The following is a 72,089-nucleotide window of genomic DNA, read 5'->3' as shown; positions in this document are numbered from 1 at the left end:
CTTCTACCAGTGACAGCTTAAAAATATTTATGTTCAAGTGTGTGTGTGTTGTGTGTGCATACATGCACACATGTATACATGCACATTTGTGTGGTATGTATATGTATGCAAAGCTGTGTATGTTCATTATGTATATGTGTGTAGAGGACAGAGCTCAATGTTAAATGCATTTTTCAATCACTATCCATGTTCTTTTTTTAGACAGGGTTTCTCACTGAATATGGAGTTGCCAATTAGCCTAGATGAGCGAGAAAACAAGCCCCAGTGATCCTCCTGTCTCTGAAATCCCAGCCCTGGAATAACAGGCATACACTGCCATGCTGAGCCTTTATACAGAGTTGAGAGCTCAAACTCATTCCTCGGTCTTGTATAGCAAGCAGTTTGCAAACTGCACTGTCTCCTGAGCTCTAATTTGTTTTTGGGTGTCAAATTCCAAGAGTACTCTTGCATTCAACAGAGCATATGGATTACTCCATAATAACTTGAGCTTAACGACTAAATGAATAATAGCCTTAAAGATGTAAATTAGGAGCCCCATATTCTAGAACTGAATAGCAGAGCATATTTGTAGATGAAGGAGGGAATGGTTGCATCAACTGAATTACTTTTCTTGGGTTATACTTCTTACCATCATTCTATCTTGCCCTGTCTTTATTCTCTCTGCTGCTGCTTTGTTACAGTTCATATTGACCACAAGACTTTCCTAAACCCGATGAACCAAACAGTGTGTTGAAGTTCCTTAAAGTTCCAGCTTGTCCATTCCTCTTCCACCTCAGACAAGTCACTTAACTCCCCAAACATGTCTCTCATTTCAGTAACCTAGTACTAAAGGTACTTATATATATTAATACTATAGCTAATATTAAAGTAGTCAGTCTATTCTATATATGTCCTGCACACAGCAAAAGCTCCAACTAAATCTTATATACAGCCATTGTTGCCTTTGAAGCACCTCCTACTCCTCTCTTTCCTGCCATTTACACATGTGCATCAGATCTGTCTTTCCCTTTGGCACCCAACTTGTAACTTTGACCACATTCAGAATTGCCTTCAAATTTTTCCAGGACTTTATAAATTGAAGTCTAAACTCCTTAGTAAGTGATAAAAGAGTGCCTCATGGATCTTCCCTGATGATATCTGTACTCTATCCAATTGTAGAAATTCCACATACAAGCTTAGCTTCTATTCAAAGCTTCTGAATGTATTGAGATTTCCCAGAACTCTGTGCATCCTGCACCAGCTGTTCCCCTCACCTGAAATGTTCTCACAAGCTGTTATTGGAAGTTTCAAGGCAGAAATTGTAGTAGATTGAATATTATACAAGGCTGATTGACTGATTAAAATTTTAATTATAGAGAAATCAAAATGGGATAGGTCCAGAGCCAAATTATCTTGGATTTTGGCCCCCTAAATGGTCATTTAGCACTTATTTCTATATCCAACTAATGTATTTGTGACTACTGGGTAAATCCTTTTGAAATATGCAAACAAGATCCCTAGCTTCCATCAACCCAAGGGCTAAGCATGACATCGTAGAGCATCTGAGACCTATGATAGAGTTTCCTCACTTCACTATAACCTGCCTGCCCGATGTACTCACCAAGGTATTCTAAAAGTATCCTTAATATGGATTTCTTTGTTATGTTGCTAGGAAACCTTCATGAAACTCCTACCATTCTGATAGATAGTTTAAACTGAATCTGTGTTTGGTAGTTATGATTACCCATATTTGGCTCCAAAATAAATTATCTCTTAATCCTTTGGAGGTGAGAACTGTAAATTTTATGTTGACGCGGTCTTTCACCTCCAGCACTCTGTTCTTTCTATGTCTCTGTGACAGCATCCTCAGCACTTACTTGTGTTGATTTTTGTACCTATGGTTTTTCAGCCAGTCTACTGTAAGTTGATCATGAAAGGGACTGTGTCTTACCTCCACGTAGTCAGTGTCACAAACAATTTGTAAAAAGTTTTCAGAGCCCACAAAGTTCTTATAGAAATAGGATTAAATCACTCAAAATCCCAATATTAATTTCTTCCTTGATCTATTGGTTTCTTTGGTCAATGACAGTGGAGATCAAGAGATAGCACATGCTACCATCCAAGGCATCTCAGACACTCAGACACCACCACTTAGATCAAGCCAGGATTCTTCTTTACTTTACTTATATATGTGTATGATGGGTATATGTGCTCATGTATATGGAGGCCTACAGAGACTAAAGAATCTTTCAGAGCTTATGGAATTGGTTACAAGTTGTTGTGAGCTACCCTACATGGGTGCTTGGGAGCTAAATCCAGGACCTCTGGGAAAAAGGTGTTCTTAATTATTGAGCCATCTCTCCCTCAAAACAAGACTCTTGATTTTGCCATAAGCATCTTAATAATACCTATCTGTATTATTTGAGTGGTTTCAAGGGGGTTTTAAGGAATTTTTATTGACTTTTTTTTTCAGAAAATGAGATCACTGAACATAACAGATTGATACGATAAAACCATAGGTCATAAAGGTAAAATGAGTCCTTTCTATAGTGGGTTACAAGGGACTTAAACAAGTTTATAATCTTGTTTGTGAACTGGAAAAAAATTACACATCTACAGCTTTGGAAGAAGAGAGGCTAAGCTCATTGTTACTTTATACTTGAAATGTATCTTTGAAAAGCATATTATCCCTGAAGAATCAAAATTCCTCCATTTTGTCCTCTGCCTCCATCTTGTATCTTGTGTAAGTTATTTCCCATAAAACATTCCTGTCCTCAGAAATGGCTACAGGCAAAGGTAACAGGATAGCCATGTGGAAAGTACGATAACCGCAGAATGTCCCCACCAGAAGGTCAACTGATAAGAAAACTTGACAAGCATCAGGCGAGGTTCGAAAATACAACTTCTGAAAAGTCCCTAGACATTAATCAATCAGGATTGAACCAGTTACCCCACGCCCTGCTAATGTAACTTTTGTGGTTTTTTGCCTTTAAATAATGTCCTCTAGAAGGGCAAGATATCTCCTCTTGCCGCTGCTGTGTCCATTGCTTTGACTAGGTCCCTGCTGGCTTGTATTGTGCACACAATAAACCTTGCTTTTGCATTTTTGTGAGTCTGTCTCCCTGGTGGTCTTTTGGGGTCCCTATGGACTGGGTACAACAATCTCTACATTGTCTAAATGGTAAATTTTCATTTTTCTACCAAAATTCTCCTTTCTCAAATGGCAAGAGACTTCAATCAGGCTCCATAGTGGGTACCTCTTTCTCATTCTGTAACACCTGAATTTTCCTTTTATTTCTAGCATTGCTCACACTTGCAAATTTAACAAATACAATCTATATTTCCATATTTTCCAAGACTGAATCTATATTATAAAGAAGAGAGAATATGAAAGAACAAAGTTTGAGAGTCCCTGAATCAACATCTTTCATCACCATATACCTGTTGAGTACCTCCTTCCTCTCTTCTCCCTCTTCTAAAGTTCCCTCTCCTTTAACACTGCACTACACCCACTTCACTTCAGCACAGGAAACAGAACTTGCCAACATGTTTCTTGACTGATATTCGGGGACTAAAGGATTTTCTTTCTAAACCTGAAGCAACTGCTCTATAGTTTTAGCTCTTACATGATTAAACATACAACAGATGTCACAAGGGTACATGCTATATAAAGGGGATATAGTCCTTTTCATATTAATTTCACACTAACGAGTGTGACTTCTTGTCAAAGGTTAAGAAACCATCTCGCTGAAATAATTATTTTAGGGAAATATCTGTTTTGTTATTTAATAATGTACTTTATTCTCTAAATATATAGTATGGTTAGTGTTACCAGCTTGTCAGGTGTTGGGACATTCACAGATGCAAATCTGTTCCACCTTGTCTGAAGGTCAGAGAGTCTGAGCTTATGTTTGTTCTTTCAAAGTTGTGACAACAGGTGTAGCTATAAAACAAGATACCCTGACTTGGTGATTTGTACATTAAAGTGGCCCATGGAGGTAGATCTGTTCCACCCTAACCAAAGGTCAAAGAATTCAAGCATACTTCTCTTCCTTCTTTTGAAATAGAAGGTTTGGCTTAGGGAGTAGCTGCCTGCAGGTTACTTAGTCCTGGGTGTGTTCACAGCCCCAAACATCAAATGTTTTGCTTAGAAATTAATGGCTTGTTGTCTCAAGTATTGAAACAAATAACTGTTCTGATTGTGCTTTGTGTCATGTTAAAGGAGCCTTTTTCCTTCTTTCCCCCTTTTGTATTGGGGTATAGAAGTATATGAAAAGTTAATTTGGATGAAATTAGAACTCAAAACTTAGAATTCAGCATTCAGTATTCACTAAATTGCCCTCCCATTGCTATACTGTGTCTCAGTGTTTCTTTTTTATCTCTGTTCTTTCTACCTAACATTTCTAATCCTCATACCCCTATCCTGGAACATACAAACCCACCGTGACTGGACTGTGGCAGAAGTCACCTCAAAAAGGTGGCTCATGACAGTTGGGATCTATAATCATATGTGAATCAGGCATATGGCGATGCCTGCAAGGGACTTCTTTATTATTTTGATTGATGTGGGAAGACCCATCTTAACTGTGGACAGGACCATTCCCTGGGTAGGGATCCTGGATTGTATATAAAGGGTAAAGTGAACTGAGTGCAGGTATGCATGTGTTTATTGATTTTTACTTTTTGATGGTTGATTTGATATAAGCAGCTGCTTTACTTCCTCACCACAGTGTACTGTCCCTTTATCTGTAGTCACGTGAGCCTATTTCCCACAGAGCTGCCTTTTTCAGTGTTTTGTCATAGCAGAGGGAAAAACAATAAAGTACATAGTCATTGTCTTAAAATCACATAGTTGAATTATAATTTCAATAAAATTATAAATGATGAGAACTCAGGATTTCAGTTCTGGTTAGAACTAATAGAAAAGTCTGACTGAAGTTGTGGAATGCTTCACAAAAAGAACTAGAAACCAGGAAGTATTTAACTTGTTTGTGTTGCTGTTTGCTGTATTTTAATGCTGAACTACATTTCTAATAATTGGCGTTCAGTGGAATTATCTGTTCCCATTTCAGCATTGTTAGTATTTATGGTACGTGAGTCTGTAACTGATATTGTAGGTGCACAAATTCATGTTTTATATGCCTTTTAGTCTTTATAGATGTAGCATTGGCTAGAATATCATTCCAGTAAAATCCTTTACAACAAGTAATTTTGTATATAATCTCATTTAAATTGATTATCTGGGTGGGAACAAAGCTTGAGAGAAATGCCAAAACAAGGAACATGGAAGAGAGACCTCTTTGAATCAAGGCCGAGGTTAGCACCAGTCAGATATTCATGGCTAGTCAAGGCACTGAAAACAAGTGATTGTTGGGTGTTCAGCATTAAATGGAACACCTTTATGACCCTTCCAATGTTCAGGGATCATCCTGTAAAAGGCGGTGGTAAGAACATAAAACCTTGGTGATGGATATGAGGCTATGAAATTGTGTCATATACGCATGACATAGCCATGACATTCAGAAAATTTTAGCAGCTGTGATTGCCTCATAGATTCTGCACAAACTGAGCCCTTAAAAGTTTAGTCAGAGATGGAAGACAGTTTCATGGGGCTCAGCCAGGGAAGATAATGGCTGCTGGAAAAGAGGAGGTCTCTATCTTCTGTGTGGTAGCCTTTGGGAAGTTACTCAGACAGCTCCACAACCATGTCTGTCTTAGCAGCCCTGGTAAAACTTAATGGGTCACAAAGCAAGACAAAGTGTTATGAAAATGGATTAGAGCCTTGGTGGGAGGAAGAGGAAGTTTGATGGGTTATGAGAGGGATATGGATGGGGAAAAGGAAGAGTGTGACCAGAATACATAGAAGAAATTGTCCATAAGAAATCAATAAAAACAGATGTGCAATAGAAAAAGCCACAATACCAAATTTTCAAATAAGTAGGTTGATTCTTTGGACTTTTAGTCACATTTCCTTTGCTACTGAAAAAGTAATTCTGACTAGGTAACGGATAAGGTAAATTTGGTGGTGGTGGCGGTGGTTAACAATTTTGATGGTTGTGTTATGACTAAAAATAGTCACTTCCAACCTTTTGACATTGTGACAGGACATTGTCATTTATGAAGTTCATGCTAAAGAGTTTCACGATCAAATTTTTAAAATGCACAGAGAAAAGTCTCATAATTACAAATATTTTTATAAACTCTTTGAGAATGTCATACAATGTACTTTCACCATATATATCTCTAATTCTTCTCCTTAACTCCATAGATCCAGCCACACCTCCCTACCTCCCAATTTTGTTTCCTCTTTTATTATTATTTTTTATTATAATTATTTAATTAAGCATAAATTCCAATTTGTACTGTCTGTTTAATTCTGGATGTAAAACCATCTATTGGAGCATACTCTTTGAGATGAGTGATTCTTCCCCAGCTGTGAATCTGGTAAATGGCCAGCATGGCAATCTTCCCATGGGTGTGATAGTGGCACACATCTTGTGGGAGCAACCAATTGCTTTCTGATTGAATTTAAGATCTGCTCCACAGGAAGAAATACATGCCTGGTACTGTAAATCTGTCCAAGAAATGATGGTTGTGGAGTTCACAGTCGTAGGGGTGAGCCCACTACTATTATTTTACTGAATAGACATAATATCAAATGTTGGGCCAAAATTATCTCAGGGCCTGTACCTCGAGGCCTGTAGGACAGAGAAAGGCCTGACTTGAGTTTGAGGGAACTGAGTGAGGATGAGACAGCAAAATCCAGGTAGATGCCTCTCATTGTCTGAAAGTACCCCCATATCACATGATGTCACTTAACCTATATAAGTTGACACTCACAGTAATAAACTGAGTTCCTGCTTTGACTTAACTCCCTATTGCATCTGATGGTCCTGCGTATGGGGCTATGGAAAGGGCAGATAGCACACTCACCTTTCCCTGGGGAATAAGGCTAAGGAGGCCTGGCAATCAAGCTGCTTTCTAAATTACTATCTCTCTACTATAAATTATTGCAGCTCTCAGACATCATAAAATTTCAAAAAAGCTTAAGATTTCTGTTCTGGGCCACAATCACAGATATTCTTGGCTACATATAGTCCATGGACCTCTAATTTGACATCTTAGTAAAACAATTCTAACAAAAACTGATTAATAATGTTCTTTTGGGTTGCCAAATATTTACAGAAAAGAGACTTTTTACATACCCTTTGTCACTTGAATTAGCCCAACAGTCCAGGGAAGACTTTGACCTTAATTTGGGTCTCTCTGTACTGAGGCCATATACTTACTAGTTAGCTTCCCTTAAACACTATCTTAAAAAAAATCAAACTTGAGCCACATGGCAGATAAGAGATCTCTGGTTATAAGTGGCCTAGTGAACCAAAGATTTAAGATTCTATATGTCAAAATCTATTAACACATCCCTATTAAGATAGTGATTCCCTCAGCCTACTACACAATTAGGTCTCACAAACAGGAGAATATTCCACATCCAGCCTTTAGATAAGGAAACTGGAGCTGTCGTGACCAAAGGAAATGCAATAGCTGCAGAACTGCTAATGCTTCGTTGATAATTTTATAATTGGGCTGGGGAAATGGTACTGTTGGTAAAATGGTACTGCTTTATAACCATGATGGCCTGACTTTAGTCCCCAGGGATGGTAGATGGGGTGGTTTGAGTGAAAATGGCCCACATAGGTTTGTATATTTGAACTCTTGGTCCTCAGCTGGTGGAACTATTTGAGAAGGACTAGGAGGTGTGGTCATATTGGAGGAGGTAGGTCACCTAGGGTAGGCTTTGAAATTTTGAAAGTGTCTGTCTGTCTCTGTCTCTCTCTCTGTGTCACCCTGTCTCTGTCTTTCTCTTTCATATGTTTGTGGATCAGCTATAAGTTCTCAACTACTGCTCTAGTGCCATTCCTTACTGTCTGCTGCCATGCTCCCCACCATGATGGTCAAGGATTCATGCACCTGAACTGAAAGCAAGCCCCCAAATAAATTCTTTCTTCTACAACTTGATTAATTGTAATCCAAGCATTGGGGCCAACCAGGAATGAATACAGATGAATCATTTGGATTTACTAGGCAGCTACTCTCACCTACTTCTTCCTAAACACAAATTCCAGGACAATGAGAATCTCTGTCTTCAAAAAAATGTTAAAAGTGGACAACACCTAAATAAGAACACCACCAAATTGTTCCACAAAAATGCACACAAATGTGTGTGAACACTCTCACATTCCTGTGCACACTCACAGGAACATATATGCATACACACACACACACTCACTAAATATTTTATAAGTGGTATTGTTGCCACCAGATGTGACTTGTAATAACTCTGAAGGCTAATCCACAATCCCACAAGAACTACTTTCCCAGTCCTTCAGTTCTGTGTCTCTTCTGATTTCTTATCTTGACTATCTCCAAGATAAGAGGTGGTACCTGCAGCCCCACTAAAGTATGCTCAGCACTTAGGATGCACTGTGGATGGTGTCCACTGGAGTCATTAGCTAGTGGCCTTCCTCTAAACAGGATGACTCTTAGCTTTCCTCACTCAGCTGTGAGCGCTGCCTACTCTGTAATGTGATTCACAAACTAGCTGAGATTCCTCCTGCTTGATCTAGTGGTTCGGTTCTTTGTCCTTGGGGTATCTTAATTCAACCCAACACCTATGATCCACCCTGCCTTGGGACCCCAGGAAAGATGACCTCATTTCAGCAGAATAATATCTCAAACACTCAAATGATATGAAGACAAGGAACACCAATAGGGGACAAGGAATTCCCTTAATGCTGGAACTATAAGAAGCCCTTTGCATCTCAGCCTGAACCTAACCTAGACTTTCATAAGGGAAGTGACATTATCATAACAAAAGCTATTGCTCTAGTAGTGGAGCCTAGGACAGAAGACTACTGGAGAGGGACATACTTGATTCCTTCCCAGTCCAGCATGAGAATTAATAGCTCTTCCCAACCCCCTCTATCTTCTGACTTTCGAACGTATAGGAAAGAGACGCTGGCTAAGGTAACTTGAGGAAGCTCGTCTTCCGGTGCACAAAGTAGTAAATAGGAGGGCACACCCCCATGCACCAATTCTAGACATGGCCACTTTCAACCCAGATGTGTCCCCTTGAGAAGTTGCCTCCATGGAGTCTACGAATTGGGTTGATGACCACAGGCATGTATACATGCTGCTTGTAGCTCTTTACATTCTTTTTGGTAAAAATATCCTAAAATCCCTTTTGAGAGTTACTGTGCCACAATTCTAATTCTAAAGCATGAAAGACTGGTTTAAGCTCCCCTAGAAGCATATGTTGAATCCATTTTTAGGCAGGAAAATCACACACACACACAAAACAAATTATTTTAGTGGAGCCAAATCCATGATAGATAGCAGTTGTCTCAAGAATTCTGGCCAGTTTTGGACACCTCTCAAGAGTGATGTCAACTACTGTTTCTTGACTATAAGTCTAATATGATCATCCTTGTGTGTTACAGGATATTGCACATCCATTCTCCTAAAAGAGCTCTGAATATACTCTTTATATCCTAACACTTGGCAACACCCAGGCCCCAGCAGAAGGCTAGATAAAGATGTGAGAGGATAAACATCTACTTAAGGCTGTCTGCATCCAGAATGTGAGACAACATCATGAGAACATCCTACTACACCTCAGTCAGTCTGATGTTAACAATTAGAAAAATAGAAACGAAGACTGTCAGGGCTCAGATTTGGGGGTTCAAGAAGGACACTGAGAGTGTCCATTTTGGTAAGAGATTTATTTATAAGGGAATTACTAATGTCAGAGAAAGACAGTATGGTGGGGGAATTTGAAAGGAGTTCTGGTCACTGAGGTTAAACAGGGGGCTCGTCTTACAGATTTTAGAGACAGAGAGGAAGCTCTACATGGCATAGCTGAGCACCCTACTGCATGTGCTTACAATGAGGCTGCCTCTAATTCACAGGTGGCAAAGGTTCAGTCCCACAGGTGGGACTGGATATGTCACCTTCATAGCATAGGGCCTAGGAAAGTAAGCATTACGAAGTTAACAACAATCGTAACAGGATACCTTCCATTACTTCTATAGCAGCTAGGGAGAGGGGCTGTTGCAGGGGAGTATAGCCCTAATCTAACAGAATGATGAATAAAGGCAAAATGACTTAGGAAATGAGTTCATGGGTTCTTAAGTGACTAAAACACCGGACTTGCTGAACATAATGGACAATGAGGTCTACTGAGAACTCAAGAACAATGGCAATGGGTTTTTGATCCTACTGCACGTACTGGCTTTGTGGGAGCCTAGGCAGTTTGGATGCTCACCTTACTAGACCTGGATGGAGGTGGGTGGTCCTTGGACTTCCCACAGGGCAGAGAACCCGGATTACTCTTAGGGATGATGAGGGAGGAGGACTTGATGGGGGACGGGGAGGGAAATGGGAGGTGGAGAAGGCAGAAATCTTTAATAAATAAATAAATAAATAAATAAATAAATAAATAGGCTCTCACATTTTGATATTCAGAAACTAAAAATCTGATCAGGAGGTTTACAAAATTGAACAAGCAACAATAAGGACACCAATTAGGACAGATAGGATGTTATCATATATGTATATATATGTATGAGCACACATGTGTGTATGTGCACATGGGAGCCAAAGGTTAGCTTCAGGTAGCTTCTCCAGTTGCTATCCATCTCATTTTCTTGACACAGTGGGTTTCATTGTACTGGAGTTCATTGATTCAGCTAGGTTGGCTGGCCAGCAAACCCATGGGGTCTACTCGTCTCCATCTCCGAGGGCTCCACTGTGTATGGCTAGTTTACATAAATTCTGAGGGATCAAAGCCAGGTCCTCATAATTGTGCAGCAAGAATTTTACCAATGGAACTAACTCCCCAACCCTACAGACATATCCTAACAAAGGAATATGAGAGTCAGCACACCTAAGCTCTCTGTGATGTTTGCAGCACACTCCAACCCCAGCAACCCAGGCAGCTCCCATGTACTTTACTATGCTCTTTAAAGTGCTAAGTGCTTGTCCTGACCCTTGCTTGCTTTGCTTCTGTCAGGATCAAGTTCAGGTCGCACCCTCCTGAGGAACCTCCTCTAGTCTCCTCTGATCTCTGCATTTTGAGTTCAGCATAGGAAGAGAAAGAAGTGCAGCAACTGGAGGATTATCATGGTGAGTGAAGGAGGTAACAGCCCCAACCCAGCTGTGCTGTGCCGCACAGGTTCCTGTGGGCCATGTGCACTCCAACAAACATTCACTTGGGATTTTCTGCTTTCTTACGTTATTGATTTAACTGTTTCAGTTGCTTTCATTCTCAAAACTAGAAAGAGATTTGCTGTGTACTTTCAGAAAACAGCATGTGTATTCTGTCTTCCTCCACACTCAACATGAGACTAATGAACAAAAGCAAGGTAAGCATGGCAAACAGGTATGTGGTCATTTTCTTCAGCACCAAATCTACTAAGATAGCCAATATTTGAGACCCAGCAAAACCAGGAGTATTGGAAAGGCTTAAAGAAATTTGAAGAAATGACTTCAAACTAGGACGTCCGTCTCAGAAGACATCAGCGTATTTAAGCCCACTGTTGAGAAATATGTCCAAGATGTGTGCGTCCTGAAATCTTTTTAAAAATGATGGCTGAGGGATTTCATGTGGTTCATAGGGTAAAAGGAACTTGCTTTGAGACTGATGTTCTGAGTTCAATTCCCAGGATTCTCATAGTGGAAATAGAAAACTGCTTTCTCCAAGATATTCTCTGATCGCCACATAAACACCACCCCCCACACAGGCATGAACATCTGCACACACACACACACACACACACACACACAAGAAAAAAGCAGCTGAAAACTTTTACAAAAGATAAATGCCCCAGTATCTAGCAAGGCTGTTAGTGGAGTGGCCTTGGCTGGGTTTCCAGCAGCAGCATCCTGGGGACCGATGCTACCGAGCACACTAAAGTAGCTCTCCCATGTTGGTGTTCCATGGAGCTGCAGGGAACAACCATACCTTAGGGCTTGGGAATCTCATCTTATTAAGGCAGCATCTGTAACATGCAGTTTCTTTTACTCAACAGAGAAAAGGGAGGAATGGTGTGATAATAGTCTTAAACCATTACTTGCTGCAGCCTGGAATGTCGTGCGAGGAGAGGCCAGGGTGAGGAGCTGTTTGGATCAGTTTGGCTCTGTGGGAAGTTGTCTTGATTTATAGTTGATGGGGAAAAACCTAGTCCACATTCGGTGCACCACAGCCATAGACAGAGGGCTTGCACTAGGCAAGAGAAAGTCAAACAGGAGCAGGCAGCAAGGGCCCACACACCTGTTCTCATTTCTCCTAACTGTGGCCATGAAGCTTGAAGTGTCTGCTTTGATCATTCTGCAATGATTGGCTGCAACCTGGAGCAGTTACCCCAACAAGCCTGTCCTCCTCTCAGTTGCTTGTGTGTGGAATGTTACTCAGAGCAACAGATATGAAACAAGAAGAAACGGACGACTCCTCGATGAGCTTTCGGGTCTCAGCATGATGCGACTTCACTTTGAAAGGGGCATGGAGGATCCCCCACAAGCTTACCGCCTGTGTAGCCTTTCTCTATATGATAGATGGCTGGAATATAGGAGAGTAAGTGAACTAGTTAGTCACAACTGCCTCTACCACACACTATAAAAGTCCTCCCTAAGAATCTCCTAGAGGATTTCTATGGCTTGATCTCGGGGGCGTGGTAGACCATAATCAGTTAGAGATTTCTAAAATGAAGAAAACACTAACAGGAAAACACCCTGTGATTGTATAAGCATTATGTAAAGTATTCTTTCCTTTCGTATTGACTAAATTTAGGACATAGTTTGCTTTCTTCCCCTCTTTTAGTAAGCATATCTACTGTTTCTCAGAAATGAAACTTTCAGGGTTTTACATTTTCCTTCATTAGAGGAAATTATCAGTTCCAGCTGGAAACGGGGAATAAATCCCTGGATAGAGACTTCATGGTTCCAGTGGGTGTCTATGAACCAAATGCTCCAACCATTCTTCTAGATGAGCCCTCAGTCACTTGGTTACAGGGTTTGGGAAAATAAGATAGGTGAGAAAGTGCTTATTTTCTAGAAAGTAGAAGCAAGAGGACTTGAGTTTGATTCTCCCCAAAACCCACATAAAGAGCTGTGCACTTGTGATCCTGGTGCAGAAGAACTGGGGACTGGCAGCTCCCTAGGGGTCACTGGATAGCCAACTAGTCCAGCCTACTTGGTAGGTTCTAAACCTCTAAGAAACTCTGTCTCAAAAGAAATAGAGAGGGGGGGGGAGAGAGAGAGAGACACACACAAAGAGAGAGAGAGACAGAGACAGAGAGACAGAAAGAGAGAGAGACAGAGAGAAAAAGAGACAGAGACAGAAAGAACAAAGTGCCTGAGGAAGAACACCAGAGGTTGTTTCTCCACACATGTGTGTGAACACATGCATGTGCATACACACCCAAACACATAGAAAAAAAACTTTATAGAGTCTCTTTTGTTGAACAGCTCATGGGCAAGGAACTCCTATGTGGATTCACACATGGAACCTGATGATTGTCTAAGGTTGAGGGAGCTGGTAAAGGCAGATATGCAAGATATTATAGAATCTGCTAAAGAGTCAAGCAATGAAATGAAAGATCAGTTCACCAGCACAACATAAAAAGATGGATCCATAAGACGTTTTAATACAAGTGATATTGAACAGAAATATACAATGTCCACTTTAGGTCAAATTCTAAGCTCTTGATTTTGTCCCTCTTTTCACTCTTTCCTGAGCCCAGCTGGTTCTCATCTGAACTCATCTTCCTTCTTCCATGCTCCACAGAAAAGCCAGCACCCCACAGGGATGCCGTCTCTCCAGAATCAACTCGGTTCTGCCCTTTCCAGCTGTCGTGCTAAACATAAGTCTTCAAAATCAACGTGAAGGTGCAGGCGGCTGAGGCAGCCAAAGCTTGTTTGTCTGGCTGCTCCTTTTCTGCTTGATGAGTCAGCTTTTAAAATAATGCTCCCTTCATTTCTTATTCTCCATCCTTAGCCCCACTGCCAACTGGACTTTCCATGTCACATGCGTTTGGGTCTATTCCAATTTTCCACTTCTATAACTCTAATCCCATAGTTACAAATAGGATCCTAGCTGCACTAATATCTCTTACATGCTGGCAACAAAGAGATCGATATTTCAAAATGCCATATGCTTTATAGATCAGCAACTGCATGCATACCAGCACACTGATATTTGAACCATTGAAATACCTGTAAGTTACATAAACCAGAGGCCAAAAAGGAGAGCTCTTGCCCATGGCTACGTTTCTGAAATTGATATTTATTCTCAGTCACACAGCCAACTAGTGACATGTTGATTTCTTAGGGAGTATTATTGTTGTTTGTCATATCTGGGAGTCTGAAACATGAGGACTTGAATTTTGTTTTCAGAAACCACTTTTTGAAGTCTGTGTTGGTTGTGTAAGATTGTAATTCCAGAACTGAGGAGACAAAGATAAGAGGAACCTTGGGGCTTCCTAGCCAGCCAGCCCAGTCTAATGGGTGAGGTCCAAGCTAGTGAGAGACTCTGTGTCAAAAAAAATTCTCGTAAGTGCCTGAGAAATGACACTCAGGCTTGTCTGTTGTGAAGTATTTGTTTACACTGTAGAGATGTGTCTGCATATGGTGCCTTCTGATTGGTTTAATAAAGAGCTAAATAGCCAGTAGCTAGGTAGGAGAGAATAGGCAGGATTTCCGGAGAAAGAGAAGGAAAGGAGGAGGAATCTAGGCAGATAGATTTCACCAGCAGACTCAGAGAAAATCGAACTTGCCATACTGGGAGAAGTTAAAATGTCACAAGGCAGAGTATAGTTGCATATAAGCATGTTAACCTGAGCTAGAAGAGCGAGCTGGGGACAAGACTAAGCTAAAGCCCAAGCTTTTATAATTAATTAGCAGTCTCCTTGTCATTGCCTACAGGTTGACAACCCAAAGACAGTCCAAAAAGAAAGCTTGCCACAAATGGTACCCAATGTCTGGGCATGTAAATCCGCATAGGGCCTGAGAAAGCTGAAAAAAAATACAGTTCATAATGCAGAGTCAGACACGGCTTCCTGGCGACCGTGGTCTCCTGGCTGTGCCCAGTGCTTACAGCATAAAGAGGTGCAGCTCTTTTAAGAGGCCTGGCTGTACGGTTGAACAACTGAGCAACCAGCACCCTATTCACTCTCGGCGCTAGCTGCTGCAGCACGATCCACAGCTGGGATAAGATGCTGCTCTGACTGCTGCCTGAGGACCCAGAGTGAGTGGAGCCAGCCAGTAGTGCCATTCTGCAGTGAAAGCCTAGCCGTTCAAGATTTGTCTCCCTGGTCAGAGAACACTGCAAGCACAAGTCTACAGGCATGCAAAATATCAGGTCCAGACCAAAAAAAAAACCCTCTGCACAGGTACAATATATTTTAAAATGTGTTCAGGTACTAAAGAAAATAAAAGAAAATGGGTATGGACAATCATAGAAAAATAGTTTAAAACTAATAAGATAAATTCCTTAAAGAGAAAGTACAGTAATGTAAAAAAATCATGTAAAGATGGGAAATTGACAGAGTATATGGATCCTGTATGATGCTTGTTGACTTAAATTTTTTCAACGCTAATAAACAAAAATCAAAATCTGCTGAGAGACATTGGATTTTGGAAACTGCTTAATTAAACCAGCTTATATAGTTTAAGAATTTCTTAATGTCAGAATGGAAGTCAAATAATACATTGTATTGAGGGGAAGGTTTAGCTTCTCTTCCCACAGGAAACAAAAAACTATGGCTTGCCTCAAAATTAATAAAGACTAGATTTGGTCAGTGGAGACCTCCTGAAAATCTTAGTTATAGACATGAAGAAAAAAGAAAGAAAATTGCAAGACAGTTGATGTGTATACTGACCCCTCTACATGGGAACAGCTCTGAGACTGGATGAGACATAATAAATCTTGTTAGCTACAGACTTCCTATGACTGATTATTATATGCCCTTCTTTTATACATCATGGGTAGAGGTTTGGCTATGCAATCCAAACAGCCTTACAAAGTTAACAGATACCTTTCACCTGCTCAAGCATAGAACAAAAAGTCAGCTTTAGTTAATTTATGCACACCGCATGCTCCATACTTGTGTTAATGCAGTATATATATATATATATATATATATATATATATATATATATATATATATATAACCTTTAAAACGTTGTGTGTTTTCAGAGCAAAAGGACCAGATACCAATAAAGACAAATAGCTCAGGTGATCAAGTCTCTCAGAATACTTCGGTTGCAGCATTCACAAAATTCTGCCTCCAGATAAACTTCAAAGTGGTTAGTTAATATGACCCAGTCTCACAGAATACTCTAGCCGGGACTTCAGATAGGCCCAGCACTTTCCCATTGCTTAGAGACTGGACAACAAATGATGCAGTTAACTCTCCCAGGACTTGATAATTAGCAGAATTTTCTCCGGGTGTCCTAAAGATGCCATCAGGCCCAGACAAAAGAAAGCAGTCTAGAGAACACAATACCCGCATTCCAAGAAGTGGGATGGGTAGTTTTTTGGTCATTTGGAGAGATAAAAACATTTGTTTTCAAGAGAAATTAGAGATATATTTTTAGATAGATATATGGTCATCAAACACTTCAGAGATCTACAGAATATGTCATTTAGGGTGTTTCAATAATTCTTCATGACAATCAGATATATTTGCTCCTAATAGCACCAATTTACTTTAAAAAATAGGATGATGGACATCAAAGAACCGCCACATGGAGTTTGCATTTGCCCTTGCCTCAACTGCTGACAGTATGCTGTCCACATTGAACAAGCAGGACACAAAAGAAGGTAACTGCTGAACTTTTCCTAGACAATGTAGGACAGTCCTTCAAAATTCTTGTTTTGCATAAAAGTCTGTCAAATATTCTAGGCCTGTAGGCCAAAGACGAACACCCCAGTGTTACAGAGGAAACAGGTGACTGTCCAGGCAGCCAGATGTCTCTGTCATTTCTATAGTTTTGGAGGTTGCTTTCTCTGCACTTCCTGTTTACTCAGGTAATATTATATTCTTCTAGAGTCTCTGATGGTGTTGAAGAACAAGTAGTTATAGTTTTACACTTTTCCTTGTTACCAAATTCAGAAAAGTAGCTTGCATAAGAGATGTAAAGTGCATAAGTTTAACAAATATAAAAGCTTAAGTTGTTTAACTAATGTTTTAAGGTCTAAAAGGATATTTTTAGGATAGTAATACAAATTATGATAAAAAGTAAATTAGGTAAAATAAATGATAGATAACAAGGTGTTTTCTCTGAATTTGCCAAATACAAATGGACTGAACATTATGAATGTAATTCTTACCTGATAACTATTCTCATTATATATACTTTTACTGTGTTAGAGTTAAAATCTTTCCTTTTTACTTTAGACAAAAAGGGGGAAAAGCTGTGGGATAATCTCTTGCACACTGTCATGTGTCTTTGCCAAGGCACCTTCTGATTAGTTCAGTAAAGAGCTCAATGGTCTAGCTAGGTAGGAAAAGATAGGCTGGTTTTCCAGGGAAAGAGAAGAAGAGGAGGAGGAATCTAGATGGGCAGATTTCACCAGGATACTCAGAGCAAATCAGACATTCCATACTGAAGAATGGAAAAGAGCCATGTGGCAAAATATAGATTAATAAAAGCATATGAATTTGTTGTAAGAGTTAGTTGGAGACAAGCCTAAGATAAAGGCCAAGCTTTCATAATTAATAAAAAGACTCTGTTATTATCTTTGGCCTGGTAATCCAAAGATAATCAGAAAAGAAAACTTGCTACACTTGTACTCTGGACTCCACATGTATATGTAACACACAGCAGCATACACAAAAACACATATATGCATACATATGCATACACACATGCATAAAAATTAAGAAATAGCCTAAGCTTCCACAGTATTAGAGTTTGGGAACAGGAGCTAGGACATAACTAACACAAAATTACTGTTTACATCCATGCATTTGACATCTCAGAGGACATTCAAATAGCAAATTAAACTATCCTCTAGGTGCCTTTAATGACGTCCCTTCTCCTGTAAATGAGGAAGTCAGCACACAGGGAAATTAAATACTGTGACTTGAATGCTTACACAATAAATTATGTGCACAGTATAATCCCTGGCCTCCAAGATTCATAAACCTGTCCCAAATTTCACTTCAAATTTGGAGACCAAGAGGCACAGGTTGTGGCATGGAAGGACTTAAGAGAAGTGGGAAACAATATTCAAAAAAGAAAGATAGAAGGATCTTAAGCAAAGGGTAGAGATTCTCTGGTGTCAAGGAATAAGGGAGACATCTTTAATAGGAGCAATTAAATTGAAGCTTAGAATTTGAAGTCATTAGCTAATTACTTGAGCGAATTCCCATGGAGTGTCTTACCCTTGTCAAAGTCAGGTGGTTGAATAAGTATCTATCGAACATCTACAAGAGGTTAGACCACCATGCCTTGTACTTTACAAGCCTTCTTGCATTTAAATTCCATAAAAACCAATAAACTCCTCTATTTTTTTCATGCCTGAAGTAGGAATAAATTCAAATTGAAAAAATGAGATATGTCAGTTATATAAACCATCCAGTGCTGCACATTGAGATGGTCACCTCACAGGACCCTCAGTCTACAATGCTGAAGCTGAGCTGGGAGAGAAACTGAAAACCTTGCCTCTCGTCAGAAAGCCAGAGATGGAGAGACGATTTTCACCCAGATATGTCTGTTTCATTCTTCAAAATCTTCAGGTAAGCTTTACAGAATCCTTTGGCTATGGTACTTTAAAAAAAAAAAAAAACCTGGAGGCAAATAGCTTAACAGAAAGAAATATGCATGCAACAAGACTGAAGTGCTTTGTCCTAAAATTATAAGAATTGTTTAATCCTTATACCACACCACAATGTATCTTTATTTCAGAGACCTGTGACTTCCTGAAATTCTCACCAACAACAATTGTTTCAAAGATAGAGAGGTAGATGATAGATAGATGACAGATTGATATTGTTGATAATATAGTATTGATAATAGACAGATGATAGATACATACTAGATAGATAGATGATATTAATGATAGTAAATATAATAGACAAAAGGCCAAGTAATTGACACGACCATTTATACTTGGTATTCTTCCATTACTATGAAAGGCCCTTTCCATGTGCTTCTTATTTAAGCCCTCTCTCTAATTCCCGTAATTAGCAAGCAAGCAGGGTCAGGTACTGTCAGCACCCTCTGAACAGGTGAGATGTTAAAGCTCCTGCAGTCATCACATGCAGACCACACCGCCTGAGTTGGCAAAACCCAAAATGTATGCAAGTCTCAAAAAAACATAAAATCATTAGACTCCTCCGAGGCTCCAAATCATAAAATGAGCCAGCTTATAGTCAAGAAGGATGACCCCTATTAAAGGGGGATTATCCGACTCAGGCGTGATATGACTCCAGTCTGCAGAAACAGTATTGAATGAAAATGTATTTGAGGAGAAGCTATGGTCCCCGTGGAAAGTGCGTCCTGAGAGAGCCATCACTCTCTAGTAACTTAGCCATATTTCTGTGCTACATTATTGAAATGTATTTAATGAGCAGTCTCCCTCTGAGAAGATACCAGGGGCTCAGAAGCAATCGTCATGAAAGATGCTGCTTAAATCTTGTGGAATTATGTTTACTCCTTCACATTCCTTCCTTGAGCACTTGAAATAGTGGCACTTTCATTTTCCCTTTTGAAAACACTTTCTATTTATGAAAATAATGCATATATGAGGAAGAAAATTAGCAATTAAAAAGTATAAAGAATATAGAGATCAATCTGATCTGTCTGTCTAAGCCCACAGATAACTCTTGCTAGCCAGATATGCGAGTTCCTACATTTGGATACTCATATTATTTTCATAGAAGTAGATGAAATATATGCTTATTTATGGCATTTTTAGACTATTTCAATTTTTTATCTCAAATTGTTTTTCACTAGCCACTATTACTTTTACTTTTTAGGCAGGATCTTATGTAGCCTAAATTAGTCTTGAGCAGGCTATGTAGTCAACAGTGCTTTCGAGCTTCTGGTCCTCTTGCCTGCGTCTCCCAAGTGCTGTGATTACAAGTGAGTGTCACCACACTGGTTTCACGAGGTGCTGGAGAGTGAAACCAGAACTTCCAGCATGCTAAGTAGACACTACCAGCAGAGCTTCATTCTGAGCCTGCCCCTGTTAGTTGTAACTCCCCTTGTAACACATGCAGACTCTGCCTGATTATTCAAGCATCTTCCTGTTCAGAGGCGTTTTCTTTGTTATTAACATCTAATATCTGCCCCATGACTTCTGAGAAGCTACTCTATCCCCCCACTGACTCTGTTTTGCTCATGTTTTTCCCATCTTTCCTTCTTCAGCAGAGCCACACCATATTGCCTAGTGACCTTCAACGTCAGAGGCAGAATTTAGCTCACCCTTCCTGGTCTCACCAGTCATGTGATCAGGAGTTAGTTCCCTTTTGCACTTACCAAAGTATCCTTATTTCCTCATCCTTGGAACATGAATCGAGATTCTAAAATGAAATGCACAGCAAACACATAGCACAGAGTTAAGCACAGTGTAGACCATTGTTTTGTAGTGATGTCTAATGGTCAGACTTAGAGCTGGAGGGATGGCTAAGGTTAAGGCACATACTGCTCTTGCAGAGGACCCCAGTTATACTCCAAGCACCCACATAGGGCTCCTCACAACTGACTGTTGTGTTTCAGAGGAATAAGCGTCCTCTTCCAGACTCTGAAGACCCTTGCACAAACCCAAATGCAGCCACATGTATGTATCTTTTTAAAGGAAAGGAGACAGTAGTTGAAGTTAGAGAAAAGTGGTAGAAATAATACTGTGAGTTATTACACTTTTCCAACAGGACTCACACAAGATTCTTGAGCATAATAAACTTTATTATTACAGAGTCAAAGATGGATTTATAGCCCAAGTCAAGAAAAACATTCAATTTGATGATCAAACATCATTCTTCACAGAAAATTTTGGAAAATATTTCCCAGAGTAATTTCTTACTGCCATTCCAAACAACAACACAACTTCAGTAATTTCAGAAAGTTATTCAGAATCTCTCCTTCATAAATTGTCCCATTGCATTTGTGAGGACCATTTCGTGCTTGGTGGATTACTTTTTATGCTTCTTGATCCATTGGTTGATTGCAGGTTTAGTGTGTTCCTTATTGATTTGCAGATGCTATTTTATGAATTGTGTATTATTTATGGAACTATCATCAGTTCAACATTCCACAGCAATTCTTCTCCTTTGGTAATAGTCATGTTTCACTGTTTTTCAGTGGCTTTATCTGAAATGACAAAACATATTTTAACAGAAGACAGTCTACATGGGCTTGACATTCTATCACTTTATGCAAAACTTGTAGAAACCTTTTAATACTGTAATATTATTCTTTGTGTTTTAAATAATATATATCCCACACCCTGAAACCTTATAAGCCCCATGCTGTGGGGTTACAGTTTCTGGTGTTGTAATTAAAGCTGGTAAAGATCATATATGTTTGCTTTGCTTTTTTAAAACTTCGGTAAGCAAAATCTCCTAATCTTTTGCATTTGCTTAGGTACTCATTCTTCCAAGGATCTGGAGTATGGATGCACGTTACCGTAGGACACAAGGTCTCAACTCGAAGAGTTTTCTTTAACACTTCTTGTAGCACCACTACACGCAACACATTTCTTTAGCACACGTTTATCTAAGTCCTTACTTTTTTTTGACATATATATGTGGATGTCCTATGTGGAGGCCAAAGGATGATGTTGGGTGTCTTCCTTCTTCACCCCCCCTTCTTATAGACAGATGGTGTGAACAAGCGCCCTTCACCAACAGACAGAAGCAGGGTCTCCCATTGAACCCAAAGCTTCACTTTTCTGATTGTAGAGTTCTATGTGACAAAACCCATCCATTAGCATTCTGGGGATACACTCTTGTGCACTTTCTCCTTATGTTTCTAATGCAATATCAACTACCCCCTGTATCACTATTTCCTGATGTGGGATGTACTTCTGTATATGTGTTGCTATTACTGGATAATGAATAGAGTCACTTTGACTTATGGCAGGGTAGAATATAGCCAGGTAAGATATATATTTAGAGAGAGAGTAGGTGAAGTCAGAGAGACACCATGTAGCAGCCAAAGGAGAAAGGCACCCGAACAGAACCTTACCTGGTAAGTCACAGCATTGTGGCGATACACAGATTAATAGAAATTGATTAATTTAAGATGTAAGAGTTAGTTAATAAGAAACCTGAGCTAATAGGACAAACAGTGATGTAATTAATATAGATTATTTGGGTCTGGTCAGCCGGGAAAGGAAAGAGCAGTTTCCTCCTACACTTCCCCAAGTAACATGATAGTTTCCTCTGCCTGCTTTCACGGTGATCACTATGTTTACAGTTTAGTGGTCTGTGTATGAAGTTCCTAGTATTTTTGTTTGTATTCATCTTACAGGGCTCACTAAGAATGAGTTTCTATCCTCCACTAACTTTTAAATTTCCGAGCATCTTCTCTCTGTTCTCTTAGCCTTTCTTCCTGTAATTCAGCTGCACAAACTTACCCCGCCTGTCAGTTTCTTGGGTCTCTGGAGTTCAGTTCAATTTTTAAAAACCCCTTTTCTTTCCATATTTTACATTAGGTATTGTCTTTGGGTAGTTGTTTTTAGAGAATTGGATATTTCCTTCCAATTCGTTTTTAATTGTGTATATGTCTGTGTGAATATATGGCACTTGTGTGTGAGTACAAGTGTTGTTGTTCAGTCGTGAGGATTGGAATTCAGGTCACAGAACCCCTCAGGTGGTTCACGAGTGCCTGTAATTTCAGCTGCAAGTGATTCAAAGCCTCTCCTGTTTACCATGTGTGTGCACACATCCATACATACACATACAAATAGATTAATAAATAAAGTCTTTAAAACTACTTATTATCTGGCCAGTTAGAAGGCTCTGCAGGTAAAGGCATTTGCTGCCAACCCTGACAACCTGAGATCAGTCTCTGAGACCCACATGCTGGAAGGGAAAAACAGCTCCCACAACGTGTCTGATGACGTCCCCCACAACTGTGTTAGATGATTTTTCAAGGTTCTCTAGCAGAGCTAAACAAACACACACACACACACACACACACACACACACGTTTTATACCTACAATGTGGAAAGAGGGAACCAACTCCTGTAAATGTAGGGTAGCGATGCCTTTACCTGCCAAGCTCTCTCACTGACCCTCGTGAAACCATAGTTCCACTCTTCATCCCAGCCCTTCCCACACCACTGCCTCTGTGTCTGTGCCCCCACTCTCCCTCAAATGAGTTATTCACTGGACGGTATCAGTCTTTCTTCCCTGCTAAAGTCTCAAAAGATGGAGAAATGTGACTCCAGCAATAACAAAAGTTACAACTTGCCCATTTTATTCTTCTGAAATGGCATAAAATTCTTCTCTGGCAGCCAATGGAGGATGTAAAAACAATGAAAGAAGTTGGGAGTGTACTTTTGTTTGCATTTTGCTTTTCAATCAGGCTGTCCTCATGGTAGCCAAATGTTACATGTTTGTTTGAATCTTCTCTGCTACTTCCCCAAAGAGCATCTTCTTCCCCAACCAAGAAAACCTTATTGCCCAGGCGCAGAACTTTCTATCAAACTTGGTGAGTAGTTCTGGATATATGGACTTTCCATAGTCTTTATCAGCATTCATTCACCCTTTCCAATTTAAATTTTATATCACATTGTGTATTATGCAGCATAATTAATGCAAAAATATAACCATAAGCTTAGGAAATTGTTCCGTGGTTAAGAGCACTGGCTGCTCTTGCATATGATGAAGATGCTATTCCCAGCACTCACACCCATCAGGCATCTCACAACCACCTGTCAGTCCAGAATCAGGGATCCAGATGCCTTCTTCTGGCCTCTACAGGTATTTGCATACACACACACACACACAGACAGACACACACACACATACATACACACACAAAAAAATAAAATAAAAGGTAACAAATCTATAAACAGATATTTGGTTATATATTTGTTATAGAATATGTTATAGGAAAACGTATTTTGTTTCTGAATTGGAGAATCTTTTAGAGCATGAACTACTTATCAGCAAACCCTGTTCTAGCCATCAGTTTTGAAATCTAGCCAGGACTACTCAGTGTGAAGTTGAAGCTAATATTCTGAAGTTATCATTTTGGCAATGGCTAAAGAAAGCAGGCACTGGAAGCTAGCATTGGTGAGTGTGGGAATGTCAGAACACACATCCCTGTGATATGTAAATGGGAGTCTGTCACAGTTCTTTGAAGGAATGATTACTTATGTAACGTAGTAAATGAAAGAATGTCTTTGCTCAAGCTGCCTGCTGCATTTATTTTAGAGAATGTTTCATCTAACTTCTCTGGAGAGACTAAAGCTTTATACCATGACCTCTAAAACTGCCTCCAGCTTTGAGGGTGGGGGGAATGTGATTTGTGTCTCTTGATCAAAATGGGCTCAATTCCACCCCCTTCAGGCCCGGATTGGTAAGTCTTGCAATGCCCCTCTTCCAACAGTTTCTGCTATTCTCTAGCAAGTTAGGAGCTGCCACCAGAGTCAGCCTGTGCAGGAGACGGCTTCATTTAGAGAGACACCAGGGGTAATTACTGCCTGACACATAAGATACCAAATGACAAACAGATACCTTGGGCCTTTCTGCCTCTCCATGACAGGTGTGTTTCACATGTAAATTGTTACCGAGGCCTTGATGAGGTTGCTATTGAGAATACAGCTTCAACACTCGGATGTCTACTGTCTCGTACGGCGAGGCACTGAGAAGGGACAGAGGATGCAGAACTGCGAACTGTGTCCATATTCTAGGAGCATGGGCAGAGGAATGATGTCTTCCGTTACCTTTTGCATTTAAAGCCTTGGTCTTGAAACAAGGCCTCTCTAATGAGGATTCTAGTTACACAACTTTAAAAATCTATCATGATAGTCATAAAATATGATTTAAAGAAAGTATGATTTCTAGGTTAGAGAAATTGTTAAACAGGTAACAGCATCTATCAACCTCAGTTGAGTTCCTGGGCTCATTTGACGGAAGGAGAGAACTGAGCTACCCTCGGACTTCTACTCCTGTGTCTCGGCTCCCAGGATCAGCCATTCAGGGACGACTTTCAATATCTGCATCCATCCTGCCGTTCGAAAGCGTAGCAATAGTTGCTTTAGACCCCTCTACTTTATTCCATTTCCAAGATAAAAAATTATTTTTAAAAATTTGTTTTTGAATGTTTATTACTCTCTTTCTTTTTCTGTGTGTGCGCGCACGCTCTGTGATACATGGAAGACAACTTGCAGGAGTCAGATCTTTCACCATGTGTGTTCCTGGGATCCCCTCAGGTCATCAGACTTGGAGCAGTCACCTTTACCCTTTGAACCATTTTTTCACCCCTATTATTTTACTATTATTTTTTCTTTGAGATGGGATCTCATGCAGACTAGCTGGCCTCAAAATCATCACATAGCTGAAGATGACCTGGAATTTCTGATTCTCCTAAACTTCCACTTCCTGTGTGCTTCCACCCTGGTTTATGCAGTGCTGGGGATGGAATCCAGGATTTTATGCACGCTAGGCAAGCACTCTACCAACTCAGCTATATCCCCAGACACAAGATAAAAATTTTAACACCTCGGTTTTACCAGAAGTTGAACCAGATGAATTCGGACACGCAAGAAAAAGATATTTTCTAACTCTTCTCATTTCAATGGCTTGATAGAGTTTTACTTCTACACTTTAAATCCATTGCAGGAACACCGCATGCTTACATCAAAACACACACACACACAAACTCTCTTCACTATCAGTTCTGCCTAGGGATGCATAGTGTGTGAGAGCCTTCTTCTGGGAAGACGTACACACACACACAGAGAGAGAGAGAGAGAGAGAGCGAGAGAGCGGAGAGAGAGAGAGAGAGAGAGAGAGAGAGAGAGAGAGAGAGAGAGAGAGAGAGGAGAACCCATGACAGATCAAAGGAATGACTGCCTGACTCCACTATATCCAGCTTGGTGTAATGAGCGCTTACTGGGGTTACCAACAGGAGTATGGATGAGGGATTACTTCCCAGAGCAGAAACAACTCCAAGGCAGCTGCCTCCCCTAAGAGCTCACCCCAGCATTATGGCAGCTCATGAAAGCTGCATCTCTGGGACTGTCGGCACAACCCATGGGCAGCTACATGGACCTGAGAATCTCCTCTCTCTACTCAGTCCCAGTCCCCCACTGTCCCTCACTGTCCCCCACTGTCCCTCACGTCCCCCACTGTCCCTCACTGTCCCCCGCTGGTTTCTTGCCTCTCTAAAGCTGCTGAGGGGCCTTTGAGAATCTTACAAGTTTTAATTTTCCCAGACACGACATTTGTTTGCCTCCTGAGTCATGAGCTGCCTGCATCCCTCCTGGATGAGATGTTTCCATTAAGAAGAAATATTTCACACAGTAACTCCAGCGTAACCACTTCAGTAGGACATCCTCAGTCAATTTCTGATAGATGTTGTAGGTACCCAAATTGATGATGTTGCTTTCGCTTGCTTGCTTGCTTGGTAAAGTTACTCCAGTCATCTTCCTGGATATTTGAGCACTTGATTTGAGGATGTTTTGCTGACTATTGACTTTCTCTGTCTTCCTGCTACTTGGTATCTGTCCTTCCACTTGGCTTGCTATATACTCAATGAACTCACACATTTGAAACTGGATTCATGGATCATTCTGCACATGGAACAGGTGATGGGGACTGAGTTCATGTCCATGTGCTTACATGGCACTTTACTGGCTGTCTGGGCTAGCACTGAAGGCTGGAAAATATTTCATTTCCGTGCTGGGCCCTTTTGGGACCTTGAACTACACCCCAGTCCCCAGGATAAGCTGAAGGTTGACCCCCTTCCCAGGCCCTAGCTGAAGCTTAAGGCCACAGGACCCCTCACTAGAGAAGTATTAGCTAATGGAGAAACCTAAGTTACACAAAATTGCTGACTGTAACCTATTCCTCCAGCAGTAGTCATACAGAGAATGTTGAGCATCCAACTTCCCCTACCAGCTGGGTAATATTTCAGACAATCCCTGCGGTTAGCAAAGAGTCAGCAGATGTCTGAAGATGTGAAGCGGTGAGAAGGCGGGAAGTGCAATGTGGCAGAGAACCTGGGAATTGGCGGTGGCAAGCTCCCTGCATGCTGGACACACGTCACCTGCGCGGTCCTGGGGTCCCTCTGGAGATGGTGATTCGGACAGGGATCACGGGACTCCGAGGTCAGCAAGCAGCCACGCCTGGGATAGAGTGGGTGGCAAAGCTGGTGCACCAGGCTGAGGGTTGAGGGTGGAGACGCTCGGTTATGAACAGCCCCTGCCGGCAGAAAAAACGGAGGTGACAAGAGCCTGGCACAGTCTGTAGGCACATCTGGGCCTCACAGCCAGGGAGCCACCATGGACGTGAGCATTTTCCTCTATGCCCCCCTCTGCAGGCCCTGTCTCTGTATCTTAGGGGTCTCTGCGGGCACCTTTAGGCAGGAGAGAGGGACCCGCACACCTTTGCTTAGGGGATTGCCTGCTTGCAATAGAAACATTGCACAAATGTAAAACAGATAATCTGACATTATAGCCAGAGAAAGGTTAACAAAGAAATTTTTTTTAGGAATATTGATATCCAAGGACACACTCCGTGCCCACCAGTGCTGTGCCCCACCTTTCCTTCTTAAGCCAAGTTCTTCTTCACTGTAATAACATTCAAAGTCTCTTCTGCTGGCCAACAGTTTTCCATCTTAACCCTTTTCTGTCCTGATACTGTTTATAAGAAATGTTAAATTATACCAACCTGCGTACTTTAGAAAACATTAATTTTAAAGTAAAAGCCAGGCGCCCTACTTCCATTAGTCCCTGGCTCATTGGGGCATCCAGGAGTTCCTGTGTAGGTGCCAAGAAGTTTCATCGGGACGGGTGAGTGTGTGCTACCCTGGGGCGGACTGTCCAGGTAGAGAGCACAAACACCCCTCCCCCAGCTCCTGCTGCAGGGCTTGCTCTCCTACACACCCGCCCCCACCCCCACCCCCAAACCTGCCTTGTCTGCAAGGTCCTTAGCTGTGGAACAGTTTCCTGCCATTTCACTAAGGCTACCAACCCAGAGCAGTGAGTCCCTGACCAGAGGGCAGGCCTCAAGGTCCCCGCCAGGGAAAGCAGGCCCCTGCTGCTGGGGCTGCAGTCTCTGCTGTGATCTGCTGGACCTGCTCTGCCTGCGCCCTACTTCCCTTAGTCCCTGGCTCATTGGGGCATCCAGGAGTTCCTGTGTAGGTGCCGAGAAGTTTCATCGGGACGGGTGAGTGTGTGCTATCCTGGGGCGGACTGTCCAGGTAGAGAGCACAAACACCCCTCCCCCAGCTCCTGCTGCAGGGCTTGCTCTCCTACACACCCGCCCCCACCCCCACCCCCAAACCTGCCTTGTCTGCAAGGTCCTTAGCTGTGGAACAGTTTCCTGCCATTTCACTAAGGCTACCAACCCAGAGCAGTGAGTTCTTGACTAGAGGGCAGGCCTCAAGGTCCCCGCCAGGGAAAGCAGGCCCCTGCTGCTGGGGCTGCAGTCTCTGCTGTGATCTGCTGGACCTGCTCTGCCTGCGCCCTACTTCCATTAGTCCCTGGCTCATTGGGGCATCCAGGAGTTCCTGTGTAGGTGCCAAGAAGTTTCATTGGGACGGGTGAGTGTGTACTATCCTGGGGCGGACGGTCCCGGTAGAGAGCACAAACGCCCCTACACTAAGGCTACCCAACCAGAGCAGCGGGCAGGCCTCAGCAACCCCCGAAAGGGAGCGCAGGCACCTCCAGCTTGTACTGTAGTGTCACCTGTGTTCTACTGGACCCCGCCCGACCCCTTGCATTCGGCCTTCTTTACGCGGGTCATTGGAATACCACGCATCCATGTTTTGGTGTTGAGGAGTTCACCTGGAAGGGAACGGTTCCTGCCCCTACACTGACGAGATACACCTAGAGAGTTAGTCACAGCAAAGACTGGTCCAAGACATCAGGCCTCTCCTGGCTCCATTTGAAGGAAAAGATGGGCAGGCGCCAATGCAAGAATTCCCCCAACAACTTGAAAGGCAACGTGACATCACCAGGATCCAGGAATCCCGAAATGAGAAGTCTAAACCCTAATACAGAAGAATTAGAAGAATTCGACTCAAAAGTGAATTTTATGAAAATAATAGAGGACCTTAAACAGGAGGTGAAAAACTGCCACAACCAATTAGAGATTACAAACAAAAAGGTAGAGGAAATGAATAAATCTCTCAAAGATACCCAAGAAAACCAAGAGAAACAAGAAAAAGTAATCAAACAAGTAAGGGAAACGGTTCAAGACTTGAAGAACGAAGTGGAAGTAATAAAGAAAACACAAACCGAGGGAAGGATGGAGATGGAAAATTTGAATAAACGAACAGGAACTACAGAGACAAGTACCACCAACAGATTACAAGAGATAGAAGAAAGAATCTCAGACACTGAAGATACCATAGAGAAAATAAACACTCTCATCAAAGAAAACAGCATAACCAACAAATTCTCATCACAAAACATTCAGGAAATATGGGACACAATAAAAAGACCAAACCTAAGAATAATAGGGATAGAAGAAGGAGAAGAAGTACAGCTCAATGGTCCAGAAAATATATTTAATAAAATTATAGAAGAAAACTTTCCCAACCTTAAGAAAGATATTCCTTTGAAGGTCCAAGAAGCATACAGAACACCAAATCGACTGGATCAAAAGAAAACATCTCCTCGTCATATAATAATCAAAACACAAAACATACAGAATAAAGAAAGAATATTAAGAGCTGCAAAGGAAAAAGGTCAAGTTACCTATAAAGGTAAACCTATCAGACTTACACCTGATTTCTCTATGGAAACCATGAAAGCCAGAAGGTCCTGGATAGACATACTGCAGAAACTACGAGACCATGGATGCAAGCCCAGACTACTATACCCAGCCAAGCTTTCATTCACTATAAATGGAGAAAACAAAGTTTTCCAGGATAAAAACAAATTTAAACAATACGTAGCCACAAATCCAGCCCTTCAGAAAGTAATTGAAGGAAAATCACAAACCAAGGAGTCCAACAATGCCCACAATAACTCAGACATCTAAAGACCCTTCACCAGCACAACTTGAAGAAGGGAAACACACAAACTCTACTACCAAAGAAAAGAAAGAAAGAAAGGAAAAATGACCGGAGTTAACAACCACTGGTCATTAATATCACTTAATATCAATGGACTCAACTCACCTATAAAGAGGCACAGGCTAAGAGATTGGATACGAAAACAGGATCCAACATTCTGCTGCTTACAAGAAACACACCTCAACCACAAAGACAGACATCTACTCAGAGTAAAGGGCTGGGAAAAGGTTTATCAAGCAAACGGACCTAAGAAACAAGCAGGTGTGGCCATACTAATTTCTAAGAAAGTTGACTTCAAACTAAAATCAATCAAAAGAGATGGAGATGGACATTTTTTACTCATAACAGGAACAATTCACCAGGATGAAATCTCAATCCTGAATATATATGCCCCTAATATAAAAGCACCCACTTATGTAAAAGAAACGTTACTAAAACTCAAGGCAGTCATCAAACCACACACACTAATACTAGGAGATTTCAACACTCCTCTCTCACCAATGGACAGGTCAATCAAACAGAAACCTAACAGAGAAATAAGAGGATTAAGGGAGGTAATGAATCAAATGGACTTAACAGACATCTATAGAACATTCCACCCAAATAGGAAAGAATATACCTTCTTCTCTGCAGCTCATGGAACCTTCTCGAAAATAGACCACATACTCGGTAACAAAGCAAACTTACACAGTTACAAAAAAATATCGGTAACCACCTGTGTCTTATCAGATCACCATGGATTAAAGTTAGAATTCAACAACAATGCTATCCCCAGAAAGCCTATGAACTCATGGAAACTGGACAGTCAACTACTGAACCACACCTGGATCAAGGAAGAAATAAAGAAAGAAATTAAAGTCTTTCTTGAATTCAATGAAAACGAAGACTCAACATACTCAAACCTATGGGACACTATGAAAGCAGTGCTAAGAGGAAAATTCATAGCATTAAGTGCCCACTTAAAGAAAACGGAGAAAGCACACATTGGAGACTTAATAGCCCACCTGAAAGCTTTAGAAAAAAAAGAAGCAGACTCACCTAGGAGAAGTAGAAGACTGGAAATAATCAAATTGAGGGCTGAAATCAACAAAATAGAAACACAGAAAACAATCCAAAGAATCAATGAAACAAAAAGCTGGTTCATGGAGAAAATCAATAAGATTGATAAACCCCTATCCAAACTAATCAAACGGCGAAGAGAGAATACGCAAATTAACAAAATCAGAAACGAAAAGGGAGACATAACCACAGACTCACAGGAAATTCAGAGAATCATTAGATCTTACTACAAAAATCTGTATGCCACAAAATTGGAAAATGTTATAGAAATGGACACTTTTTTAGATAAGTACCATATACCAAAGTTAAACCAGGACCAGGTGAACAATCTAAATAGACCTGTTAGTCGCGAAGAATTAGAAGTTGTTATGAAAAACCTCCCCACCAAAAAAAGCCCAGGTCCAGATGGCTTTAATGCAGAATTCTACCAGAACTTTCAAGAAGACCTAATACCTATACTCCTTAATGTATTTCACAATATTGAAACAGAGAAGTCATTGCCAAATTCCTTTTATGAAGCTGAAGGTACTCTGATACCAAAACCACACAAAGACACAACCAAGAAAGAGAACTACAGGCCAATCTCACTCATGAACATCGACGCAAAAATACTCAATAAAATACTGGCAAACCGAATCCAAGAACACATCAGAAAAATTATCCATTATGATCAAGTCAGCTTCATCCCAGAGATGCAGGGCTGGTTCAACATACGAAAATCTATCAATGTAATCCATCATATAAATAACCTGAAAGAAAAAAACCATATGATCATTTCATTAGATGCTGAAAAAGCATTTGACAAAATTCAACATCCCTTTATGATAAAGGTCTTAGAGAGATTAGGAATACAAGGGTCGTTCCTAACTATAATAAAAGCTATTTATAGCAAGCCGTCAGCTAACATCAAATTAAATGGAGAGAAACTCAAAGCTATTCCACTAAAATCAGGAACACGACAAGATTGTCCACTCTCTCCATACCTCTTTAATATAGTGCTTGAAATTCTAGCAATAGCAATAAGACAACATAAGGGGATCAAAGGGATTCAAATCGGAAAGGAAGAAGTTAAACTTTCATTATTTGCAGACGATATGATAGTGTACATAAGCGACCCCAAAACTCCAGCAAAGAACTCCTTCAGCTGATAAACACCTTTAGTAGCGTTGCAGGATACAAGATCAATTCCAAAAAATCAGTTGCCCTCCTATACACAAAGGATAAGGAAGCAGAGATGGAAATCAGAGAAGCATCACCCTTCACGATAGCCACAAATAGCATAAAATATCTTGGGGTAACCCTAACCAAGGAAGTAAAGGATCTATTTGACAAGAACTTTAAGTCAATGAAGAAAGAAATTGAGGAGGATACCAGAAAATGGAAGGATCTCCCTTGCTCTTGGATAGGGAGGATCAACATAGTAAAAATGGCAATTCTACCAAGGGCAATTTATAGATTCAATGCAATCCCCATCAAAATCCCATCAAAATTCTTCACAGATCTTGAGAGGACAATAATCAACTTTCTATGGAGAAACAAAAAACCCAGGATAGCCAAAACAATCTTATATAATAAAGGATCGTCTGGAGGCATTACCATCCCTGACCTCAAACTCTATTACAGAGCCTCAGTATTGAAAACAGTTTGGTATTGGCATAAAAACAGAGAAGTCGACCAATGGAACCGAGTAGAAGACCCTGATTTTAACCCACAAACTTATGAACACCTAATTTTTGATAAAGGAGCTAAAAGTATTCAATGGAAAAAAGAGAGCATCTTCAACAAATGGTGCTGGCAGAACTGGTTGTCAACGTGTAGAAGAATGAAAATAGATCCATATCTATCACCATGCACAAAACTCAAGTCCAAATGGATTAAAGACCTCAATATTAGTCTGAACACACTGAACCTGATAGAAGAAAAAGTTGGAAGTACTCTACAACATATGGGTACAGGAGATCACTTCCTACGTTTATCCCCAGCAGCACAGACATTAAGGGCAACATTGAATAAATGGGACCTCCTGAAACTGAGTAGCTTCTGTAAAGCAAAGGACACTGTCACTAAGACAAAAAGGCAACCCACTGACTGGGAGAAGATCTTCACCAACCCTGCAACGGACAAAGGTCTGATCACCAAAATATATAAAGAACTCAAGAAACTAAACTTTAAAATGCTAATGAACCCAATAAAAAAATGGGGCACTGATCTGAACAGAGAATTCTCAACAGAAGAAATTCAAATGGCCAAAAGACACCTAAGGTCATGCTCAACCTCCTTAGCGATAAGGGAAATGCAAATTAAAACAACTTTGAGATACCATCTTACACCTGTCAGAATGGCTAAAATCAAGAACACCAATGATAGCCTTTGCTGGAGAGGTTGTGGAGAAAGAGGCACACTCATTCATTGCTGGTGGGAATGCAAACTTGTGCAACCACTTTGGAAATCAGTGTGGCGATTTCTCAGGAAATTTGGGATCAACCTACCCCAAGATCCAGTAATACCACTATTGGGAATATACCCAAGAGATGCCACATCAAATGACAAAAGTATCTGTTCAACTATGTTCATAGCAGCATTGTTTGTAATAGCCAAAACCTGGAAACAACCTAGATGCCCTTCAATGGAGGAATGGATGAAGAAAGTGTGGAATATATACATATTAGAGTACTACTCAGCAGTAAAAAACAATGACTTCTCGAATTTTGCGTGCAAATGGATAAAAATAGAAAACACTATCCTGAGTGAGGTATCCCAGACTCAAAAAGAGGAACATGGGATGTACTCACTCATAATCGGTTTCTAGCCATAAAATAAAAGACCTTAAGCATATAATGTGTGATCCTATAGAAGCTAAATAAGAAAGTGAACCCAAAGAAAATCATATAGTCATCCGCATGGAGAGGGGGAAGTAGACAAGATTCCAGGGCAAAAACTGGGAACTTGCGGGTGAGGTGGCATGGGGCAAAGGGGAAATGGGATGAGAAATATGAGAAGGGGAGGATGGGAGGAGCTCGGAGGATTGGGATGGTTGGGATATAGGAAGGATGGATACGGGAGCAGCGAAGTATATATCCTATCTAAGGGAGCCATCTTAGGGTTGGCAAGAGACTTGACTCTTGAGGGGTTCGCAGGTGTCCAGGAATATGTCCCCAGCTGGTACCTTGGGCAACTAAGGAGAGGGAACCTGAAATGACCCTATCCTATACTGATGAATATCTTGCATATCACCTTAGAACCTTCATCTGGCGATGGATCGAGGTAGAGACAGAGTCTCAATTTGGAGCAACGGTCTGAGCTCTTAAGGTCCAAATGAGGAGCAGAAGGAGGGAGAACATGAGCAAAAAATCAGGACCACGAGGGATGCACCCACCCACTGTGACAGTGGAACTGAGTTATTGGGAGCCTACCAAGGCCAGCTGGTCTGGGACTGAATAAGCATGGGTTGATTCCGGACTCTCTGAGCATGGCGGTCAATGAAGACTGATGAGAAGCCAAGGACAATGGCACTAGGTTTCGATCCTAATACATGAACTGGCTTTGTGGGAGCTTAGCCTGTTTGGACGCTCACCTTTCTGGACGTAGATAGAAGGACCTTGGTCTTCCCGCAGGGCAGGGAATTTGGACTGCTCTTCAGTATCGAGAGGGAGGGGGAATGGAGTGGGGGGAGGAGAAGAGGAGTGGGGATAGGGGGAGGGAAGTGGGGGGAGGGCAATATTTGGGAGGAGGGGAGGGAAATGGGAAATGGGGAGCAGGTGGAAATTTTAATTAAAAAAGAATAAAAATAAATAAATAAGTAAAAAAAAAAAAAAACCAAAAAAAAAAAATAAAGTAAAAGCCAAAGATGCATTGTGTTTGGAAAAAAATTATGCTTTTGTTTCCACAGGGGGAAAATATATGAGTGTTAGTTATTTAGAGTCAATGGGCTATAAATACTTAACACCTTTTTATGAAATTAGGTGCAAGTTATTATTGATTAGGACGTATATACCCTTCCTTTGTTTTAAACATCATTTTTATACTATGTTCTTGACTGTTGAAAAAATTACAGAAAAAGACTTTGATGGAAATTGCTTGTTGTCTGAAAAATGAGAGGAAAAACAAGAAAGTTTGTGATGGAAGTTTTTATGTTGTCTAAAAAAAAAACAAAAGAAGGCAGAAGATTGAAATAATAAAGAGAAGAAAAGGAAAAGATAAAAGTCATAAAAGGTTTGTAAAAAAGTCTCTGAAAGGCTAGAGGCTGTGTTTTCCTGTACCTGCAAATAAAAGAAATGAGTCACATTTTATATTAATACTAAAATGATTTTTAAGGCTAAAACCTGACAAACATGGAGTATAAAATCCTAGTCTTATGAAAGCTGTTAGCTTATTGTAGACTATTAGGAAAAGCAAGTGAATAGTCAGATATCCTCCAGGTATTGATATAATCAATTACAAGGATAAGCCTTACTTATATACTTTAGACACCCTCTAGAGGTTTTTATTATTTTTTTTTTCTTTTCTTTTTATTAATTAATTTATTTAATTATTAAAGATTTCTGCCTCTTCCCCGCCACCACCTCCCATTCCCTCCCCCTCCCCCAATCAAGTCTTCCTTCCTCCTCAGCCCAAAGAGCAAGCAGGTTTCTCTGCCCTGTGGGAGGTCCAAGGACCACCCACCTCCATCCAGGTCTATTAAGATGAGCATCCAAACTACCTGGGCTCCCACAAAGCCATTACGTGCAATAGGATCAAGAACCCATTGCCATTGTTCTTCAGTTCTCAGTAGTCCTCATTGTCCATTATGTTCAGCGAGACCGGTTTTGTCCCATGCTTTTTCAGTCCCCGGCCAGCTGGCCTTGGTGAGTTCCCGATAGAACATCCCCATTGCCTCAGTGTGTGGGTGCACCCCTCGCAGTCCTGAGTTCCTTGCTCGTGCTCACTCTCCTTCTGTTCCTCCTTTGGATCGTGAGACTTCAGTCCAGTGCTCCAATGTTGGTCTCTGTCTCTGTCTTCTTTCATCGCCTGATGAAGGTTAATATTCAGGGGGATGCTTATATGTTTTTCTTTGGGTTCACCTTCTTATTTAGCTTCTCTAGAATCACGAATTATAGTCTCAATGTCCTTTATTTATGGCTAGAAACCAAATATGAGTGAGTACATCCCATGTTCCTCTTTTTGGGTCTGGCTTACCTCACTCAGGATAGTGTTTTCAATTTCCGTCCATTTGTATGCAAAATTCAAGAAGTCATTGTTTTTTACTGCTGAGTAGTACTCTAATAAGTATATATTCCATACTTTCTTCATCCATTCTTCCATTGAAGGACATCTAGGTTGTTTCCAGGTTCTGGCTATTACAAACAATGCTGCTATGAACATAGTTGAGCATATACTTTTGTTGTATGTTTGGGCATCTCTTGGGTATATTCCCAATAGTGGTATTGCTGGGTCGAGAGGTAGGTTGAACCCGACTTTCCTGAGAAACCGCCACACTGCTTTCCAAAGTGGTTGCACAAGTTTGCATTCCCACCAGCAATGGATGAGAGTGCCCCTTTCTCCACAACCTCTCCAGCAGAGGCTATCATTGGTGTTTTTGATTTTAGCCATTCTGACCGGTGTAAGATGGTATCTTAATGTTGTCTTGATTTGCATTTCCCTGATTGCTAAGGAAGTTGAGCACGATCTTAAGTGTCTTTTGGCCATTTGAACTTCTTCTCTTGAAAAGTCTCTGTTCAGCTCAGTGCCCCATTTTATAATTGGATTGATTAACCTTTTACGGTCTAATTTCTTGAGTTCTTTGTATATTTTGGATATCAGACCTTTGTCAGTTGCAGGGTTGGTGAAGATCTTCTCCTCAATCTGTAGAAGAATGAAAATAGATCCATATCTATCACCATGCACAAAACTCAAGTCCAAATGGATTAAAGACCTCAATATCAGTCCAAACACACTGAACCTGATAGAAGAGAAAGTGGGAAGTACTCTACAACACATGGGCACAGGAGAACACTTCCTACGTATAACCCCAGCAGCATAAACACTAAGGACATCATTGAATAAATGGGACCTCCTGAGACTGAGAAGCTTCTGTAAAGCAAAGGACACTGTCACTAAGACAGAAAGGCAACCCTCTAGAGGTTTTTAAAGTCAAGCTTAAAACAAGTAATTAGTAACAAAGCCTGTCTAATCAAGTATACCTGGGCAGCCCTCATGCTTCAGAGATCTGCAGAATATGACAATTAAAAAGTTTATATCAGGCAGAGTCTCCAAGATCCTAGCAGTGACCCAAGGTCTCCAAAGAAGATTATGGAACACCACGATGTCTCCACCTGGATGATGACACTTACCACTGGGCCTACTACCTACTGCCAGGACCCAGCCCAGACTGTGGACACTGGAAGACCGATTGCACCACTTTTGCCTAGACAAAATAAGGCCAGTCTTTTCCATGTCCCTCTTCCAGAGGAATCTCTCACCTTACGGGTCTGGTAAAGCCTGCTGTTCTGATACTTCTGCCTCCAGTGCTATGATTGTCCATGGGCTGGTCCCTGTCATTTTTAATAGATTTGAAAGCTGTTTGGTCTGTACTTAAATATAATTTATGTATCCTTCTGTGATCTCTGACAGTATTGATGGCTAGGCTGACTGTAGCTTTGTGTATCCTTCTGAGATCTCTGAGAGTGTTGATAACTAGGCTGGCTGTAGCTTTGTTAGCTTGGTAGCATCAGAAAAATTTGAGATATAAATACAGGTTACAACAGTATAAATAAATAACTAAAATATAAAAGTGTTTCAGATTTCTTTTCCCTTCTATGTTACAGTTCTGATAAGCTGATAGAGCAATGACTATTTACTGTTTGGATTACAAGCTCAGGATTTTAAATTTCTTTTGGTTGTCTTCTAAATATGTTTACATACTTTTAACCCAAATCTATGTTTTTTGCTAGGAATCAAAGGTATGAGTCTTTTGTTGTTGTTGTTGTTTTGCAGATATCTATTATTTGCTTTTTTTACAATATGGATTTCAATATGGGCATAAAAGTTTCAAATGAATTATTGTTTTTCTTTAAGTATATAAGTTTTAATTTCTGTTCCTAGTTTGAACTTGTCCCAACAGATCTCCCCTTGGTTGGCAGACACAACCAAGCATCATTTGCTGACTACAATCTGCTCCAAATGACTGTGGACCCTGGACTTGCTGAAAACTGATGTGGACCCGTCTAGCCGATGTAAATGCTCCCTGGTCTTCAACAGAGTCCACGAACTGGATGCTCCTGATAAACACCCCATTGCCTGAATTCCCTCTTTGTTTTTAACTAGCATTTTACCTTTGTTAGCTCTTGACAGCGACACCACAAAGACAGCTGGAAACAATTATAAGAATACATCATCCTATAATCCCTGGTTGAGATGCTGAGTCAAAGAAAACTCCCTTACCTAGGAAGACTCTGGGCAGTTTTAGGGGAGGAATTCTGTTTTTACACTAACCACTCAGGACTTATAAGACATGATTTGACTGGAGTTAGGGAAGGGTTGGCCAGGCTGAAAAAAAGAATTGGACTTTTCATAGGGATAGTTCAAATACTGGTCTAATAGCTCTCCTTGGTTAACTACCCTTGTTTCTGCTGTTATAGGACCCCTATTGGTTTTGTTAGTAATTTTGACTGTTTTCCCATAAATAATCAACAGACTGGTACAGTTTGTAAGACAAAGGCTTGACACTATTCAACTTATGGCTCAGTGTACTAATGCTAATGTATATTGTTCTACCTATTATTTGATTCCCAATAAAGATGAAATAGAATTTGCATGTTATTCTCATCAGGTTGAGGAACCAAGAGTTCAGGATTGAACTCCATTTAGAACTTCTAGGGGGAGATGAAAGGCTGGAAAAGATTTTATTTCTGTGCTGGGCCCTTTTGGGACCTTGAACTACACCCCAGTCCCCAGGATAAGCTGAAGGCTGACCCCCCAGCCCCTAGCTGAAACTGAAGGCCACAGGATCCCTCTTTAGATGAAGTATTAGCTAATGGAGAAACCTAAGTTACACAAAGTTGCTGACTGCATCCTGTTCCTCCACCAGTAGTCACACAGAGAATGTTGACCACACAACTTCCCCTACCAGCTGGGTAATATTTCAGACAGCCCCTGCGGTTAGCAAAGGATCAGAAGATATGTGAAGATGTAACCAGGAGGCTGTTGCTATCCCCCTTAGATAATAGCCTGTCAGGAACTAACAGCTGAGCTTTACCTAATCTCTAGCCAATTATGATATAGGATATACATTCTTGTATTTTGAGACTGTAACCTTGTGATTGTCTTGTGGTTTTTATCTTTATAAACCCCTTACAATAGTAGACAGGGTCCTTCTCCCTCCATCTGCTGTATCAGACTGTGAGGTAGAGGACCCATGCTAGCCCGTACTTAATAAACAAAACCTTGATTTTGCATTTGGAAGTGTGGCTCCGTGGTGATCTTCTTGGGGGTCCTAGGACTCAGGCACAACAGCACTGCTGAACTATCTTCCAAGTCCTGTGAGATTACGTTAAAGATAGATGGGCATGTGATGTAGATAACATCCAGGCAGAAGGACAACTAATGAGATGGCACTGGAGCATTCAGAAAGGGGGAGAACCAGTGACCCTAGGCACCCCTCACTTCTAGCCTCTCTCTCCCCTTCCTGTGCCCCAGCTTCTCTCTGCATGGCGGTCTCTTATACTCTGTCTTTGTCCATATCACCACCTTTAGCACAGACCTTGTATCTACTCTTGCCTTGCATGCAGATTTTGCTGTGGAAATTCCGATAGTCTGCTTATGGGCACAGACTCTTGTCCATTCGCCCTGATGAAAACACTAGGAAATTCTGATGGGCTTGAGACTAAGGATTATAGCTCTTAGGTGCTGCTCCTGCTCACCTTTATTGTAAATACAACCAGGGGATGTGCTGTCCAGGGATGGATAATAAGTGGTAATTGTCCCCTCACACATGACAGTAAAGAGTCTATGAATGGAGTAAGAGGACACGTATTGTCCATAGCACACCCTCCCAAGGACAAACCACCACTAGAATGTATTACAGCATGGGGGTCAAGGAGGACCTGTGCACAGAAGAATTTTAAGAACTTTGCAAAACTCACTGTGAATTAGATCACTTCCAATTTTATCTATACATATGGTATATTCATTAGGGGAATTATTAAGATTACCCTATCCATTCTGATTTACTAATTCCTTGATAACATAAAATTAGCATGTATGTGTGTCTGCATGCTGTCTCTGTGTGGATGGACATATGCATGTGTGTGCATGTGAGCATGTGTAAGCCAGAGGTCAACCTCCAAAGTTGTTTCTTGTAACTGTCCACCTTGCTTTTCTTAACATATAGTCTCTCACTGAAACATGGGGCTCACTAGCTAGGCTAGGCTGGCTAGTCAATGATCCACAGAAACTCTCACTAAAACATGGGGCTCACTAGCTAGGTTAGGCTGGCTGTACAGTGAACCCCAGAGTCTTTCACTGAAACGTGGGGCTCATTAGTTGGCCAGGCTGGCTGGCCAGTGATCCCCAGAGTCTGTCTTGTCTCCATTTTTTTTACATAGGCTTTAGGTATTGAACTCGGGTCCTAAGGCTTGTATAGTGGCATCTTATGGTCTGAGTCATCTCCTAGTCCAACATAAAATTTCTTAATCTATTCTGTAATGTATTGAAACTATTGTTCTGATGGGAAAAAGTAGGACATATTTGAATAACTGTATCACTTTGTTAATACTATACACTTTCAATAATTATATATCATATCAGAAATATTTCATTAAAAGATCAGTTTTAATATGTGAATGTGTCTAAAGCTTCTAGCAGGAAAAGAAACCTGACCAAAGAATACGGTGCTTCAGTATTTCAGAACCATATTTCAATACAAAATGCTACTGGATGAGTGAATAAAATCTGAAAATTCAAAAATAAAATGAAGAAAAAACTAGAATCATCAGCTTGAGCTAAGCTACAGGTGGCTGCAAGGCCCATCTTCCTGGTTCAATATCCATTGGACTCTGGTTCTTTCCACACGTCCAACAACCATCTTCCACTGTGCTACACTAGGTTTATTACCCATTTCTCTCCAACAGAGACTTACTTTTCTATGATTTCAGATTAAAATATCTTGTCAATTATCTAAGTCTTGCTCAGGGATTACCAATCATATATAGAAATAGAAAGATATTGGTACATGGCTGTTTGTAGAGCTCTTGCTCAGTGTGCTTGAAGCTATCTCTAGCACCATAGAGTGGGGACTGCACTATGAGTGGGGAGTGCCTGTAAACCCAGTGCTGGTAGGAAGAAGCAGAAGAATCAGAAGTTCAAGGCCAGCCTCACCACAAAGGAAGTTTCGGGCCAGTCTGGGCTACATGAGAACCTGGTGCAGTAATGGAGGGGTACTTTGGTCACTACCCAACAAGAAACATTGGGTGAACTAAATGACCTTTTCAGAAAACTAACTTTATTCCAAGAGTCATTTTCATTCTGAGGTTGTTTATTGATTACTCATTTGTACTTAAATGCTTATTCTTTCATGAAATGATATGATAAGTTTGGGTGCCATTTTGGTTTGTTTATTTGTAGCTTTGTTCCTTTGAATTTTTAGTCTTCATGGGATCATCAGTGTTGATCCATTTTTGTCTCCTCCGTCCTCCTTTCATATTCTGAAAATCTATTATATGTGAAACTTAGTGTGGTTCAGAGCAGTTCACATCTGAAACAGTTTCTTGGGCTCTCATATCTTCTATCAAATCTTAGAGATTCAAGAACCCGATTCACCATTTCATCGAGCAGACAAAGTAGCCGTGATGCACCATCTATGTAATGTGTAACTGAAACAACAAAGCTGAATTTTTCTTGCTGTTTAACTCATTCCCTATCTGTCCCCACTATCAACCTAGCTACACACCTAACTAGAGATGAAACCGTTATTCACATTTAAGTCTATCCTTCTCTGAAATCTGTATTTTAACCACTATCTAACATCACCAGACTCTGTTGTTTTGAGGTTGGCATTTTTAGTGACTTGAGTGAGAAAAAAAAAATCATCCTCTGAAAAAGCCTTGGGCATCTGCTTTCCATAGTTCTATATAGAACAAATTTAAAGGATGTTTATACTATGAACTTCAGTGGGCATCCCATTGGGTATTTTGCATCTAGTGTTTGGATACTGTATATCCCAGAAGACCCAAATACTATGGATTCTTGAAGAACTCATATTTTATTCTGAGGCTAGCAGGAACAAAAGATCTAAGTAGGCAACAAAGACCTAAAATTTCTTCTGTACTACTGGGGTTCGCAGAGGAAGAGCTGGGATTCCTTGACTTGTCACTCATAGTAAACATTTGTCTGTTATTTGAATATCTCATATGTTTGTACAATGCGTTTTGATCATATACACTCACCACCACCACATTCATCCTCTTGATTTCATGTCATCCGTATTATTAATATAGTTATTAATCCCATGAGTCCAATTAGTGCGCATCACATGTGCACAGGTACAGAGTCATACTCTGGAGCATGGGTAACCCACCAGCAACCAAATCCTTAAAGAAAACTGTTTCCTCCCTTCCCCAGTGACTGATAATTGTTACAACTCTCATCCTGAGGATGATACCTCAGGAGAGACCCCATCCACGCTGGGATCACCTGGTGGTCACCGAGCTACTGTGAATTGATATTCAAAACAGCCATGTCCAGAAGAGAGCATTTCAAAGCTTTTCTCCCCTTCCAGCTCTTTCCTTCTTCCCTTCCTTGAGAGTCACCGATGTTTCCCTTCTTTATTCTGATGCATGAAGCAGCTTACTGTTTTGACCTAAGATCAACCTCACTTTTGGTGAGTTTCTCTATGCTGCTATACTTCACTAACAGGGCAAGGGGAGCCTGGGGACTCAATCATAGCACATCTCTCCCTAAGAATAAGAAGGAAAGATCAGTTGGTAAAGCATGCCTTATCTGTAACCAGGAGCAAGTTCCTTGTTCTCTCCAAACCCTAATCTATCTCTAAAATGGACAAAATGCTAACTGCTTCATAGCTGTATAGAAGGATGAAATGAGAGCATGTGAACACAGGTTACTGAAAGAGAAGCACACTTGATACTGGGATGGGGTTTGAGTAAAGAGCACTCTTCACCCCGCCTCCCTTTGCTGCTCTTACTGTTATCACTCACATGACCTTGTAATTCTGGAAAGAAAATCACTGTTGGCCTGTGCTCCTGTCCTGCTCCCTTCACTGTCTGCCCTGTGCCCATGGCCCCTCCCTTCACTGTCTGCTGTCTGCCCTGTGCCCATTGCCCCTCCCTTCACTGTCTGCTGTCTGCCCTGTGCCCATGGCCCCTCCCTTCACTGTCTGCTGTCTGCCCTGTGCCCATGTCCCCTCCCTTCACTGTCTGCTGTCTGTCCTGTGCCCATGGCCCCTCCCTTCACTGTCTGCCTTGTGCCCATGGTCCCTCCCTTCACTGTCTGCCCTGTGCCCATGGCCCCTCCCTTCACTCTCTGCCCTGTGCCCATGGCCCCTCCCTTCACTCTCTGCCCTGTGCCCATGGCCCCTTCCTTCCCTGTTTCTTCCTTCTGGGATACTGCTTCACTGTATACGCTACCCTTGCCTCCCGTACTGTCTTCTTCTGGCATGCCCGATTCACTGAGCCACCTTGCTGTTGGGAGTGCAGCACAAGGCTGCAGCTGAGGTGTTTGTCAACTGATTCCTGCCGGCAAAACGTGGGAAACTGAATCACCTCCTTTCATTGTATTCTTTCCCTTGTCCTTCTTTCTTTTTCCATTTGGCAGTGTTCCTGTTGCTAGAATATTCTGAAGAACCCTGTGAGTTTCCTGGATACAACTGGAGATTCAGTTCTTTAGCGCACAGCCTTCTTCATGATCTTCCTCGTCCCACCCCCTTCTCTCTCCTCCTTCTCTTCTTCCTTTTCTTCCTTCTTTCTTGACTAATCCCATCTCTATACCAGGTATCTATGTAAGTGCCTGAGTACCATACCATTGTCCTCAAAGTGCTGTCTTTGTAAATTTTGTGAGCTTCCACATGCTACCCAGGGGCTGCCTGGCTCTGGCACCTCTACCTGTACTTCCTCCTGGAGTCTCCTAACTGGGTTCCCATCCTGAGTCTTCTAACTGAGGTGTTTTCACAGCCTGCAGAGAGTGTCTCCCACATCATCCAGACTTAGGTTCCCGTTCTTCTAACTGAAGTGTTTTAACAGCCTGCAGAGACGAATCTCCCAGATCACGGAGACCTGGGTTTCTGTTGTTCTAACTGAAGTGTCTTCACAGCTTGCAGAGACAGGTCTCCCACATCACTGAGGCCTGGGTTCCTGTTCTTCTAACTTAAGTGTTTTTACAGCCTGCAGAGACGGAGTTGATTTTTTTTCTCAACACTTCTTCCTTCAGTCCAGTGTGTTCCTTTTGTTCTCACGTTTTGATACTGGTGTTGACCAAAAGCCATAGACTCAACATTTTTCTTGGAATTCTTCACAGTTAAATATAACATCACCTAAGCTTCACTTCTTATATAATAGTAAGATGTTCACAGAAACTCTTCTGACTTCTTTGTAACCTTGTAGCAAGGACTTCTTCCCTCTAGTCTCCAGCTGCATGGTTCATATTTCCGTCAAGACCTTCATCCACAACACTTTCAGCATTGATACTATGCGAAGACTCTGTCTCCGATGATTCAGGAATTCCCAGTGTAGATTTGTCTCTAACATGCTGCTCACCCTCTTCTAAACCACTTTGTGGAACCTTTATTATCTGTATTTCTCTCTGTGTGTGTACCTATGTGTGCATGTTGATGGGGTATAAGTGTCCATACTCATGTGTGTAGAGGCCATAGGTCAACCTTCAGGGGCTGTCCATCTTGATTTGTGAGAAAAGGTCACTCACTGGGACCTGGGGCTTGACAGTGCAGGTAGTCTGGTTGACTAGAAAGCTGGAGATTCTCCCACCTCCCCGTCTCACTAACGCATGCCCTAGCATACATCCACACGTTCTGAGGATGGAGCCTCGTATGGAGCACTTTACTAACTGAGCCAGACCTATCATCTGTATTTCTGATAGCAATATAGTCAATGAAATACAGACTTTTCCTACTGCAATCCTCAAATATTTTCAGCCTCTGCCCACTGAGCAGTTTCCAAAGCACTTCTGCAGTCTGAAACTCTGTTACAAAGTTCCCAATTCCCAGGAGCCAAAACAGACATTAGTTTCCTATCGTTTCTATGAAATGAAACCACGGAGACGTAAAGCAACACCAACTTATCATCTTACAGCCTGGGAAATCAGAAATCCAGCACAGGTCAACTGAGGAAACCACAGAGCATCCCTCTCCCACCATCTGGACATGTGGAGCTCTATCATCTCAAAGGAAGGACCAGCTCCTACTCACTTTATCTTGCCAATTTCCCACAATTCTGGTCTATGTCTCATGCACTCTCATCTCTGCTCCTTGGTCACATCTTCTCTTGCCCTGGAGCTCCTGCCTCCCATTGTAAAAATCTCAGTGGTGATATAATCCCATCTAGATATTTCAAAATCTCCTTATCTCACGGTCAATTTAGTGGTTTCATCAGGGATCATTTCCATCTGCTATAAAACAGTTACAGATTTTAGAGGTTGGGACAAGGAGGTGTGGTATTCAGATGAAAAACTGTCCCCTACAGGTTTATGTATTTGAACATTTGTTTCCTAGTTAGCAGTGGTTCTTGGAAAGGTTTTAAAAGCATTAGTCATAGATTTGAATGTTTGGTCACCAGAGAATGGCACTATTTGAAAGGATTAGGAAGTGTGGCCTTGCTGAAGGAAGTGTGTCACTGGCGGTGGGCTATGAGGATTCAGAGCCCAGTGGCTCTCTTCTTCCTGCTGCCTAAGGTTCCAGATACAGGACTCTCAGATCCTTCTCCAACACCATCTTTGCCTGTGTGCCACCCTGCTTTCCACCATGATGAAAATGGTATCTCTGAAACTGCAAGCAATCCCTAATTAAATGTTTTTCTTTCTAAGAAAAAAAAAAAGCATTAGTCTTGCTAAAGAAAATACACCCATGGAGGACAGAAGGAGCTTATACCCCTGCAAGACAGGAAGGAGTTTACACCCCTGCAGGACGGGAGGGAGCTTACACCCCTGCAGGACAGGAAGGAGCTTACACCCCTGCAGGACAGGAAGGAGCTTACACCCCTGCAGGACAGGAGGGAGCTTACACCCCTGCAGGACAGGAAGGAGCTTATACCCCTTCAGGACAGGAAGGAGCTTACACCCCTGCAGTCAGGAAGGAGCTTACACCCCTGCAGGACAGGAAGGAGCTTACACCCCTACAGGACAGGAAGGAACTTACACCCTTGCAGGACAGGAAGGAACTTACACCCTTGCAAGACAGGAAGAAACTTATATCCCTGCAGGACAGGAGGGAGCTTACACCCCTGCAGGACAGGAGGGAGCTTACACCCCTGCAGGACAGAAGGAGCTTACACCCCTGCAGGACAGAAGGAGCTTACACCCCTGCAGGACAGAAGGAGTTTACAACCATGCAGGACAGAAGGAGTTTACATTCCTGCAGGACAGGAGGGAGCTTACACCCCTGCAGGGCAGGAGGGAGCTTACACCCCTGCAGGACAGGAGGGAGCTTACACCCCTGCAGGACAGGAAGGAGCTTACACCCCTGCAGGACAGAAGGAGCTTACACCCCTGCAGTCAGGAAGGAGCTTACACCCCTGCAGGACAGAAGGAGTTTACACCCCTGCAGGACAGGAAGGAGCTTATACCCCTGCAGGACAGGAAGGAGCTTACACCCCTGCAGGACAGGAAGGAGCTTACACCCCTGCAGGACTGGAAAGAGCTTTGAGGTTTGAGAGCCTCATTTCTTTTTCTGTTCTTCCAGAACAGCCAGCCTCCTGCTCCTGCCAAAATGACTGTTCCCATGCCTTACTTGCCACAATGCACTCTGCTTTTCTGGAACTATAAGCGAAGATAACCCCTTATCTCCCTAAGTTGTTTATGTCCCAGTACTCTGTCATAGCAACAGAAAAGGAACTAGTAAGAGGCACTGCTCTTCTGTCTGTTGTGAGTTATGAAAGTTCTCGTGTATTTTGGATATTAGAATCTGACTTGACAAGTACTTTTTTTCTATCCTGTGAGCTGTCTTCTCACTTTTACAGTAGCTTTGATACAAAAAAATGTTTTAAATTTTGATGAAGCCCAATTCATATTTTTCTTTGAAGACCATGATATTAGTAATAGTTATTAGTAACATGATATTAGTAGCTGTAAGGATTTATAGGATTATCTTTACTTTGAATATACCTTGGGGTTATTTTTTTTTGTGTGTAGTATGAAGCAATAGCTTGATTTGAGTGTTTTGTCATCAGTTACTAAAAGGACTATTTAGTCCACTTATTGATTCAGTATTGTACAAAAAAAATGATTGTTTGAATAAAAGGATATGTAAGGGCTGGAGAGATGGTTCAGGAGTTGAGACTGTAAAGTGTTCTGGCAAAGGATCTAAATTTGGTTCCCATCACAAGTCAGCTCACAGCCATCTGTAACACCAGATCCAGGGGGATATGAAGCCCCATGGACACCTGTGCTCAAGTACATATACTCATGCAAAGACAAACATAGACATATAGTTCCAAATTAAAGCTAATCTTACAAAAGTGGGAAACTATATTTCTAGAAATTCCTGATATTCTGTTACTCCATATAGCTAAACATTTGCTAGTGTAAGGCAATTCAGATTGCTGTACTTCATAAAAAATTTTGAAAGCAGATATAGGATACCTTTGTTATCTTTTTAAAGTATATGTAAGTGTATCTCTCTGTAGGTATACACATGTGTGCTTGTATGCACATGGAGTCCAGAAAAGGGTGTCAGATGACCTGGTGCTGCAGTGACAGGCAGTCTTGAACTACCCAACATAGAACTTAAAACTAAACTCTGCAAGAGCAGAAGGTACTTTTAACTCCTGAACCATCTTGCCAGTCCATTTGTATGGTTTTAATAGAACTCCCCTTAATATTACATAATCTCTGCATTTACATAAGAGTTTTTGGATCAGCTTGAGAAAAAGTCAAAGAAATTTCACAGGACCTGAAGAACAGTGCATAGACTGTTCTGGCTTCACTACTTCGTTCGTGAATGTGGGCTGAATTGCACATCCTTCAGGCACTCGATTTCTCTGAACATAGTTTCTTTTAGCAGTGTTATGACAACTTTCTTCTCATAACTCTGTTCTATTTTGATGACACTTTTAGTGGAATTTGTTCATTGTTAGAATATAGAGATAGAAATGATTTTTGTGTATCGATCCTGCGATGTTTATTATTTGTAAGACAAAGATTCTATTGTAGATTTTCTTTCTTTTGGGTTTTCAAGGTACGAGGCCAAACTGGATTCCTGAAGAGACGGCTTTACTCTTCATTCCCAATCTAGAAAACTTGGGTTTTTTTATCCTCCCAGATCCCTGAACTAGAAGAATCACCAGACAGCTTTGTTGTTTCTTAGTAAAGCTCTTAATCTCTCAACAGTGAACACTGTGTTCGCTGTGGGTTTTTCATAGATGTCCTTGATCATGCTAAAAAAATTTTATTTTATTTCTACTCCATTACTATTTTTTTAAATCATAAATGATGTTAGTTTTTGTCAAAAGCTTTTTCCACATCAGCTGAGAGTATCGTTTGATTTATGTCCCTAAGCTGTATCAGGTTTGTCCTTTTGGGCCACCATCCAGCTCCCAAATCATGACATAAAGACTACCTATTAGTTATGAATAATCAGTCTAGCTTTGGCTCCTTTGTGACTAGTTCTTTTAACTGAAATTAACCTGTTTCTCTTTATCTACCCTTTGCCTCAGGGCTTTTTTTAACTTTCTCTCTGTATATCTTATTTCCACTGCTTCTAGTGTCTGCTGGCTGGCTGCTCCCTGGCTGGCCCAGGGCATCTCCCTCTGTTTCTACTCGTTCTTCTTTTCTCTTAAGCCTAGATTTCTCCTCCTATTTATTCTCTCTCCCTGCCAGCCTTCCCTCATCTTTATAGTTATTGGCTGTTCAGCTATTTATTACAACAATCGGGTGCCTTAGTCAGGCAAGGTGAAACAAATACAACACATCTTTACATAATTAAATAAGTACACCATAAACAAATATAACACACCCTTATACAGTTAAAGTGATATTCCACAACATAAACAAATGTAACACATCTTTGTCTGATTAAACTAATATTCTACAACATTAAACCTTTGGACATTGATTGATTTTGTATATCAAACCAAATTTGAACTCCTGGGGAAAATCCTCACTTGGCCATATTCTATGACTTGTTCTATATGCTGCTATAGAGGTATTATTTTGTTGAAGATTTGTGTGTCTGTTCAAAGGCATACTAATCTGCTGTTTTTGTTGTAAGGTGTTTTGTGTATCTTACTAGCAAGGTAGTGATGGCCTTATGGAATGAAGTTGGAACTGGACTTCCTGCTTTTATGATTTCAGCTAATTTATAATGGGTATATATTCATTGTTTCCTAAGTATTTTGTAGGATTCACCAGGGAACTGGTACTTCAGTGTTCTCGATTACTTTTTATTATTAACTTAATCACTTGACATGTTACATGTCAGTTTGTGTTTAATTTATATCAGTATCAGTTCTGATATTTTGCATCTATTTATTTCATTAAGTTTATTTATTTATTGACAGGCATTTTTAATATTATTCCCCTGTAATTTTTTTGTTCCTATAAATTCTATAATAACAGTCACATTCTTATTCTACTTTTAGTGGTTTGAGAGATTATATCACTACTTCTCAGATTTTTGGTTTTCTCAAAAGAAACAAACTTTTGTAGATTTAAATTATTTTTTATTTAGAACTGCATTATTTGTTTCCTAGATGTGTGTTACTGGATTCTAGGGTTATCATCTTGTGTTTGGATTACATGGTTTATAATCATCAGCCCCTATAAAGTCATATCAAACTTATTTTTGTGGTCTACCCTATCATCTACCCTGTAGGAAGTAACATGTCTGATCAGAATTTTTGTTTAACACAAGCTAGAGTTATTTGGGGAGAAGAACCTCAATTGAAAAAAATTCTGTCATTATTCAGCCTGTATGAAAGTCTTTGAGAGGGCCCAGATTGTTGTGTATGATGCCATCCCTGGCAGGTGGCTTGCTGAACAAATCATGGGGAGCAAGTCAGGAAGCAGCATTCCTCCATGGTCTCTGTCTCAGATCCCACCTCCAGGTTCCCTGAGGCTTTCCCTGACAGTAACTACAAACTAATTTAGTCATGGTGTTTTATTACAGCAAAAGTAATTGAAGTACACTTTTATGTACTTAAACATTTATTCTGCTATTATTAGATTGTATTATGCTTAATATGGATATACAATGTTTATATTTTGTGTATTTGGCATGTAATTATTTTTTTCAAAAGTAGAGTATTGAAACATTCAACTATTATCACAAATTATCTATTTCTTCTGTTAATTCTGTTAGATTTTGAAACATGCATTTTGAGATACTGCTATAATGCTATATGTTACTAGCTGTAGTATGCACTTCGAAGTTAATACTGGTTTCTCCACATCAACTCACTTTAAATGTGAAAGGGTCCCTGGGATCTCTCTTTATATGTTCTTTTTTATAGAAACACTGTCATTAGGAGAATATATCCAATTTGTGTCTTTAAATGCATTCCTATGCTCTTGTTTGTTTTCTGTTCCATGATCAAACACTTTGGTCAAAAGCAGCTTAGGTGAGGAGAGGATCTATGTGGTTCACACATCACAGGACACAGTCCATCACCAAAGGATGCAAAGCCAGGAACTTGAAAAAAACAAACGGTGGAAATATGCTGTTGCTGACTTGCTCATACGTTCAAGCTTAGCTAGATTTCTTTTAGAGAACAGGGTTGTCTGTATATGGATAATATGTCCCACAATAGTCTGAGCCCTCCTCCATTGTTTGGCAATTAAGGCAATCCCCCAAAATATATCCATTGGCCAAAATATCCTGAGCAACCCTCAACTGAGACTCTTGAGTGATTCTAGGCTGTGTCAAGTTGATAGTCAAACTGACTAGGATGACTAATGACTTCTAATTTTGTATCCCTGGTTCTGATATCTTCCCAGATTCTTATGGCTTCTCCTCAGACTTGTAGGTACCTTATCCAAAATGGTCTCAAAACACAACTTGTCATCTCCTCACCTCCTACTGTCTTTTTCATTTCGGAAAGTGACTCCCACGATGATATGATCAAGCTTCAACCCACTAGAACAATTCCTCTATAGTGATATTTTATTCATGTTTTATAAATAGAGCTTGTCTGAAAATCAGAAAGTAAAACTAAGACACTAGGGGTAGGGCAGTGGTGTCACATACCTTTAATCCAGGGTTTGGGAGACAGAGGCAGATGAATCTCTGTGAGTTCAAGGCTACCCTGGGCTACACAAGATCAATACAGAAACAGCTCACACCTTGAAATCCTAGTACTAGGGAGTTACATGCCTTTAATCCCAGCACTAGAAAGGAATATAAGGCAGGATGAGACAGGAACTCGCTGTCTTTCCACCTGAGAACTTCTTAGAGGTAAGACTTCTCTAGTAGCTTGGTTGCTTTGCTTTTCTGATCCTCAAGTTGAACCCCAATATCAGTCTCTGGGTTTTTATTATCCATGCTACACTTGGTGCCCAACATTTGGGATATGAATTCATGAAAGAGCCACAAACACAGGCTGGAGCTGCATGTGGTGCTTCTGCCAGAGCTACACATGGAACTCCAGTGACATGAGGCTTTCTTTTCTTTTGATCCTAGCCTCTGAGCGAGCTTGGGATTTTTCAGTTGTAACCATTAAGCAGTCCCACCACCACACATGCTTTTTCCAAACAATCCCTCAATTTCTGTCCATCTTTCAAACAGTCAGTTCTCCCCCCCTCCCTGGCCCCCCTTCACCATAGGTTGTGGGGTTTCCCTGCTCCCCATCTCAGGCTGTTGCCAAACTAGTTATCTGCCTTGAAATCCAGTCAGGCTTTCACTGTTCTACGCAGCAGCAATAACCCTCACATCTTCATCATCATCGTCAGCAGATTTGGTAAGACAATTGGGAATTCTTAAAGGGAGGAATTAGTTAAAAGAAAGAGTTTTCCCACAGGAAAACTATTATAATGGAGGGATTTGGTCTCTGTATGATAATATGCTAGACAGTTTGAAAACGGAGCATTTAAATGAGAGGATATCTAATTAAGATGGGTTTTATGTAATGTCAATTGTAAACATTAATAGCTTTATCATTCTTGTTTTATCACTAAAAAAATTGGTTAATCTGAGTGCTAAGATACAGACCTTAGAAAAACCTAATAAACCAATTGCAGAGATATTCAAATCTGGGCAAGAAATTTAATGAAGAGCCAATTTCAGCATTGCATAATAAGAAAGCCTAAGTTTTTCAGACAACCAATTTTAATATATCCAGTTACCATACAGGAATTTCCAAATGATTATGAAACAATAATTTCATCACAATCTTGGCTTCCAAATTGACCTCTTCAGGATGTAAATGTTTAGGTTTAGGGATTGGAACTTTAGCTCAGGTAAAGCAGAGCATGAGATGTGTCAAATGCATAGGGTCAGAAGGACAAAGAGGAATATTATAACCATATGTGGCTAACACAGCAATGAATTTGTGGATATGTGATTTGTTACAAAATGGAATGCTTAGATTAACATTCCTTCAATCTTAGAAACAAACCATAAATTAATGTATGTTTCTGGGGGAAAATATTACAAGCTACTATAAAGAAGAGTCACTGATCATTCAGGTTGTACAAGAACAGAGCACAACAGTTATTGATATCTCAAAGGCACCAATAACCCTACCTTTAAAATGACTGACAGACAAACCTGTATGGGGTAAATAACGGCCTTTAACAATAGAGAAATTATAGGCTTTAGAACAGTTGATAGAGGAGCAACTAGATGCTCAGCATATTGAATAATCAACCAACCCTTGGAATTCTCTTGCATTTGTTGTTAAAAAGAAATCTGGAAAATGGAAAAAGAACAGAGTTTAAGAGCTGTTAATAAGGTGATTCAGCCAATGGGCACTCTACAATCTGCTATTCCTTTGCCTTCTCTATTGCTTAAAGGGTGACCTCCAATAGTTATTGATTTAAAAGATGGTTTCTTTGCTAAGCCCTTACAAGAAAAGGGCAGAAAAATTTGCCTTCACAATGCCTACTTACAATAATTCTCAGCCTGCTAAAAGATATCAATAGAAGATTCTCCCACAGGGAATATAAAATAGCCTCCACCCTGGGCCTTCACAATGCCTACTTACAATAATTCTCAGCCTGCTAAAAGATATCAATAGAAGATTCTCCCACAGGGAATATAAAATAGCCTCCACCCTGGGCAATATTTTGTAAGTCATCCATTGGAAATGATACATAAGCAATTTCCTGAATCTATGCTTTACCATTATATAGACAACTTTTTGCTATCTGATTCAAATGTAGATAGAATGTTTGAAGAAGTGAGGAAAATATTGCCTTATTGGGGATTAAAAATTCCTTCTGAAAAGATACAAAGAGGAAATTCTATTAATTGCTTAGGCTATAAAGTAGGTTTACAAAAAAATAGACCCCAAAAGGTGCAAATTAGGAGGGATCAATTGCAGACTCTTAATGACTTTCAAAGATCAGTAGGAGACATTTTCCATCTACAGTTCATTATTGGGATAGGTCCTGATGACGTGATTAATTTAAATAAAACCTTAGATGGTAACAATGACTTGAATAGTCCCAGAAAATTGTCAGCTGAAGCTGAGAGAATTGACTTTGATTGAAGAGAAATTACAGAAGGCACATGTGGATCATGTGGATCCAAATCTTAACTGCACTCTGGACATAGTAACTTCCAAACATTCCCCTAAATTTAAAGGGAATTTTAATGCAGAGGAAAGGTATTATCTTAGAATGGATCTTTTAACCACATAAACTGAGAAAAAAACTAAAAACTTATGTGGAAAAGATCTCTGAGCTAATTCTCAAAGGAAAATTGAGATTTTGTCAATTAGCAGGAATAGATGCACCAGAAATTATAGTACCTTTTAGTAATGATGAAATTGACAGATTATGGGAAGAAAGTAAACCCTGGAAAGGAGCTTGTAGTAATTTTGGGGGAGAGATTAACAACAACTATTCCAAAAGCAAGACAATTAAACTTATAAAGAGAACTAATTGGATCCTTCCTCATATTGTATGAGACACACCAATAACAGAAGCCCCTATATTCTATAATGATGCAAATAAAAGGCAGGAAACATCAGAAAATTTAAGTAAAATAGAACAAAGCCTTTATGATTCTATGCAAAAATCAGAATTATGAAAATAACTTTTCATAGTACTAAGGGATTATAAAGAATTTCTGAAAATAGATACTGATTCATAATATGCAGAAAGAGTTGTTTTGCATATTGAAATGGCTGAATTTATAACAGATGATACAGAATTGACTTCATTGTTTATTCAGTTACAATATATAATCAGGAATAGGCATCATCCCATATATATAACACACATCTGATCCCATACATGTCTGCCAGGTCCTCTGGCACAACATAATGCACAAAATTGATCAATTATTTGATTGGAAATAAGCTAAAAGCCTCAGAAATTCACTTAAAAACCATCATGTCAATAATGAAGGCTTATAAAAAAAACTTTTCCATCTCGTGGCAAGAAGCCAAGGAAATTATAAGAAAATGTCCTACTTGTTCTTTATACAAGCAAATACCACTACCTGTGGGAAATAACCCAAAGGGTACTCAAAGAAATGAAATATGGCAGATGGATGTATTTTATTTTTTAGAATTGGGAAAACTAAAATATGTACTCCACACCACTGATACATATTCAGGTTTTCAATGGGCAACTGCTTTGAGTTTGGAAAAGGCTGATTTGGTAATCACACACTTGCTAGAAGTTATGGATATTGTGAGTATACCTGTACAAATAAATACAGACAATGTTCTATCATATGTCTCTAAGAAAATAAAACATGTTTCTGCCTATTATAATAGATAGCATATTACAGGTATAGTACACAATCCTACAGGCCATGCAGTTATAGAAAGATAAATCAAACTTTAAAGAATATGTTAAATAAACAGAAAGGGATAATAAATAACCTCAGGAATAGATTGCATAATGCTTTATTAACTTTCAATTTTCTAAATGTTAATGAGAAAGGAACAACAGTTGTTGAGAGATAATGAATAATAGAAAAAACTGCAGAATTAAACAGCCAGTATACATCACAGATATGCTGCTCACAAAATGTACCAGGACATGTGTAACATTGCAGAAGGGGTTTTGTGGTTTTGCTTTTGTTTCCACAGGAGTAGAAAAGCGATGGATAACATCAAAATTGATAAAGATTTGATTTGAATAAGAGGCTCCTCTTAATTAGAAGAGATGACAGTTCACTAGGCATCATGGCCGTTTAGCCTAAACTAACCTTTAAAACTAACTTTTTATTTGATCAGATATAACTTGCCAAAAGAGAATTTCACAAAAATTAGGGTTGGTGAAGGGTTTTATTTCTGTCTTTTCAGGAAAATAAAGTTATCCAGCTAAGGAATCTGAAAATCACTGGACAAATGAGACATCTGAAGAAAAATGATAACTCATCCAGGAAAAAGAAGTCTCAAGGGTAAATTGGCCTATTGGTATATTACATTTCCAACAAGAAAAATTTTCATAAATCTTCCCAAATATTTGTTTCTGATGTTCTCTATAGACATATAATGCAATTGTTCTTTTTGTAGTCCCAGTCTAATTAAAAATCAAAATTGATTTTGGAGTTGAAGTGTGGCTCTCTTCTTCTCTAAACCCAAGCATGCTTATTAATGTGGAATCTAAAATCTAATCTCTATCTCATATTGGAATGTCCACCTGATATGATACAGAAGAAAAGTAAAAATTTAATGACTATTTTATTGCTGCTAATTTTTTTTAATCCTTTGGTTTTATATTGATTCCTTAGCAGCTTTTCTTAAGGTATAAGATTTATGAGATATAGATATCACTTTCTATTATGATATTAATGGTCATATACAGTAATACTTCTAGAAAAAAAAGTTTCTTTTACCTTCCTGTACATGATTTCAGGTTTACATCTCTATCAGTTTTCTGCAGTGAACCATGAGCATGCCTAAGAGCCACCTTTGAAGTCTCCATAACGAGCATGGGGCTCCACAACAATGATTATTCCATACTATGATAATACCAGTTAGCTGAAAAATATAATCTAAAGATTGACTTTGAACTACAAACTGCACAGAACAATTATGACATGGCTAACTGAGATGATCCAGACTCACAGACTACACTAGCCAGGACTGAGAAAAGCCCTGCCCTTTCACATATGCAGTGACTAGACAACAAGTAATAAAGCTACTTCTCTCAGGACTTGACAACTAACGAAAAAATTTCCTTTAAGGATCCCCTATAGATGCCATTTCCCTCGCATAGCAAGAAGAAAATTTAAGAATACAATGCCCATAATCCCAAATGTGGTAGGTGGATTTTTTGGTCATTCAACAGGTTATGGGTATTTGTCATTGTTATGGGGGAGTTGATTACAAGTTGTTATTGGTAATGGTCAGAAAAAAAAACTAAACAAAGGAAATTAGATTCAAGGTTCTTGTTTTGAAAGAAAGGGATATAGGTATAATATGATAAAAGGGTGGATAATTTAAACTACTCTGAAAAAAAGGAGGATATAAATAAGATAAAAGGGTAGATTATTGAATCTACTTTTCAAAAGTAACTACTAGTTTTAAATGTTTTACATTGAATTAGACTTTTTGTACATTATATACAAATTGTATATATTAATATAAATTTAAGATTAATTTTGTTAAAACAGACTATACATACGATTCTACTCTTGTTTAATGTATTGTATCTATACATTTAAAATTAGTGTAAATTTCTAGAATGTGAAAGTTGTTATTACCAACTGTTTAAGATAATAAGGAAACACAGGTTAGTAATTAGTCACCTATTATAATCAAACTTGTAGTCACATTAGGTATGTTTTCAATGTCAAACAGAGATATATAGACAGACCATCTTCAAGCACTTCAGAGATCTACATAATATGGCATTTAAGGTGTTTTAATAACATAGATTCTTTCATTTTTATGACAATGAGACATGTTTGCTCCTGGCAGCAATAATCTACTTCAGAGAAGATGATGGGCATCGAAGAAACTACTCATGGAGTTTACTTTCTTGGGACAAAATTAAGCCACTGGGCAAGTACTTGCCCCAACTACTGACAGAATGCTGTCCTAATTGGAAAAGCAGAACACAAAGAGACTGACTGCTAAGCATTGTCAAGATAAGGATGGACAGCCCTTCAGAATATCCTGCTTCACAAAATAGTCTGTTGAATTTCTAGATCATTAGGCTGAAGATAGATGCCCAACATTGCAGAGGAACTTTGAGTGATTGTCCAGGCAGCCAGCTGTTTCTGTCATTTCTCACAATTTTCAGAAGTCACTTGCTCACATTTCCTGATTACTCAGTTAATATTATTTCCTTCTTGGGCCTCTGAGGAAGGTGAAGACTAAATAGTTATAGTTTTCCTTACTCACCAGATGGAGAAAATAAGTTATGATAGAAAATAAAGTAAAGACTTTAGACTCAACAAGATAGAAAAGATATGGAATATTTTCTCTGAATTGTCAAATTCAAATGGGTTAGACATTGTTAATATATTTATTGCCTTATATATTATATATAGTTATTGTACTTAATATATTTAGTTTTTCTAATATTAGCTATAGCCTTCTTTTTATTTTAGACAAAAATGGGAAATATAGTGACATTTTATTCATATTTTATACTTAGAGCTTGCCTGAAGATCAGAAAATAAAACTAAGCCACTAGAGACCAGGCAATGGTATCACACACCTTTAATCCCAGGATTTGGGAAACAGAGGCAGATGGACCTCTGTGAGTTCAAACCACCCTGAACTACACAAGAACAATACAGAAACAGATCCAAGTGGTGGTGGTTCACATTAAAGAATCCCATTACTAGGGAGTCACATGCCTTTAATCCCAACACTAGAGGGAATATAAGGTGGGATGAGACAAGAACTTACTATCTTTCAGTTTGAGGATTTCTTAGAGGTAAGAGCTCTCTAGTGGTTGGCTGCTTTGCTTTTCTGATCTTCAGGTTGAACCCCAATATCTGTGTCTAGGTTTTTATTATTTGTGTTACATTCCTCCACAAATGTAAATTGTAAAATCTATACTCCCCTTGCCTCCTGTCTTGTCACCATTGTCATCTACCACCCCCACTGCTACAGGCACTTCCTATTTGTTCTCAATCATCCACGTCTCATATTCTCAGTTCATTTTTCTTTTTTTTTAAAGATTTATTTATGTATTAAGCATACAATGTACTGCTGGCAAGGAGGCACCAGGTCTCATTACAGATGGTTGTGGTTACTGGGAATTGAACTCGGGACCTCTGGAAGAGTAGCGAGTGCTCTTACCCTCTGAGCCATCTCTCCAGCCCTCAGTCCATTTTTCATAGTAAAATCATTTTAGTCATAAGTCAGGTCATGTCCCTTCCTGTCGTGATTCCCCAAATGCCCCCTTATTGGTTTTCATTTGGAACAAAATCGAGCTTGTTTCCCAAAATTCAAGTCCCTCTGTGAGTTAAGATGGAGTTAGTTACCTACCATTTTCCAATTTTTCCTTTTCCCTAAATGTTCCCGTTTCCTTCTCATTTTAGGTACTTTGTACTTCTTCATTCTGTATATTAGTTACCTAGTGTAGTTAATATATCACTATGACAAAATGCCTGCCAAAAAAATCTCAATAGAGAAAGCATTGATCTGGGCTCACAGTTTGAGGGTACAGTTAAGTATTGTGGGTAGGTCATGGTATGTGTAAGGAAGTGTAAGGCTTCCATGGCACTCACAGTCAGGAATCAGAGGGGCTAAGCTCACTTTCTCCTTTATTTAGTTGAAGATCCAAGACTGTAAAATAGTGCTGGCCACAGGATGAGTCTTCTTGCCTCAACCCAATCTAAAAGCTCCCTCACAGATGTGCAGAGGTTTGTCTCCTAGCATATTCTAGTGCCCGTCAAATTGACAGCATTAACCACAACTTTCACATATTTTCTTAGCTGATACTTTGCATCTTTAAGCCTTAGCTTTAATGTGGTCCCTTAAATATTTTCCCAATGGTCTGAAATTCAACCTCTTCATCATACACCAGATACTACCACAGTTCCATATCCACTGCATCATAACACATCATGTTTTATCAACATTCATGGTGTTTAATCACCATTTGAAATATTCTGCTCACTTATTAGTCTAATTAGTTTTTTTCTCTCTCCTCTCCACATCCCAATTACTGTTGGTTTCATGAGAGCATAGATTTTCTGTTTTGCTCTACTCATTTCCTAAGCTGAAATTGGCACATAGCAGATGTTCAATAGATACTTGTTTTATAAATGTATGACTAAATCCAACTAGCAGGGAATGAATGAATTATTTATTTAAGAGTCAATATAAGAAAAGGTACATCCTAACCACACTCAATCTGTTTTTCTTCATCAAAATTATATTTGATGGCCTAAGTAAACAGCTTTATGAGTAAAGTACTTGCCTCGTAAGCAGAAAAATCTGAATTTAATCTCTAGAACCTACATTGAAAATCTTGGAATAGCAGCATGTGCCTGTAATCCCACCACTACAGAAGTAGAGACCAGTAGATCCCTGGGGTCTCTGCTCAACAATTTCCAGATCAGTGAGAGATCTCGTCTCAAATAAAAAAAAAGATGGACACATCTAGGAAAAATACTCAAAGTTGAGCTTTGTTCTTCACACACAAACATACACATATATATGCAAAATTTACATGGTACATGGTCACATCTATAGCTAGAGTTGAAGTCATTCCAATAGATTCACAAGGACTGAGCATAAAAGGAGAGCAGAATGACAAAAAATATTCAGGATGTTTTATTAGGGAATGGTCAACAGCAAAAGAAAGAGCAAGACACACCATGATCAAAGTTCATAAAGATTATATAAGGATATAAAGGAGCCAACCACAAATTATAAAAACAAAACTCTGATTTTGAAGCATAGTAAAATAGAAAACAATGAAAACCATTTCAAAATATTAAATACAACTTTAAGAATATTTTATTTAAAAATTTTTTCACAATGGAACATACATTGGTCATAGCCCCATTCACTTTTTACCCCCTTATTTGTTCCTTTTGTTACCTTAGCTAATTTAACATCTATCTTGATTATCTCTCTCTCTTTCTCTCTCTCTCTTCTCTTTCCTCTCTCTCTCCTCTCTCTTTCTCTCTCTCTTCTCTCTCCTCTCTCTTTCCTCTCTCTCTCCTCTCTCTTTCTCTCTCTCTTCTCTCTCCTCTCTCTTTCTCTCTTTCTCTCTCTCTTTCTCTCTCTCTCTCTCTCTCCTCTCTCTCTCTCTCTCTTTCTTATGTGTGTGGCTACATAGACTCTAGTAAATACTATAAATAAGATAAAAGGTGTGATCTTTGTTTTTCTGGGATGGCCTTTATTGGCTTAAGATGAATATTTCCAGATATATCCGTTCTCTTATGGATAACATAAATTTATTTTTCTTCATGGCTGAAGCACTGCCCTTGTGTGTATATACTGCCCTTTCACATCCATTCCTCTGCTGTTGGACACCACATTTGTCTCCATAGTGTAGCACTGTGTTTAGTCATGCAGTACCACTGATGAGCCAGTATTGTTGTGATGACTTGGAATCCTCCAGACAAGTACCCAGGAGGCATACAGATGAGCCAAATGAAATCAAAATGATAATTCTAGCATGACAGGATACAAACTGGGTTACTGGAAGAGTCTCTGGCATGTGTTGAGCTTCTCTGAAGCTGCAGAGGCTTTGAGAAACCCTAGGAGAAGAGTGTTACTACACTGAATTTATAATTCTTGTAAGGTAACAGACACTCAGAAGATAAAACAAGGCACTCAGGAAATCTAAGTAAGAGAATCAAGGTCCTTAACCTCAAACCTCAATTTACAAATATCATTCAAGAAGCAGAAACTTCTATGGCTTCAGGCATGCATGAAAGACAAAATCAAGAGGTTCACACCTAAACAAGCAATAGAAATAACACAAAGACTACACCTGCACTAGTTCAAAAACTACTACAAGTTGATAAAACATAGACCAAAAGTCCTTGCTTCTTAGATATTGATAAGCCTCAAAGAAGATTTGTCAAAAGAAGGCAAAGCCAGCATTAAATCCTGAAGGATGAACAGGACTGGAATAATGATGACCATGTGCAGGGAATTTAGGGAAACAGGAGGCAGTAGGTAGTAGATACAGATGGGTGACTGGGTGGGCAGGAGGCATATCTCACTTGGTGTCAGTTGTAACCCAAAGGGTGCCTCTCACCAGGGATGAGGCTCTAGGCAGAGATTCTCTTGGATCAGCTGCTAGAAGTTTACATTCATTCCAGATAATGCTTACTCCAAGCTTCATAAAAAAGGCCCAGAATATGGGCAGGATTTGGGGCAGTCCATTAGGATCTCTATGCAGCCAATGGTGATGCCCAAGAAATGGGACTTCTGGAAGCTGAATGACATTATTAATGGCCAATCAGATAGACAGCAACTTGAGTGTTAGAATGAGGTCCCATGTTTGTTATTGTGTATTTGGTAACCAATTAGTTCCCAAATCATGGGAGAACTTATTTTGGAGTCCAATGGAGGAACTGTATACAGTGGAAGTCTGAGAACAACCTTCAGGATTCAGTTCTCACCTTCCATCTTGCTGAAGATCAATCTTGGACCTGCCTCTGTGCATTGTTCTCTAGGCTAGTCGGCCCACCTTCGCCTGTGCATCATTCCTTAGGCTACATGGTCCATGGGCTTCCAGAGATTCTCTTGTCTCTACAGTAGGAGTACTGGGATTACAGATGCTCACCACTACATCTGGCATTTTATGTGGACCCTGGGGATTGAACTCAGCTCATAGGTTTATGTGGTAAGCACCTCTACCCACTGAGCCATCTCCTTGGCCCCAGAGATGTGATTCTACCTCTCAAAGAGCTAAAGGAAGAAAAGGTAGCCTATAATAATATTTTATTCTCACAAGAATGTGGATCATGAATAAATTTATGTCTCCACTCAAATATGTTCCAGAAATATCAATTAAACTTTCCAAGTAGATAATACTTTACTATGGGACAAGAGAAAAAAATAGTTCATGCCAAAATAATTGGCTTCCCCGGCTTAGTGACTCAATAAAATGCATACGAAGTGTTCCTTTAAACTTGAAAGAAAGTGGATTTCAGACAGATTTCCTCCTGAGCAGAAAATGAAACCCACCCTTTATCTCACCTGGAGACCCTTTGATTATTGTGCTGCATCACGTGTGAATGCATAGTGGGCCCCTGTTCAAAGGCAGACTGCTCGTCTCTGGGTCTCACCTGGCTTTTAGAAACATAACCAAGCAGGAATTTTTAGAATTTACTTTTTATATTCAAGTAATGTTAGAAAACCAGGAAAAAGGACTTGGAAGAAAGAATTTTGTGTTGCTCTTAAGCGTGGTTTGTATTCTCGGAAAATCACTCATCAAATAGAGGCCGCTCCTACAGAACTGATTTTTAATGCACCAGGAGAGTTCCTCATTGAATGAGAGGCAGTGTACAATTGTCGGGGAGCACATCCTCATCCTGTGGCTTGCGTTCTAGTCTCCTGGTGCTCTCCAAGCAGAGGTAGCTTTCCTTTATCTTTCCAGCCTCAGCAAGTGATGAACGACATGTGCCAGGGAGCGAAGCCTTGAACTCACTGCTGACTGATCACTGGCAAGTCTCAGCTGGAAGAAAGCCACATTTAGAAAGGCTTTTCTAGCATGTGGGCATTTGTTCTCCCTTCTTGCTCTTTCTTAAATATTGGTAAGATTTTTTTGATTGACAGGCCATAGTTGTATGTATCTGTGGAGTGTAATGTGATGTTCTATTACGTGCACACTTGGTGATATGATTAAGTGATATGATATGGGTAATTAACATCTATCCATTCATTTACCAGTTTCTCCTGAGGAGTCACTTGAAAGTCACCTTCCTAGTTCTTTGTAGCATATGTCTGGTGCATCACTGGGGCTCAGACACACAGTCTTCACGGCAAGTCTTTGTACCCTTTAACCAACAACTCCCTGTCCTTCCTTCTCTTTCCTGTTCAGCCTGTGGTAACTGCAAGTTAGTCAGAAAGGAAAAACAGATAAGGGGGCAAGCGACTGGGTGGCAGGCTTGAGAAAAGCCTATGGAGGGAACGTCTTATTTATCGTTTTCTCATGATCTTCAATTCCTTTTCCAAAGTCCCAGTCCCAGTCTATCTTTACACCAGTGATGACTAAGTGCTTCCTTTTCTCTGTATCCACAACTCTGAGTACCTTTCATCTCCCTGATAACTGCCATGACAGTTGGTTTGAGGTTCACTATTAAATTCTCTTTTAAAGAATTTATTTTTATTTATTTGTATGTGAACATGCCTGTGTCTGTGTGAGTGTATGTCATATGTACATGGGTGTGAGTAAACATAGAATCTAGAAGAAGGCATTGTATCCCTGGACCTGGAGATACAGGCAGTTGCAAGCCACCGAGTTCGTGTGTTGGGAAGTCAGCTCTAGTCTGGAAGAGCAGCAAATGCTCTTCACTTCTGAGCCATCTTTCTAGCCCCTCGTTATGAATGTTCTTTGTATTTCTCCAAGAATTAAAGATAATGAGCATATTTTTATTTATCTTTTTCACATCATTTGGCAACTTTTCAGTTGATGCATTATCTCCTTGGCATTGAACTTAATTTCCCACATGTCTTGGCTGTTAAAGCCTTATCAGATTCATGACTTGAGAATCTTCTCGCATTTCAAAAGCTACCTCGACTGTGCAGAAAACTTCTTAGCATGATCATTTTGCTGCTTTGATTGTAGTTATATAAAAAACATCAGTCAGAACAATCTTGCAAATTTTTTCACCATTCCTTCTTAATGGTTTCACAGTCAGTTTTCACCAATTTTAACCCGATACTTAAGAGATATAAAAGAAAGATCAAATTTCCCTCCTCTTCTGTTGACAGGCGGTTCTCTCAACACCACTTTGAGCCTACACCACCCCTTCATGTGTTCTTAGCATCTTTATCAAAAGTCAGCCGAATAAAAATGGGTTATTCTTCATTCTCCAACCTATTCCATTAATCAACAGGATTGCTATTATTATTAATTTTTTTATAATTTCATACAAGAATACAGTGTGTTTTGATTGTATTAAGCCCATAATTTTTCCCATTTCTGTGAAAAATCACTGTATACAAATGATCGTGTAAATTTTTGCTGTATTCTTTACTTGGGAAGACACAGAATATGCGCAGAAGTGAAAAGACAGCAAGGTTTCTAAGACAACGGGCACACGCAGCAATGATCATACTCTTGGAAGCCTCTTATTCCTGTACATACGGTAGAATATTATGTTCACTTCTTCTGACCAACTTTATTTTTAAAGTAGTTTTGGGATCACAGCAAAACTAAGCAGGTAGTGGGGCCCCTACACACACACACACACACACACCGTCTGGACCACCATCACCTGTATCACCAAGCATCTAGGCCAGTGCGTAAGACAACTCACAAAGGCCACATCCCTGGAGCTGTATGCACAGCTTGCAGGCAGTTCCACTGAAGAGCCTCCTCTCTCAGTAATTGTTTGCTATTTGTAAAACTTCAGGGAAGGGCCCAGTGGGTCTGGGAAATTTCAGAGCTTCTGAGTATTTCCCAAGTCTTCAGAACCTCCCTCTTACCTCCAGGGAAAAACATGTCTTTTCAGAGGAAAATAGTTGCACAAGAACAGAACTATGAACTGTTATTTTTAGATATATTTTATATTTGGGAGGTTATATATAAACGTTTAATTTTGATTTTTTTCACCTCTAGCAGTGACCACATGCCCTGATACACATGGCTGCATTAGTCATATTACCATTTTCTTAGCTAATCATCAGCTTGTATGTTAAATAAAAGAATTGGATGGAACTCAAGCATAAGTTAATTGTACCTGGAGGAATTTTAATACCCATATCTCCTTAGTCTGAAATGCTCCACAAGGTCACCCATCTCAGAAAGCAATATTCACAAAATTAAACATAAACAGCTCATCAGAATTAGATAATTAGTTAGAATATGCTTTGAGTATAATTACTCTTTGAGCCAAGCCTGCAGGCGTGACACTTGGTGCTATCAGAAGCACAGTGGTAGCAGGAGGCAGAACTGGGTCCTGCTGGCTCCCCAGCAGAAGGCCTGAGCTCATTAGCTTGTTGTTTTAATCAGTCTCAGGTGAGCTCTGCCTGTAGGCTGCTCATCCACAAGTCCACAATTAGAAATGAGGTTGAAACTGAACATTCAAACTTTTTCTCCGATTAAAATACAGGAGCACTTGGATGAGCGGGATTTATGGAACATTATCTGTCATCAGAATTGGGTGTACTTCTGTTTATATATAGCATCTCATTTGGAATATGAGCGGAGGGCCTGGGACGATAGTTAAGTGGGAAAGGAATTTGCCACACAAGTGTGAAGATCTAAATTTGAATTCCAGGGATCACAGATAAAACCAGATGCATAGCTCCCACGGTGAGATGGAAGCTCAGGCAGGAGAAAGCCTGGAATCTTGTGGGCTGGGCATACACAGTGGCAACAGGAAGATACTGAGTCTCAAACATGATGGAAGGTAAGGACCAACACCATAGATTCCCTTGTGCCCTCCTCTTGTATGCCATGGTAAATGCACACACCTGCACATGCGTGTGAGTGCGCGCGCACACACACACACACACAAATGCAAGGATAGAAATGGGGAGGGCAGAATTGGATAGTTTGAAAAACAAAGGAAATGTAGAAGGAGACAGAAAACTTCTGAAAGAGGGGATTCCTAAGAGAATCTCTTTAGCTTTGTGATTTTGCTTTCAGAATGAAGACAAGAATGGTAGGGTCATCTAAACACTTGTCTTCATCCCCAAAGTAGAATTTAGGGTGATGTGACTGATTCACTTTGCTTATGCTTTGGGGTGAAACCATCAGGGCCACATATTTGCAACATTTGGAGGGACTTTATATTTTTAGAAGTCAAAAAAAATGCTTCTGATTAAAGTGATTCACTCTCTGCTAAATCTTAACTCAATACCCTCTAGAATAACATGAAGGTCAAATAAAAGCTATTTTTAATTAAAGTGAATGACTTGATTTCATAAAATTATAATGTTGTTTAATGACTGTGGGAGATTGTGTTCAAGGCAGAAACCTGACATTTTGCCTTAATCAATGCACATTTTATTAAAATCAATGTGGTCTATTATGTAAGGCCTATTGAAAAAATGTTAATAAAATCTGTTCTGTAAAAAGTAAGCAACTCTAATTTAATTGAGATTTAGCCTGATGATTATAGTGTTCATACACTTACTGAACACTCACAATGTCCTAGGCACTGGGCAGAAAGCAATGGAAATTCCCCTTTCTTCCCTGAAGCTGTTTGGTGTGGAATAACTAGCTTAGTGCTGTACCCTGGACTCGGGTACCCGTGACTGTACGGTATTTCACCAGCTTCTTAAAGAATCATTTCTACTACATTATAAATAGAATTCAGCCTGAGGAAACACTGAAGGCTGATAGCCCTCCCAAATGGTATAATGGAGTACTTAGTAGAAAGCAGACCAACTTCAACTTCATGGTCACAGGTTTTGGGAGAGAGAGAGAGAGAGAGAGAGAGAGAGAGAGAGAGAGAGAGAGAGAGAGAGAGAGAAGCTGTTTATATGAATGTGAGTGTGTGGGTACACATGCCTTCATGTAGAGGCCAGAAGACATTGGGGGTCTCTATCATTCACTGAATGAAAAACTTGCCCTTTAGGCTGACTGGGTTGAATATTACTGATATCTGCCTGTCTCTGTTCCCCATAGCTTCAGTATAGACATGCAAAGCCACTCCCAGTTCACAGGGTGGGGGTGACAGAGGCAGGGGCAATCCAAGTGCTTCTCCTTGTGCTTACACAGCAAGTGTTCTCAGCCAGTGAGCCATGTCCCCCGGCCCTGATTACATGTATTTATATTTTACAAAGTGGATAGCTTTGATTCTTCTAGTGTTTGTTCTCTTATTTCCAGACAATCTTTGCACATTGGCTTGTAAGAAGGCTAGGGTGTTTAACTCGTGGAACCAGATGAGATTTCACAACTAAGGTCAGCACTTCGTTTTCTTCTTATTCAACCTTCTACTAAATTAAATGCTCTGTTTCTCAGATCCTGAATCTGCATTCTTGTTAATATTGAATTTTATTCCACTACAGTTGTTTTTAATGGATGACAATTCAAACCTAGTGCCTAGTATTTTAAGGAATAAAGCAAATGAGTAAGTTAAAAGTGTGTCATAAAAGAAAGAGATAAAAAATAAATAAAAAAGAAAGAGATATTTGGCCTAGGGAGAGGCTTGCTTGGTAAAATGTTTGCGTTGTAAGCACTTGACCTGATTTCAATCCCCAAAATTTATGTAAATGAACAACTTGAAAAAAGAATGAAAGGAAAGAAGGAAGCAAGGAAGAAAGAAAGAAAAAGAAAGAGAGAGGAAGGAAAGGAAAGGAAAGGAAAGGAAAGGAAAGGAAAGGAAAGGAAAGGAAAGGAAAGGAAAGGAAAGAAGGAAGAAAGGAAGGAAGACCAAAGACCAGCCATGATGGCAAACACCTTTAATCCCAGCACTTAGGAGGCAGAGGTAGATGGAGCTCTGTGAGTTTGTAGTGAGCCTGGTCTGCTGAGCTAGTTCTAGGACAGCCAGGGCTACACAAAGATACCCTGTCTCAAACAAAACAACAACAACAAAGAAAACAAACCCTGAATATAAAGACACATACTTGTAACAGCAGAGCTAGAGGGGAAGAAACAGGGATGCTGGAGTGGAGGGCTTAGAGTCCAACTAGTTTAAAACACTTGGTGAGTTCCAGGACAGTGAAGACCCTGTCTCAAATACTAAGACAATACCTGAGGAACAACACTGAGATTGTCAACTGGCCTACATGTGCATGCAGGTGCACACACACACACACACACACACGAATTCAAGTATGCACACACAGAGAAGGGAATAAGCAAATTAAATTTAAAAAAAATAAATACATTGTACATTGTAGTACTACAAAGTACTCATGATGGCAAGTTGGTGAAGAGCTATATTTGAAAGTCTTAAAACTTTTATAGACTTGAGACTCTTAAAAGTTGGACTGTATTTTGTATTTTAGTATTATCATGAGTTCATGGAGACAAGGAAAGGCTGAGGCTTAACAGTGATGTGTTTGTCAAGTTGGCAAGTGGGAGACATGCGATGGCTAACTTCATTGTCAACTTAACATCCTGCGGAAGAGGGACCTTCAGTGAAGAAATTGCCTCCATCAGTGCAACTGTGAGAATGTCTGTGGGATTGTCTTTGATTTTTAACTGATGTAGAAGGGCCCAGATTGCTGTAGGTGATGCCATCACCACTCAGGTAGTACTGGGCTCTTTAAAAGGGCAGCTAAATATGAGCCTAGGAACAAGCCACTCAGCAACATTCCCCCATGTTTTCTGCTTCTGTTCCTGCTTGAACTCCTGCCCAAATTTTCCTAAATGATGAACTGCAACCTCCAAGTTTAAGGGGAAATAAACCCTTTCCTCCACAAATTGTTTCTCTCTTGGTGTTTATCTCCACAACAAAGAGTGAACTAGAACAGTACCTAAATAAAAGCTGCAAGTGTGGTAGTTTACAAATCTTGCCTTCACTATGTTTGGTTGCCTAGTTTTATATTTCCTTAAGGGTGAAAATACTCTTCTTATAAATGTAGACCATCTTCAACTCAGTCTGCATGTTCATTACTTACCACAAAGGAGACATGAGGTTTTCCATTATAGCTTTTTTTCAGGATGCTCCTTCAGAGGAAGTCAAGGCAAAACTCAATATTAAGCATTGGAGGAAAAAGAAAGCCAACAAGAATTCAGATTTGGAACTACAGCTCCCTAGAGGTCTAGTCTGGGATATGTTGTTAGTCTTATGAAGATTCGTTTGTGTGTGTATCTGTGTATATCTTTGTGCGTGTGTGATAGTTGTGTGCATTTGTATGTGATATGTACATATGTGAGTGCTTGTGTATATGATGCGTGCATATGTTGATGTGTGTTTGTGGATGCTCTCCTTCCACATGTGACCTGGTCTTTCAATTACTTAAATATGGTTTCCTCCCCAAGCCACTTCATCATAAATATGATGGGCTGCTTTCTATCAAAGGAATTTTGGAAAGGGATTAATGTGTTATTTATATGTGAGGCAAAGCAAACCGCTCATCGTTTATTTTCATATCATTTTAGAATTGAGAGTATCTCAAGCTCACATGGTTTCCTCACCTGTCCCAGCAAGCGAACAGCATTAGGAGTCTCTTGAACTAGAAGGTAGCTGATTCACAAACTCTTTGCCATGCAGGTATGAAGACCTGAGTTCAGTCTCCAGAAAACATATTAAAAAGTTGGTTCCTTCCTGTAAACCCAACAATGGAGATGCAGTGACAGAGGGTTCCTGGTGCTTGCCAGCCTTCTGATTTAGTACAGTTGGAAGCACCAGTCAATGAGAAACTATATCTCAAAACACAAGGTGGATGGGGCCTGAGGAACTACACCTGAGGTTAACCTCTGACCTCCACATATGCACACACACACAGAACCAGAACGCTTAAATGAATTTCCATGTAGATGCTGATCTTTCAATTATTGGTTGGGCAGTTCTGCACCTTTGTTCAAACATTATTCCTTCCCCTGGCAATACTTCCAGTCATCACAGCCTCTTCTCTCTCTCTCTCTCTCTCTCTCTCTCTCTCTCTCTCTCTCTCTCTCTCTCTCCCTCCCCCCCTTCTGATACTAACACAACCTTTGCCCACAAGTGCATTGAAAATATCCTGACCTCTTTGGCCTATGTTCTGGTTTTCTCTGTGTTGTCATGAAACACTCTGGCCAAACACAACTTAGGATCTTAGGATAGACAACATAGAGTTTATTTCAGAATATGCTCTTTGGTTCACCACTGAGCGAAGCTGAGGCAGGGACTTGAAGAAAAGAAAACATGAAGGGATCACACGGTGTGCTGTCACTCAAGTTCATGCTCAGCTCGCTTTCTTATACAGCCCGGGAACACCTGACCAGGGATTAGTGCCACCCACAGTGTTCTACAGCCCCTGTACAGTTAACAATCAAGATAATTCCCTACAGACATCTCCATAGGTCAGTCAGCACAATCTGGGCAATCCCTCCGTTGAGACTCTCTTCTCAAAAGACTCCAGGCTGTGTCGAGTTGACTGTTAAAGCCAACTAAGGTAAGATGTGGTGGCACACCCATAATACCAGCACTTGGGAGGCAGAAGCAGGCAGATCTCTGTGAGCTCCAGGCTAGGTAGCTGTATTTAATGAGACACTGGCTAAAAACAACAACAAAAACTAAGCTAATTAGGCTACCCCAAATCCCACGAACTGCTGCTTTCAGCATCTTTCCAGCATATATCGGCACCCAGGGAATAAATACCTTACACACCTCATTCCTTTCATTGTCAATAGTTTTATGTAGAACAGAGAAGCGGGTCTTATTAAAAGCCCAATTGGGCTGAAAAGATGGCTCAGTTGGTAGAGAGCCTACATTCTGTCTCCCAGAGGCCGTGTGAGAAAAGCAGGCACAGCATCACACCTGGAACCCCAGCTCTGGGCACACAGAAAGATGATCGCAGAACCTCACTGCCCAGCCAGTCTAGTGAAAGCTGTGAGCTCTATGTCCAAAAATACTGTCTCAAAACACAAAGCAAAAAGCAACTGAAGAAAGTCACCTAACACCAAATTGTGGCCTCCACATGCACTGACACACATATGCATACACACATACAAATACACACACACTTAAACATGTACACACAACTATATACACATGCATGTGCACACATTCATAAAAACATTTTTGACAAATAAATATCTTATACTAGACATTGACTATATAGAAACTCTAGGAAGAATCATGCTTTCCAAAAATTTATAATCTATAAAACCCCAGGTTCTTTAGTGGTGCATATTCAAAGATGAAGGCTTTATGAAATGTGTGCACTATCCGGTGGCTGAGGGCAAGAGTGGCATTTTCCTTTCTCATCTCAGCTTTCTGGCTGTGCGGTTTATTTGGATTTCCTTATTAACCTGTATTTTCCTCACACACCAGGCTGAAGTCCAATCTCCACAGAGTCTTTCTCTTCTTCCCGTATGAATCAAGCCTAGCATGCTCATCTTGTTGTCAAATCCGCCTGACAGATAGATTTGCTACAACAAATGAAAACACTAAATAAGAAGCCCCCATCTATTTTTTATGGCTGACATTCGTTTCTAGCAAACAGCAAATGTTATCCCAAGATGAAAGCATCTATAATTCCTGAAGGTTTCATTTGGCTGTAAATCATGAGGAATATTTCCATTGTAAGTCTTTTTTTAATGTAAAGCCAGACCTAAAAATACATATATTCTTTAAATTCCTTAGGAAGCAGTGCAGCAAAGTTTGATTCTAATAAGAATTGCAGGGAAGATGGCTGAGGCCAGTGTCATAGAAGAGTTAAAAACTACCATCAGAAACATTTAATGTGATTACACTTTA

The sequence above is a fragment of the Chionomys nivalis genome, chromosome 5 (assembly GCF_950005125.1).
Source record: "Chionomys nivalis chromosome 5, mChiNiv1.1, whole genome shotgun sequence".
Lineage (NCBI taxonomy): Eukaryota > Metazoa > Chordata > Mammalia > Rodentia > Cricetidae > Chionomys > Chionomys nivalis.
The sequence above is the reverse complement of the archived record's forward strand: the minus strand, read 5'-3'. Positions refer to the sequence as shown.